Below are 72,089 nucleotides of genomic sequence, written 5' to 3' on the forward strand. Positions count from 1 at the left end.
TGTTATTTCATAATTTGCACAAGGATATTTTGGTATGCCAAAAATTAAAGACGAAATAGGGGAATCTTCTTATTAATATATATATATATATATATATATATAATGAATATCTCTTAAGATAAACACAACAACAACAAAAAACTACCGCACATCTTTGGTATGATGATTACTCTACAAATATAAGTGTTTGTGGAGTGCGGAGGATAAAAGCATGGATTCAAGTTTTCAGAAGAGAGTTTCATGCACATATACACTTAACTTAGACTAGAGTAGAATTTCTATTTTGTGAAAAAAAAAAAAAAAAAAAAACCACAAACACAATATTTGAGTTTAAAATATTTTTATATATTTTTAGTTTAAAATATTTTGTCATTTTGTCAGGGGGTTGCATTTTGTCATTTTAGTTTAAAATATTTTTATAAAAATAATGACAACAACTTAAAAATAAACAAATGTTATTCAAACTTAACAAAATAAAATAGTCACACTTAGTCACATTGACAATAGATAATAAAAACTAATAATGAACTATCATATAACGATTTTAAAATATAAAAACTCATAGAAGTTATAAAATTTCATATATTTATATTTTTTTATGACTCGATATATTCAAATTTTTTATATTAAATTTTATTTAATTTAAATTTCTTAATGACCCTTTAAAAAAATTCTTCCAGCCGCCGCAGCAAACAAACCTACAAAAACGAAGGTGAAAACTTCATGGAAATAAAGAGAAGCTGACAACAATCTTGAATTATTGGGTAAATTAGAGAATATAGAAAAGTACGGCTAGAGGAAGCTACCTATCAGGGTACGTAGTTTTGCTCGTGAAATAGGTAACACCTTTGGAGACACCATGAAAAACATGCTCGAACACGACCAAAAGCATTGTCGCATATATACTACCATACGTAAGGTTGGTTTTTACACGGTTTGGACAATGGGGAAAAGTCAAATGTTTGCTTATAAGTAATGAAACAATTCATCTTTGACAGAGAAATTATTAGCTCTTTAAGACAATTCGTAATAACCTTAAAAAAAAAAAACTGAGATAACGAATAAATTAATCTTTCCTATACATATATGCAAAAATAGCATTGTTTGGATCATAATTATTACCATAACAAATTGTGAAAAAAGTTACGTAATTTTAGCATTTCATACTACACAAGCAAAAATAGCAATGCTTTGATCATAATTATTGTCTTAACAAATTGTGAAAAAAGTTACGTGATTTTAGCATTATTTGGCATGAAATTCATGTTGGTGTATATAACATGATTTTCCTATGTTGAGTGACACTCAATTCTTCAAAATTTGAGAATTATTTTTAAAAAAATAATAATAATAAAACAAAGTGGTAGCTAACTGACTGAATCTGCCAATATTTACTTGCCAGATCATTATGACAGAGGAAAGAAAGCAAATTAATAGAAATAGGTTGCATGTGGAAAATATGTTATAATCACAAACCAAACATTTTGCCGCTTCACTTGTTCATACTCTTGAGTCCAACCCATTATAAATAGGTGCCTAGCTAGACAGTCTTCAATTAGAAAGAGAAGCAACTGAAACCTCCCATAATCCAACAAAAGAAAGAAAAAAAAAAAAAAAAACACATTTACACTGTTCTTTCTCTCATTTCAAAGTAAGACACCAGCAAATAGCAATTTTTCTGTCTCTGAAGAGACCATGTACTCTGAGCTAAAAGCTAGTGAATCATCTATACTTATAAGTCATGACCAAGAATGGGTCATACAGATAAGTCGAGCCCTAGAGGAAGGCCTTCAAGACAACGATGAAGGTGTTCCTGTTAGCATCTTTAGCGTACCCAAAACCCTACTCTCTTTCAAACCAGAAGCATACATTCCACAACTTGTAGCCCTTGGCCCATACCATCACCACCGGCTCGAACTCCTCGAGATGGAACGCTACAAGCTCACTTCAGTTATGAGACTGCAAAAGAAACTCAAAGAAATCAAATTCCGCGACTTGGTTAACCAAATTGCGGAAAGTGATAGCTGCATCCGTGCTTGTTATCATAGGTTCTTGGAATTCGACCAAGAAACACTCTCTTGGATGTTGTCCATTGATGCTTCCTTTTTGTTGGAGTACCTACAAACCTACTCCACAAAAATGGAAGACTCGCTTATGCGAATAACTTCTAAGATGGCGCATTTGATCGACCACACGCATCGGAAAACGGCACACCATGCAGTCCTTAGGGATATTATCATGCTAGAAAACCAAATCCCTTTATTTTTGCTCAGGGAAGTCCACAGCTTTTATCCCTGTGAAGATCATGACGAAGTATTAGTAACAATGCTAATTGGTTTTTGCAAACATCTGTCACCCATAGAGTGCATCAATGAGCAACATTTCAAAGAAGTATGTTTCACCAAATCCCATTTGCTAGAGCTTCTCTACTACATGGTTACACCGAAATTGCAACTTGTAGCTGATAATTCTGAGCAGGAAAAGCCAAAAGAAGACAGAGAGATTGGCTACTTCCAATCCATCTTGAAAGCACTATGTTATATTAACTTGGCCCCGCTCCGCCTTCTCATTAAGATTTTCAATTCAAAGGCAGTGAAGCTTTTAGTTACACTGCCATTTATAATCATCTCCTATCTATTGAAGCTGAAGAACAAGAGTGATATAACCAATCTCATCTCGTCAGCTGAGGCTGTGGCCGAAGATGCGCAAAGCGCATCTAATGAGATGAAAGATGAAAGTCCTTTAGTAGAAGAGATTGCAATTCCTAGCGTGACACAGCTTCATAAAAATGGTGTTAAATTTTGTCCATCAAAGGGTGGCTTGGGGACTATTAATTTTGACAAATGTTCAGGTACATTTTACCTTCCAGTAATTCATTTGGATGGCAACTCTGAGGTTGTTTTAAGGAACCTCGTCGCCTATGAGGCGTGTATTGCACCGGACGTGATGGTTTTTACACGCTACACGGAATTGATGAATGGAATTATTGATACTGAGGAGGACGTGAAGATTCTTCGAGAGGCCGGGATCATCTTGAACCGGCTCAAAAGCGATGAAGAAGTAGCGATGCTTTGGAATGGAATGACCAAGTCTGTGAGGGTAACAAAAGTTCCAATTCTAGACAAGGCCATTGAAGCTGCAAATGCTTGTTATTCGGGGTGTTGGAGGAACAGGATGACTGGTTTCATGAAAAAGAATATCTTTGGTTCATGGCCTAGTCTTACATTTTTAGCAGCTAATATTCTAATATTGCTGTCTACTCTGCAGGCTGCTTGTTCTATGTACAATTGTTCCAAATTGTTGGCCAACCTATGAATTTTTGCACTCTGTTGTTGCCTAGTGTATTTGACTGGCTGCATGTGAGCAACATGTGTTACCAATTCCTATTGTATTCACAAAAAATTAAATATATATTTAAAAAAAAAAATCATTCCTTTTGAAAATAAGATCTCTAGTATATATACCATATGAGAATTTTCTTATAGTTATTGTCACCAAAATGTTCACGGGCAAAGCCAGGGTGCGAGATGCCCCCCATTGACTCCTTAAAAGACTTTATAGTTGCTATAATTCAGGAACTTTCATAAATGTTTTTGGTAAAAAACCAAAAACCCTTCCCATATTTGTATATATAAACTTCCTTGACACCGAAAAATATGGAAAAAAGATTTCCTAACTCATGCCATTTTTTTGGTGAAATCTTGTCATCAGGGTTATCAACATATTGTACTTATATCTCAAAAAAATGTCACCCGTTTATAAAAGAGAGAAAATTCACAACACTTTTAGTGTTTATCATTTATTAATTTTTCACACCATTTTTTTTAAAAATTTATAGTCACTGCTTTTCAACTAATGTGGCTTATATTTTACACAAAATTATTATTATTATTAAAAAGCCTCCAACGTTTTTTTTTTCTTTCTTCTCCATATCTTGACATTTAAATTTCAAACTCTAAATTTTACTATAAATCCAAATTTTAAATAAATCACATTCATTAACACATCAATTTATAAGCTTTATATAGAAAATTTTGTAGTACTTTTAGCAATTTTCAATTTTAATTACTTTGAAGCCAATTTTTTAAAAACAATCATTGTAGTGCAATGTTTATACAACGTTGCATGTATGTTGTTATATATACTTTTAAAACCTTTATATGAATTTATTTTCTCAATTTATTTTTTGGAATTAAATTAGATGTCTAAACTTAATATATTTAAATCAATCTTTTACTTCAATCGTTAAAAACTATGAATTAATTTTTTTGTTTTTATTTTATTTTAATGATATGCAATATATACACTTGTAGTTAAGCGTAATAATGAGTCTAGATCAAAATCTATTTGAAACTATGTAGATTTTATATGAAAATTACACATTTGTTTACAATTGTTTATTTATTTATTTTTTTAGTATCGATTAATATATTTTAGGTTTTTATTTTTTTGTTAGTATATTGCCTTTTAATTTGCCCCTCAAAGTGAAATCTTGGTTTCACCGCTGACTTTAAGTAAAACTTTATTTTTTGTTTTAAAGAAAGTAAAATAAAATACTACTCCCTTTAAATCCTAATTATTAAAAGAAATTATAAGAATAATTCATTAATTATTTTATGATATATTATAACCCTTATAAAAAAAAAAGGTTTTACACGATGTGTATTAATGATGTAATTTAGAGTATTTTTTATTTATAGGATTTATTTTATTATTAAATGTTAATTATATTATTAAAATACTTTCTTTAAAATTATATATTACTCTTAATCGTCAAGTCATGCATTGCACATAAATAATTTTATATAAAGTGTGTGTTTGGTTTCACGTTTGCAAGTGTCTACGTTTTCACTTTTCAGCGTTTTTTTTTTTTTTTTTTTTTTTTTTTTTTTTTTTTTTCACGCCTTTTAGGGAGACAATTAGCACTGTTCACGCACTGTAGCAACATTGTTTACGCACTGTTCATAGGATTCATAGCCACTTTATTCAAAAAAAATATTAAAAATGGGTCCCACGGCACTATTCACACATTTAAAAATTATTTTGCTATAATGTTTTCAGTTTCAGCAAAAATAAGTTGTATCCAATGCATCACTTTCTTTCTCCAGAGTCTCGAGCATTTTTTTCTTCTTTGCAAGCAAACATAAATTGGGTGCTTATTTATACCAGACAAATGTGCGTAGGTATATGTAATTAATTCCATTCGGTCACCTTTTCAAAGTTTTTATCATATCTACTAGCTAGGTCATCGTTTTGAATTCTTTTGAATGCAAACAAAGCTGCTTGAGCACGTAGTTTCTTGTCAAATTCTTGGAGTAGAAGCAAAGAAGGAAAAACTCGTTTTTTTCCTGGGTTTTCTTTTCCTTATATTATATATAGTCAATATATACTCCTATGTCGTTCTCATTATATATATACACACTCTATGTCACAGGTCCTAAGTCCTAATCCATTATAATGGGTGCCTAAATTAAACCAATGTTCAGAAATCAGAATCATATCAACTCCGTCCAGGTCCAGCAAAACCAACAATTTGTATGTTTGATGTCTAATAACTAAGAACAAATAAAATATAATTCTTGAAGTAATTGGCTGGAAATTTTCATATGAAAGAAAAGCTAACACACGAATCTGAAGCTGGCTTCCTTATTTATTTTGTAGTAAAAAAAATTAAAAATTAAAAAATTAAAATCCGAACTGTGGATTATTCTTTTTCATTCTTCTTTCCAGTAGAAGGAGGACGCCATTCAAGAATAGTTGACTATCAGGCGGTGGATTTGAGGTACGTACGTACTTATCCTGAGCTTTTAAGTCCAAAATGGGTCCCTATAACCTAACTCTCCCTGCCTGTAGTCATGTCATGTAGTCTACAATGTCAACTGTCAAGTACTCTACGTAACATTGTTAGCACCATGATTAGTGAGAAAATCTAAGACCCAATTTTGTGCTACAATTGGATTTGTCATAATTTTAACGTGGTTGAATGTGAGTGTTAAAAAGAAAATGTAGAGTTTATGTGAAATGATAGACAACCGTAAATTAACAAGGTAAAACATTGAGATCTGTATTGCACAGTGTAATTTGCTCACAGATTTTTTTTACTTTTTTTTTTTTTTTTTACTCTTTTCAAATTTTTTTATTCAAGAATTTAGATTGAAATTTGTTTTTATAACTTTCAATCTAGACCCTTCAATAATATAATGCTGTGCAATACCCATTTACGTATAAAATGGAATAACATAATTAAAGAGATGTGTGCTGGACACTTTTGAGCTCTTATCCTTGTATTTGGTTTGTGTTTTATTTCTTTAATTTCCTTCGATGAAATCATTTATTCAAAAAAAGATCAACAGAAAGAGCGGAAATGAATTGCAAATCAGATTCTGATTTTGTTATGGATAACAAATCTTCCTGAGTTATTACACTCAGAACTAATTAAATACCAAGAATCCGATTTTGTCTCTTTTTTTTTTTTTTTTTTTTTTTTTGCTGAATAAGATAAATTTATTTATACGTCAGCTATTGTGATTCAGACGAACAAAATGAGTGACATTTTTTTTTTTTATGAGAAATACATAACTTTATTAATTATTGGACAAAACAAAGCATCCTGAAATACAAGAGTCAACAAAAGAGGGTGTTTCTTCTATCCACGATACAAAGTTGTTAATTCCTTTGGCGTTTTGAGTCATAGTATGAGTTGGTTTGTTGTCTTGTCTTTGTACATGCACTACATGGTATTGTCTGAAGGTCTGCAGCTTAAGATGGATGCCTGCTATGATATTCTCGAAGGTGATAGGCGCTTGTGTCGTGTCTGAGAGGGCCCTTGCAAGCACTGCGCAATTGGTTTCAAATATAGCTTCTTGTAAGCTGATGTCCGTAGCAAATGAGGCAGCTTCGTCCATCGCTTTGGCTTCTACTTCGAGCGGCCCCAATGGCAGTGGTAAGCGTTTGCTTAAGGCAACAAGCACAATACCCTCATGGTCACGAACAATGATACCGTTGTGGACATCACATTTTGTACCTCCTTATAACTCAGATTCCCGTTCCCTAATGATGCTCGAACTCTGAGGCCTAAGGCCAGTTTTGAGCCCAATCAGATATTAAATTGATTTGAAGAGTGCTAAAATGGAAAATATAACCTTTTAAATTAGCAAAAATCTATTTTTGAAAAATTAAATGACCAAAATAACCCTCGGCTTGCGTACGTGTGTCGCGGCCTACATACGCAAGCTAAAGCATGCGTATGTAGGCACATTCTTGCTTATGTAGCTAGGGTTTCAGAAGTATAAGAAATGCAAATTTTCTACAATAATGGCTGAGATTTGAAATGAATCTCACATCGTCTGAAAGCTATTTCAAACCTAATTTTTTTAACTATAAAAAGTCTTACATGGTACATTTTCAAAATACACAGAAATCCCACAAGAAAAACCTAAGATTCACTAGAAAATAGTGAATCAAAGGGAGTTTTTTACAAAACATCCTCTAGTCTTTTTTATTTGATTGAAACTTTTTCTGGTCCCAATCCTTTGAGTTTAAGATTACTAATCATTATTTTATTAAATTGTGATACATTTGACTAAGAGGAACGGTAACATTTTTTTGCAGGTTGTACAATATAAAAAATAAAAAATTTGAAAGAAAAAAAAATGTTATGTTACTTAAGCTAATATTTTAGGTTAATGCACCTAAGCTAATATTTAGGCTTATAAAATATTTGGATTGTAAAGTTTATGTTGATAAACATAAACATATAAATTGATAAATTCATGCTTACATAAATAAATATAAACACATGTAAATATATAGAAACATATAAATAACAATAATCTTAAAACGGTACATTGGTATAACCAATATCAAAATATTTTGTTCATCTTACGAAACTGAAACGGTTTTCGGTGGGAAATTGATTTATTTAGTTAAAATTCATACATGGCTTGAATACACTCACTATCACATAGGGCAAAGTTCAATCCTATGACAAATTTAAGCATTAAGATTATAAATGTTTTTCTCCCTATGAATCATGCAAAATTTTCATACCTGATGGTTTGGAAAACTTTCTTTATGAGACGCGTATAATAGATGGTTCTTAGCTATAATAACCAATGAACAATAAGGTCCTAGTCCAAACAACTAGTTAATGAGTAATGAGCAATAAGAAATGAGAAATTTGTAATAAGCAACTAGTCAATGAGAAATTTGTTCCAATAAGCAACAAAATCAATGTGCAATAACCAACTAGTCAATATTAAGTTTTTTCTACCCAAAAAAAAGAAGAAAAAAAGAAGAAGTAATGTTAAGTTTCATTTTCAGGCATGGCAAAAAACACACTTGCATACTGGTACTCCACAATCAATTCAATTGCAAACTTTACTAGAGTAGAGAAATTTATTTTTTGCAAATGAATCTCAAATTTTGTTTTTTAATACTTGATTAATGAGACGTGTATAGTAGGAGATTCGATTGCATCCACATACTATACCCATAATTTTATTTTTGTAAGATTAATTTGTTTATATAAAGCTAGGTTAAGAGATACTTTAAGTAAAACTCTATTTTATTTTCTAAAGAAATTAAAATAAAATACTAATCCCATTAAATCCTAATTATTAAAAATTTCAAGAAATTATAAGAATAATTCATTAATTATTTTATGATATATTATAACAACCCTTATATAAAAAAAGGTTTTACACGATGTGTATTAATGATGTAATTTAGAGTATTTTTTATAATACTTATTTTATTAATAAATCTTAATTATATTATTAAAATACTTTCTTTAAAATTATATATTACTCTTTGGGGGTATTTGGTAAGGGTGTTTAAACAATAGTTTTTAGTATTTAAACATCCTTATACGTATTTTCACAATACTTTTTAACCAACACATATTTCTACAACACTTAAACAACGATATTAGAACTTTCTAACTAAATAGACCCTTAATTATCAAAACATGCATCGTATGGAAATAGTTATATATATATATATATATATATAAATCCAATTGAAGAAAAATCAAATATAAAATACCCCACCTACCCTTCCAAAATAAATAAATAAATAACAAGGCTTCATGCATCACTTTCTTTCTCTCGAGTCTCAAGCATTTTTTCTTCTTTGCAAGCAAACATAAATTGGGTGCTTAATTATATCAGACAAATGATCATAGGTGTATGTAATTAATTCCATTCGGTCACCTTTTCAAAGTTTTTATCATTTCTACTAGCTAGGTCATCGTTTTGAATTCTTTTTGAATGCAAACAGAACTGCTTGAGAACGTAGTTTCTTGTCAGATTCTTGGAGTCGTAGAAGCAAATAAGAAAAAACGCGTTTTTTTTCCTGGGTTTTTTTTTTTTTTTGAGAATCTTTTCCCGGGTTTTCTTTTCCTTATATTATGTGTATGTTTGATTAGCTTATTTTTTGTCAACTTATTTTACTATTTAATTTATTTTTGTTATTATTTATGGGTTCTATTACATTTTTTGATACTATTTATGGATTCCTATGGCATTATTTTATCTAACATTTACTTTTATCTACAATATCTTCAAAAAAAAGTTTTTAATTTCGGCAAAATAAGCGAATTTAAATAGGCTCTATATATAGTAAATATATACTCTTATCTCGTTCTCATCACATATATACACACTCTATGTCACAGGTCCTAAGTCCTAACCAATTATAATGGGTGCCTAAACTAAACCAATGTTCAGGGATCAGAATCATATCAACTCCGTCCAGGTCCAGCAAAACCAACAATTTGTACGTTTGATGTCTAATAACTAAGAACAAATAAATTATAATTCTTGAAGTAATTGGCTGGAGCTTTTCATATGAAAGAAAAGCAAACATACGAATTTGAAGCGGTCTTCCTTATTTATTTTGTAGTTAAAAAAAAAAAAAAATTAAAATCCAAACTGTGGATTTTTCTTTTTCATTCTCCTTTCCACTAGTTAAAAGGAGGATGCCATTCAAGAATAGGCGACTATAATGCGGCGGATTTGAAGTACGTACGTACTTAGCCTGAGCTTTGAAGTCCAAAATGGGTCCCTATAACCTACCTAACGCTGTCTGCTCGGAGTCATGTCATGTAGTCTGCAATGTCAACTGTCAAGTACTCTACGTAACATTGTTAGCATCATGATTGAGTGAGAAAGACCCAATTTTGTGCCACAATTAGATTTGTCATAATTTTAACATGGTTGACTGTAAGTGTTAAAAAAAAAATTGTAGAGTTTATGTGAAATTATAGACAACCGTAAATTAACAAGGTAAAACATTGAGATCAGTATTGCACAGTGCAATTTGCTCACAGATTTATTTATTTACTCTTTTCAAAATTTTTTATTCAAAAATTTAGACTGAGAGTTGCTTTTATAACTTTCAATATAGACCCTTCAATAATATTATAACGGAATAACATAATTTAGAGATGCGTGCTAGACCCTTTTTATCTCTTATCCTTCTATTTGGTCTGTGTTTTATTTCTTTAATTTTCTTCGATGAAATCATTTATTCAAAAAAAGATCAACAGAAAGAGCGGAAATGAATTGTAAATCAGATTCTGATTTTGCTATGGATAACAAATACTCCTAAGTACACTCAGTACTAATTAAATACCATGAATCCGATTGTCTTTTTTTTTTTTGCTGAATAAGATAAATTTATTTATACGTCAGTTATTATTATTCAGACGAACAAAATGAGTGATATTTTTGTTGTATTATTTACCCAAAAAAAAAACATAAGAAATATTTGTTGCATTATATTTTTTCAGCATTTTTAAATTGTACCTTGGTGGTTGACTCTCGAATTTCTCCAACTTAAAAATGTGTACATCTGAAGAATCTCCAATAACTCAAAAGTGTGAGACTAGGAAATTTCACATACTTTGGAGAGGAGGAGGATCGGTGTTTATATAGTAGTGTAGGATCAATCGAGATCCCACGAACGTAGGATCTTTCCTTGCAGGGAAGATATGGAGTTAATGCTCTGAGATCATAGGGCTTAATTTACTTCCCATTCTAGGAGGGTATGAATATGTAGAAGAATCTTTGGACGTTGTGTGCAAGTTCTTTCTATATAAGGATGTATGAGTGGAGAACATATGAAAAGGGTGTGAACCAAGTACGTGGCCTTACCCGACGAGTACCTCCTTCCTATTGGTATTGGGGTAACCAGACGGTTACTTTTCTTACCCGTTAGTGAATATGAGTGGAAAGTCATGGTTGAAGTGTTGTCGTAATCAACCTGAAGGAGACCTAGTTCCAGATGGATAAGAGGAAATCAAAGGGCAATTCAAACCTGAAGGGCAAAAGGAGTTAGAAAAATTCTCAGCCAAAATATTCTCTATCAACTTATAGTCTGATTAATTAAGACCTCTACATAAGGATTTAAAAGCAGATTTTGAAATATAACCAAGTGGTGACTTCATTCTCCAATCTCCACCCTAACTTTTGATTTAGTTGCATATTCCTGGTTGGGTCCAAACCAAGAGTAACCAAGAGAGCCATTAAATGGGCAAACCTATAGTCATGTTTGGGGTGGTCACACCATTGCCCTTTCTTCCTAGCGAGCACTAACACTACTATTATTTTGTACCATCAAAAGTTATTGTTGAGATAGTGGAAGTGTTGATACTTAGCAAATAACTAAGGGCCACATATTCGGATATTTGTGGGTTGCTTAAGGCCTATCTAGTCAAAAACATGTTTTCATAATTTTTTTTTTTGAGAAATATAAAAAATTTAAAAACACCTTTGTTATAGTAAGATTTTTTTTTTCCTATTTGAAAATATTTTGTTAGAAAAATACAACCAAACAAGAGCTGAAGGTTGACTACTGTACACTGTTTATTCTAGTCAGTCCACTGAATGGTCGGTTTTAAATTCCATTCAAAGACTTTAACTGAGAGATTGACTAAAAATGGTTGGTTTTATGTTCTTTACCTCCTTCTTCTTCTTCTTCATTTTTTTTTTTTTTCTTTTGAGAAGCACCTAATTCGATTTATTGTTCGGTGTATTTTAATATTTATGTTTATGGTGGTTGCTACAAAATTTATAATCACATATATTGTAATCCATTAAGAAAAATAAGCGTTATAAAATATCTATGCCCCACTATCCAGTTATTTATTCTCCATTATTTTGTAATTAATTTTTCTTATAACTTACAAGTAGTATTTTAGTTTTTTTTTATAAAGGAGCTTTGTTATATATAGAACCGTGCTATAATGCTATTTTATTTATTTATTTTTGTTTAATGTTATTGTGGGTTCAAGGAATTTGGCAACTCCGGCCCACTTTATACTAAGCCCAAGACCCACGCCAAGGAGGAAGAAATGCCCGAGGACGAACGAAGAAAGCCCAAATTGCCAAGAAACATTGCCGAGGACAATCTTGTTCTCGGCCAACTGAGATCATAGAAGGGAAGAGTGCACGCCATCGAAGGCAGCCTCCAAGAACATTCCAAGAAAAAGGACAAGTACAGTGGGTTAGCCATGAGAGTATGGTGGAGGAGCAATTCAAGGAGAAACTGTCACCTCCGTATTAAATGCCCACAACTAACGTTCTGGCCACATTAATGAGGAAATGACCCCTGAACAGTGCTGCCTTGGTTGCTGCAACTCACAAAAGGTTTGGGAAGGTGGCTGATGGGACAAGTACTCGAGTAGTGACCTGCGTGATCAACAGATAGAAGGCCAAGATCAACTGGAAGGGGATATATAATGTGAGAAATCCTCCAAGAAAAGGGGATCGAGAATTAGAAATAGAGAAGATGGGAGCAATTTGTATGATCTTTGAAACCTTTGTAACCAAGCACTGAAGAAATAATAAGAACAACAAGCTCCGGATGGGGGCTGAGGACAAAATTTTACACTTTAGTCCACATCCTTGTTATTCAACCCACTCATAACCATGTCTAGTTGTTGTAACCGTCACTAATGCCTAACTCTTAAACCCATTATCTATAAATTTATTGTATTGGACTAGTTGGGCCTGAGTCCACTCATCTAACAGAACAAGTGCTCAAACCCAGTCCCTACAGTTATAATTCTCAAAAGTGATATATAATTAACTATGTGTATTTAATTTTTTTTAAAGAAAGAGGTAAGGTAACGTGGAATAATGTTTAAAAATGAGATAGAAAACTAGAAGATGTTAAAACCCAATGGTACATTTAAATTTTATTGATTGGGATAAGAATTGTGATAAGTAAATAAATTTGAGATTTGAGCAAAAGAAATATGCTATACGTTAGTGTGGATGGATGAAGATTTGTTATAACTGTATAGAATTTGGATAAATTTTTTTTGGAATGTTTTAAAGAATTAAAATAAAAAACATAAAAATTTCAGAATAAGAATGAGTAGTTTTTACATGAGGTAATGATTTTTTTTTTGGAAGAAATAATTATATTTTTTTGTATATATAATTGAAGTATTGGATTTCAAATAGATAACAAATACAGATAAGAATCAGATATTTGAATACAAATGGGTGATGAGAATAACGGTTTTTTTTTTTTATTACTTTTTTGTAGGAAAAAAAAAATTAAACTAAAGGTATGTTATTTCATAATTTGCATGTGGATATTTTGGTACGCCAAAAATTAAAAACGAAATAGGAGAATCTTCTCATTAATAGTATAGATATATAAAATGAATATCTCTTTAGATAAACACAACAAAAAAAACCACCGCATACCCTTGGTGCGATGGTCACTCCACAAGTATAAGTGCTTGTGGGGTGTGTGGGGCAAAAGTCGGGATTTAAGTCTTTAAGAGAGAGTTTCACACACACATACACTTGATGATGCCGAAAAATCACCAGTAAGCCACACGGTCCTCGCGCGCTCCAAATAGCATCTGCACAGCAAAAAGAAAGGACCTAGCAGAGAGCATCGGTGTGGTGCCGGCCAAATACCCTCTAAAGGTCAAGTTAGAACTATTCTCACAACTCTAGAGTGCTAGAGAGGGTAAATTATGCGTACCTTGGTTCGTGAGAGCGCTTGGGTTTTTATAGTAGTAGGGCTTGACCCCTTTTCCTTGGAGTAGAAGTCTTTTTCTTATAGGAGTCTCCTTGGGCGTATTTTGTGGGATCCTTTCCATATAGGAATCCTTCTTAGGTTTCATAAAACGTGGAGGGCAAGCCATTTACTTATATACGCAAATGTGGTTAGCAAGCATTCTTTGACTAGTACCGTCAGCTTATATTATGCCTTCGATCTTCATACCGTTAGCTTCAGGATGACCCTTCAGCTTTATTATCCCGTCGGCCTATGGTGCCTCTCCTTACAACTTTATCCTGCCGTCAGTCATTAAACAAAGGCTGACGGCCTAGTAGATACCGTCACCCATAAATCGTCGGCTTATCTTACTTGACCAATCTCTTTTATCCTTATTAGTTGCCCCCTACTCCATATCTCCGTCACTTTTTATACTGACGGGTTATGGAGTTGATGTTTTTGTTGATTGTGTTATTTTTAAAGAGGCGGGAAAATTATTTACATGGGTCTCCTCGAGCCGCCGTGCACTTAATGCTTTGGACAGGTGGCATGTTCTTATTGGCTTTGCTTCTGACGAGGGCGTCGCTTCGTCATTTTTCTCTATTTCATTCTTGCTGATTGAGAGAGAGACCGTCGCCCTTATTCTCGTCAACTAAACCTTTACTTTCGTCAGCTTATCCGTCGCTACCCTTGAAGCCGTTCTTCTCCAGAAGGTCATCTTACCAGTAAGTTCCATCTCCTCTTCTTTTTCATTTTTGCCTATTTCATTAGTGAGGACGTCAGCCTAGGTACTTAGATTGGATCCATCACTTGTAGGTAGGCAGATGTCAGGTGACGCGTCGTGTGAGGAGTCGTCAGTCCGCGAAGGAGCGGGCTACGACGAGGCCTTTGGTTCTGGTGATGAGTCAAAGGACTTCTTGCCTTCGTTAGAGAGAGAGACGTCAGCCCGATCTCCTAACGGTGATGAGAGTTACACTGAAGGAGATAAGGATGAAGTAGAAGAGGAAAGAGGAGAGGACGGAAATGACGGGGATGACATAAATGTTGACGGAGATGATAGTGACGGAGATGAGGGATCCAGTGGAGGGACCTCAGAGGGTCCCGGAGATAACCGTCCTTTCATTCTCCCTGAGGATCGGGCCGTCAACAAATTTTTACCTAGGATGAGTGATAAGGTTTTTAGGGAGTTGCGCACTCGATACCAAATCCCAGACCATATCCCGATCTGTCTCCCTAGAGAGAATGAGAGTTGTTACTCAGGGAGAACCACTGACGTTGGCATGTATGATGCCATGTTTGCTGCGGGCTTGAGATTACCGTTGACGGCCCTACACTGTCAGCTTGCTGACTTCCTGGGCCTGTCCGTCACTCAAATTGCCCCAAACGCCTGGAGGACCTTTATTGGAGCTGAAATCTTGTGGGGCCGTCTAAGTGGAGGACACCGTTAGCTTACCTTTGACAAATTTTTTTACTGCTACAGGCCCCATCATATTGCCTCGTCTAAAGGGACATACCATTTTAATACCCGGGAGAAAAGTTTGAGGCTGGTATTAGATATGCCAGATTCCAATAGGAACTGGAAAAGTAAATATTTTTTTGTTGAAGGGACGGATTGGGTTTGCCGTCAGGAGGAATGGGCGACGATGCCTCGTGGTTATTTTGACAACACTTGGGCTTTTGTCAGGGATTCAGGTTAATCCCGTCAACTATGTTCCTTTTGTTTTTGAAGTGATGCTACTAACACCTCTTTTTCCTTTTCAACCCATACCCGTCCCCACATAACCGACGAACAGGAGAAGTTCATCCGTCGGGTTCTGGAAATCCCTTTGGAGGAACGTAAGTGTAGGGATTTGATCACCTTGACACTATTCATTTATACTGTGGAGGTCCAGAGCCGTTAGCTGAAGCTCGAAGGTTGGACGAATTTTCACGTCGACGTGAGTAGATTTCTTATTGGCTTTGTCAGTTTACTCCTCCATCTCTTGTTCTAACTGTTTTTTTTTTTTTTTTTTTTTTTTTTTTTTTTTTTTTTGTATTGTAGAGATGGAATCTGCTAAACAGAGGATAAGGGCTGCTGCAACCCGTCAGAAGGAGGAGAAAAGGGCAAAGGAGGCAGGAGGGGAGACCTCGTCAACCCCTAAGGCCGTCATTAAGGCGGCGAAGAGGAAGCCCGACGGGAGTGACGGCAGTCCGTCTAAAAAGGCCACTGTCACTCCTGGGGACGGTGCTCTAAAGGAAAAATCCCCTCTGAAGCCAAGCCATGGTGCGGGCAAGGGGGTTATGACTTCTTCTGGTCCCGTCAACGAGGGTCCCTGCTGCCTCTTGACTCATAAGGACTACGTCGTCGGGGAGGTTGAGTCCCTAATAAAATCGACGGACATAGAGTCTTGTGATCTGTTGGGGACAAAGGATTTAGGGGCGTCAACCCTTTTTGATCTCACCAGGGTATGCTTACTACTTTTTGGTCGAACTGATTTTATTTTGTTTTGATAAACTTTGACTGACGGCTGTGTTCTTTTCTTAGGCCTTGGTGTGAGTCAAGGCCTTTCAAGACCGTTGCGTCGCGAAGGAGGGAGTCATCACCCGAGTACGGAAGCATAATGCAAATCTGATGAATGAACAGGGGCAGTACAAGAATGCCGTCCGTACGCTGAACCAGGAGTTGAAAGAAGTTAGAGAGAAGCTGGTGGAGGCCAACCGTCAGAATGACAAGCTAAAGGAGTAGGTGACGGATCTAGGCCAAAGGGTGCAGATGGCTGGGGCTGACACAGTTTGAGACTTTAAAGCGACGCAATCGTTTATTGACTCCTGTGCCGAGTATTATGGCACTGGGTTTGATGATTGCCTTAAGCAGGTTGCGTTAGCCTTCCCAAAGCTGGACTTGTCTGGAATTACCATGGATGATGGAGATGACGGCTCCTCTCAGCCTAATCCTACTCCGGAGTCTGACGGCGTCGTTGTCCTAGCCTAGCCTGCTGCAAACCCTCCTACTCCTACTTCCAACACTCCAGCTGTGTTTGTAGATGTTGATAATCAGAAAGCTGACGGGAATCCTACTGACGCTCCTGCTCAGTTTTATTTATTTGTACTTCAACCTTGTATTTCAATTATTTTGCAAATAATCGTTGTATTTTGATTATTTTGCAAACAATTATTTAAGTGCTCGTTTGGTTTTCTCGGGCTTTTGTTTGCATACAGTTGTATTTATGTTATTTCCGTCGCTTTCATATCTTTTAATCAGTGATTGATCCATACGAAGTCCTGGTAAACATTCCCGTTTGTTTTGGGAACCCGTCAGGTTTTTTGGCGACTAATGTGTATATCCTTCTTATCTCATCAGTTTCAAGGGTTTCCTTTTGGATTTTCGGCCTTGTTCATCATTTTTCAAGGTCCGTCAGCTTGGTTGCATTATCCAAGTACTGGTTTCGTCGCCTGGAGCCCGTCGGCTTTGCAGCTTCGCCCGTTAGTTGCACCGTTTTTATTACTTTACTTACTTTAATATGGCCGTCAATTTCCTAATTTCCAGCCATCTTATGGACTTAATGTAAGTCCGTTGGTCCTATAATGGCCCAATCTGTTTGGTGAGATCATCAGTTTTTCAGTTTTAGTTTGTTATGGGCTTGATGAACTTGTCACCTTTGTAGGCCCGTTGGTTTTTGAACCTTGTCCATATGATGATAGCCTCATCTATTAGGACCGTCAGCTTTTTAGCTTTTAGTTTGTTATGGACTTGACGAACTTGTCATCTTTGTAGGCCCGTTGGTTTTAGAACCTTGTCCATATGATGATAGTCTCATCTATTAGGACCGTCAGCTTTTTAGCTTTGGTCTGTCATAGGCTTGATGAGCTTGTCATCTTTTGTAGGCCCATTGGTTTTAGGATCTCGTCCATATGATGATAGCCTCATCTATGGGACCGTCAGTTTTTTAGCTTTAGCCTTGATGACCTTGTCATCTTTTGTAGGCTCGTTGGTTTTAGGACCTCGTCCATATGATGATGGCCTCATATATGGGACTGTCAGCTTTTTAGTCCGTGTATTATGGACTTAGTCGTTTTGGTTGTTCACTTTTGTGAACTTAGTTGTTCACTTCTGTGGACTTTAAACCGTAGATTTCTAAAATAGATACTTCAACAATTTTGAATAAACTCCTCTTATTGCCATGCATTTGTAAATAAAAGTAATTCTAAAACCAAATCCTGCCTTTTGGGCTTAAGAAAAAGAGGTATTGTTGCAAAAAACTAAAGTAAATGATAAAGCTGAGGAGTAAGACTAAAATCTGCTGAAATGTAAATAAAAAAGGTTGGTCTTCATGCTGCCGCTCCTACTGGTAATACTTTCGTAGGTGCTCGGTGTTCCATAGGTGTGGCAGTTTCTGTCCTTCCAATGTCTCTAGGTGGTAAGTGCCTTTCCTCTGCCACGACGTAACTCGGTAAGGTCCTTCCCAATTGGGGCCGAGTTTCCCTTGGGTAGGGTCCCTAGTGGCGCTCATGACCTTTCTAAGAACAAGGTCTCTAACTTGGAAGTCTCTGTGTTAGACCCGAGAGTTGTAGTGTTTGGCCATGCAGTCCTGGTACCTAGCGAGCCTTTATTCTGCCGCCGCCCTGATCGTTGTAGTCGCATTGCCTCGTCGTTTTTGTTCTCATCATGGTTGTGCACCCTGTAACTCGTGAACCCAACTTCGGCTGGGATGACTGCTTCACTTCTGTACGTCAGTCGGAATGATGTCTCTCCTGTGGGTGTCCTTGCCGTCGTCCTGTATGCCCATAGTATGCTTGGCAATTCTTCAGGCCATATACCCTTTGCCCCCTCGAGCCGAGTCTTGATAATCTTGAGCAAGGATCGGTTCGTGACTTCGACTTGGCCATTAGCCTGAGGGTGGGCGGGGGAGGAGTAGTGGTTCTTTATTCCTAACTGTGAGCAAAAATCCCGGAAGGAGTCGTTGTCGAATTGTCTCCTGTTGTCCAAGACAAAGATTCTAGGAATGCCAAACCTGCATATGATGCATCTCCAAACAAAGCTTCGCACATTCTTCTCCGTAATGGTGGCTAAAGCTTCATCTTCCACCTATTTTGTAAAGTAGTCAATGCCCACTACCAGGAACTTCAGTTGTCGTACTGCTGTAGGGAATGATCCCATAATATCTAACCCCCATTGTGCGAATGGCCATGGGGCTGTCATCGGGGTCAGCTCCTCGGTTGGTTGTTTAATAATATTGCCGAACCTTTGGCATTTGTCACAGGTCTTGACATAAGCTTCGGCGTCCTTCTGCATGGTGGGCCAATAGTACCCTGCTCGCACAAGCTTGTGTACCAATGATCTAGACCCTGAATGGTTTCCGCAGATTCCTTCGTGTACCTCTCTCATGACGTAGTCTGCCTCTTCCATACCCAAGCATCTCAGATATGGTTGGGAGAAGCCTCTTTTGTACAGGATGTCTTTTATTAGGACGAACCTTGTTGCCTACACCTTCAGTTTTCTTGCAGCCTCCTTTCCGTCTGGTAAGATCCCGTCTTTTAAGTATGACACCAACGGCGTGGTCCAGCTACTGTTGGAGCTTATTTCCTGCACGTTGCTGGGATCTATTAGTGGAGAAAGTTGAACGAATGAAAGTACATTACCAGGGATGACCATATGTTCTGCTGAAGTGGCCTTTGCGAGGCGATCGGCTAGCTCGTTTTCTCCTCTGGGAATTTGGACGATTTTGGCTTCTAGTTCATCCACTCTCGCCTTTACTTGATCAAGGTACCTTTTCATCCTTTTGCCCTTGCACTCGTAGTCTCCATTTATTTGGTTTGTAATGACCTGAGAGTCGCAATAGATGACTACCCTCGCGGCTCCTGCTGCTTTGGCGAGGTCGAGTCCTGCTATTAATGTTTCATACTCTGATTCATTGTTGGTAGCGGGGAAGTCGACACGGACTATACATTCAATTGTATCCCCTTTGGGCGATAGTAATACGATGTCGGCCCCTTTGGTTTACCTGTTGGATGACCCGTCCATATATATGCTCCAATGAGGGGACTCTTCTGCCCCCTTGTCTTCATCATGAGTGAATTCTGCTATGAAATCTGCGACGATCTGTCCCTTGATGGCGGTTTGTGGGCGGTACTGGATATCAAATTCGCTCAACTCTATAGCCCATAACGCCAATCGACCCGCAGCCTCAGGATTGCTCATCGCCTGTCGTAAGGGTTTGTCAGTCAGGACATTCACCGTATAGGCTTGAAAGTACGATTTGAGCTTGCGGGCTGCCGTAACTAATGCAAATGCAAGTTTTTCCATGGGCGGGTATCTTTCTTTAGCACTGCGTAGCGCCCAACTCGCGTAGTATACGGGCTTTTGTACTCTTTCTTCTTCTCTGACTAAGGCAGCACTAATGGCTGCGGGGGAGACGACTAGATAGAGAAAAAGCTCTTCTCCTGGCTGTGACGGGCTTGCAGTGGTGGGGAGGAGAGATAAGCCTTCAATTCCTCAAACGCTTGCTGGCATTCGGCAGTCCACTCGAATGATCTCTTCAGCGTGCGGAAGAAGGGCAAACATTTTTCCATCGCCCTTGACATGAACCTATTCAGTGCCGCTATTTTTCCGTTGAGGCTTTGTACCTCCTTCACATTTCTTGGTGGCGCCATCTCCATAATGGCCCGGATCTTGTCCGGGTTTGCCTCGATTCCCCTTTGGGACACCATAAATCCTAGGAATTTTCCCGCTGTCACCCCAAAGGCATATTTTCCTGAATTGAGCTTCATGTTGTAAGAGCGAAGGGTGTTGAATGTTTCTTTGAGATTTTCCAGATGATCTTCCTCCCTTTCGGCTTTTCACTAGCATGTCGTCAACGTAGACCTAGACATTCCTCCCAATCTGTTGCGTGAACATCTTGTTCATAAGTCTTTGGTATGTTACGCCTGCGTTCTTTAGGCTGAAGGGCATCACTTTGTAACAGAAGAGGCCTTGGCTGGTCACGAACGAAGTTTTTTCCTGATCAGCTTCGTGCATTCGGATTTGGTTGTACCCCGAGAAAGTGTCCATGAAGCTCAGCAACTAGTATCGAGCCGTTGAGTCTACTAGGATGTTGACCCTTGGGAGGGGATAGCTATCTTTGGGGCAGGCTTTGTTAAGGTCGGTGAAGTCCACACACATCCGCCATTTCCCGCTAGCTTTTTTTACCATTACTATGATCGCTAGCCAATCAGGATAGTATACTTCCCTAATGAAGCTTGCTTCTTGTAGTTTTTGGACTTCTTCTGCTATGGCCCGATCTCGTTCGGGGGCGAACACTCTCTTCTTCTGTCGGACAGGTGGAAAGGCGGGCGATACATTCAACCTGTGCACCATAACTGAAGGGTCTATTCCTGGCATATCTTCATGACTCCAAGCGAATACGTCTCAATTACCTCTAAGGAAGGTTATGAGCTTTTGACGGATTGCGGGGTTAGCGAATGTTCCAATTTTAGTCGTTCGGCCAGGATCGGAACTGTCAAGGGGTATCTCTTCTAGCTTCTCTACTGGCTCCGTTATCGTCCGGTGCTCTTCTATACTCAAAGCCTGAACCTGATCTTTCATTTCCATCATGGCTACGTAGCATTCGCGCGTGGCCATCTGACTTCCGCGCAGCTCCCCTACCCCGTAGTCAGTAGGGAACTTAATCATTAGGTGGTAAGTTGAAATTATCGCCTTCCATGAATTGAGCGTTGGTCGCCCGAGGATAGCGTTGTAGGCAAACGAGCAATCGATCACCAAGAATGTTATGTACTTGGTTATTTGCTGAGGGTAATCGCCTACCATTACGGACAATGTGACCGCGCCTAGGGGGAATACTTGGCTCCCTCCGAAGCCTACGAGCGGGGCATTTGTCGGAATCAATCGCTCCTTGTCGATCCTCATCTGCTGGAACGCCGGGTAGTATAAAATATCTGCTGCACTGCCGTTGTTGACCAACACCCTGTGCATGTTGTAATCTTCTACCCGTAAGCTGATGATGAGCGTATCGTCATGTGGATGGTGAAGGCATCGTGCATCCTTTTCTGAGAACCCGATTATGGGGCCTTCTCTCTGTGCTATCTTCGGCACAACTCTCATCAGCTGAACATTTTGCACCGTTCGAAGGTAGGTTTTGCGGGCCTTTTTGGATGGCTTGACGACAACCATTCCTCCTACGATCATCCTTATGTCCCCTATCGGGAGCCTCGATCGCTCATTATCCCAGCGGGGATGTTGGTCTTATGGGGGTGGATCCGTTTTCTCCTTGCTAACGAACTTCTGTAGTTTTCCTTGTCTGATAAGGGCCTCAATTTGCTGCTTTAAGTCATAGCAATCAGCTGTATCGTGACCATGGTCGCGGTGGAAACGTCAATACTTATCCCTAGAACGTTTGTTAAAATCGCTCTTCAGCTTTCCCGGGAACGTCAGAGCTTCCTCATCCTTGATTTGCTTAAGGACTTGATCTATCGGGGTTGTCAACGGAGTGAAGCTCGTGAATCTTCCCCCTAGGGGCTTAGGGCGCCTCTCATCCCTTCAGTCTCCCGTCCTAGCTTTCTTTCGGCCTTGGTCCTGCCAAGTGTCTTCCGTCCTCTCTCTTTTCTTTGGCCTCTCATCTCGCGCCAACAACGTGTCTTCGGCGTTCATATACTTTGTGGCCCGGTAAAGTACTTCCGACATGGTCTTTGGGTCGTTTTTATACAGGGAGAACAAAAACTTACCCTTCTTCAGCCCATTCGTGAATGCTGCGACAAGTATCTTATCGTCGGCTTCGTCGATCGAGAGTGCCTCCTTATTGAAGCGGGATATGTAGGCTTTTAAAGTTTCATCCTCTCGCTGTTTGATACTCATCAAACAAGCCGTAGACTTCTTGTACCGATGGCCTCTGATGAAGTGCGCGATAAATTGAGCGCTAAGTTCTTTGAAGGTGCTGATGGAGTTTGGTGTCAATCAGCTGAACCAAATTCTCGCCGCGCCCTTCAGCGTTGTAGGGAAGACCCTACACATGATCACATCCGCTACTCCTTGAAGGTGCATCAGGGTCTTGAATGTCTCTAGGTGGTCCAGAGGGTCCCTGACCCTGTCATAACTGTCTATCTATGGCATGCGGAACTTACTCGGCAGGGGGAAGGAGTTGACGGGGGCGGTGAACGGCGAGTCAGTTCGGTTGACAAGGTCGTCAAGATCACTGGATACTCGCCCTTTGAGGGCGTTCATCATAACCTCCATTTGTTCCTTCATCGCCTGCATCTCTGCGATAATAGGTGGCGGAGCCATATCTGTGAGGGAAGGGAGGCTCACGTTCTGTCGCTTCAGTTTGCTCGGGGCGTTACTGGCCTGGGATCCCTCTTGGTTTCTTCTGTCAGCGCTGGTTCCTTCTTGATCAGCTCCTTGGTTGTCCAGTGCTGCGTTTTTCTGGCGCAGCTGCTCTTCCAGGTCGCGATTTTGTTTGGTGAGGCGTTCCACGGCCGCAGCGAGAGTCTTAACTTGCTACTTGAGGGCGGTCGTGGTGGTTCCTCTTCTTGAATGTCGTTAGTGGTTGCCATTGAGCGGGTGAGCACTGTGCAACTTTTGTCCGGGAAGCGGTAATATGACTTTACACTACATGAGTTCCCATAGACGGCGCCAACTGATGATGTCGAAAAATCACCAGTAAGCCACACGGTCCTTGCGCGCTCCAAATAGCACCTGCACAGCAAAAACAAAGGACCTAGCAGAGAGCACCGGTGTGGTGCCGGCCAAATACTCTCCGAAGGTCAAGTCAGAACTATTCTCACAATTCTAGAGTGCTAGAGAGGGTAAATTATGCGTACCTTGGTTCGTGAGAGTGCTTGAGTTTTTATAATAGTAGGGCTTGACCCATTTTTCCTTGGAGTAGAAGTCTTTTCCTTATAGGAGTCTTCTTGGGCGTATTTTGCGGGATCCTTTCCATATAGGAATCCCTTTTAGGTTTCACAAAACGTGGAGGGCAAGCCATTTACTTATATATGCAAACGTGGTTAGCAAGCATTCTTTGACTAGTACCGTCAGCTTATATTATGCCTTCAGTCTTCATACCGTCAGCTTCAGAATGACCCTTCAGCTTTATTATCCCGTTGGCCTATTATGCCTCTCCTTACAACTTTATCTCGCCGTCAGTTATTAAACCAAGGCTGACGGCCCAGTAGATACTGTCACCCATAAATCGTCGGCTTATTTTACTTGACCAATCTCTTTTATCCTTGTCAACACTTAAATTAGGTTAGAGTAGAATTTCTATCTTATAAAAAAAAAAAAAAATTGAAAATAATAGATGAGAAATAGTGAGATACATATATAAATTTAAGTGGGAATTTTGTAAGAGCATTTGCATAAGTAAGTGCAAAATAGTGCAAAATAGAAAAAATGTTAAGATATGCACATTTTGACAAAAAAAAACACCCATATCAGTAGGTGTAATATTGTGCATAAATGCACAAGTGCTACAGTAACCATGCATATATGCATGGATACTGTAGCTTGTGCATATAATATTTTAGTATTTTTTTGGTAGTGTTGGGTATGTGAGAGAGAGGTAGTGAGTGAGGAAATAATAAAAAATTGTAAAAGAATAAATATTTTATTGAATAAATGTGTAAAGTAGATAAACTGATGTAGGAGTTTTGTAAAAATTAATGTGTAAAGTAGAAAAAGTAAGTTTTAGATGTAAAATAGAAGAAAAACTTATACACTTACCGATGCAATTGCTCAAACTGTCATTCTATGGTTAAGCAAGGACAGGGGCGGTGTTAGGCATGGTTCTGTTTGATTGTATGTTGTATTGTAGTAGGCTGTGGTTGTGTTTTGTATAGTACAAGTATTAGTAGTATAAGTGTCTTAAGTGCATATATCAGTATAAGTGCCTAAGTGCATATATCAGACTTGTAGGTTATAGTGTTAATTGAGGGATTGTGGTGTCATTGGCTATACGGGTTAGCTAGTGACAGTACAGGACAGTTAGAGTTAGTTAGAGGATTGTTGGTTATCATTGACAGCTGGTTGATGATGTAGAGATGTATAAGGGAAGAGACTGTTGTAGACTGATCAATCAAGCAAGTATAATCTCAGTTCAATTCTTTTTTCCTTTCTCTTTCTCTGTTTTCCATTTCCTCAATTCCTGGAGGCCCAGCTGACCTCGAATCCAGCTATACACAAGAACCATTGAATTCAACCTTAACAGGCGGAGAAAGCCTACTAATTAATTAAAAACGTGATTTGTTAAGCCTGATGAGAACTTGTAACTGAAGAACAGGGGCGGAGACAGCCAACTAATTAATTAAAAACGTGATTTGTTAAGCCTGATGAGAACGTTTAACTGAAAGAGAATATATACCACAAATCCATTCAAAGTTTAGGACGCTATCACCGGATTCTTTGTACCATGTACGTCAAATAATTTATATATAAATTTTTTTTATTAGTTTATTTTATGCTTAAAAATATTTTTGCATATATTGACTAAAATCTTGCACACCCTGATCATAGATCAATACAACCTAAAACTAAACAACAATTAGACATTTAGTGTATTATTTATGTTAGTACGAAATTGAAGAAAAAAAAATAGTAAAGTTAGCAATTGTTTAAATATTTGATTGGTTAAGTAGATATTTAGTGTAATATTTATGTATGTATGAATATGAATGTGGGAGTTAATAAATAATATAGTGTCATTATAAAAATAATGACAACTGTTTAAAAATAAATAAATAAATATTATTCAAACTTAACAAAATAAAATAGTTGAATTTAGCCACATTAACAGTAAATAATAAAAATTAATAATGAGCTATTATATAACGATTTTAAAATATAAAAACTTGTAAAAGTTGTAAAATTTCATATATTTGCATTTTTTTTATAACACGATATATTCAAGTTTTTTTATTTTTATTTTTATTTTTTATATTAAATTTTATTTAATTTAGATTTTGTAATGGCCCCTTGAAAAAAATTCATCGAGCCGCCGCGGCAAACGAACCTGCAAAAACGAAGGTGAAAACTTCATGGAAATAAACAGAAGCTGACAACAATCTTGAATTATTGGGTAAATTAAAGAATATAGAAAAGTACGGCAAGAGGAAGCAACCTAATAGGGTACGTAGTTATGCTCGAGATATAGCTAACACCTTTGGAGACATACCATGAAAAACATGCTCGAACACGATCAAAAGCATTTGTCGCATATATACTACCATACGAAAGGTTGGTTTTTACACGGTTTGGGCAATGGGGAAAAGTCAAATGTTTGCTTATAAATAATGAAACAATTCATCTTTGACAGAGAAATTATTAGCTCTTTAAGGCAATTCGTAATAACCAAGAAAAAAAACTGAGATAACGAATAAATTAATCTTTCCTATACATATATGTAAAAATAGCATTGCTTGGATCACAATTATTACCTTAACAAATTGTGAAAAAAGTAATATGATTTTAGCATTATTTGGCATGAAATTCATGTTGGTGTATATAACATGATTTTCCTATGTTGCGTGACACTCCATTCTTCAAAATTTGAGAATTATCTTTAAACAAAAAATTTAATAAAACAAAGTGGTAGCTATTTGACTGAATTTGCCAATATTTACTTGCCGAATCATTATGACAGAGGAAAGAAAGCAAATTAATAGAAATAGGTTGCATGTGGAAAATATGTTATAATCACAAACCAAACATTTTGCTTCTTCACTTGTGCATACTCTTGAGTCCAACCCATTATAAATAGGTGCCTAGCTAGACAGTCTTCAATTAGAAAGAGAAGCAACTGGCACCTCCCATAATCCAACAAAAGAAAGAAGAAAAAAAAAAAACACATTTACACTGTTCTTTCTCTCATTCAAAGTAAAACACCAGCAAATAGCAATTTTCCTGTCTCTGAAGAGACCATGTACTCTGAGCTAAAAGCTAGTGAGTCATCTATACTTATAAGTCATGACCAAGAATGGGTCATACAGATAAGTCGAGCCCTAGAGGAAGGCCTTCAAGACAATGATGAAGGTGTTCCTGTTAGCATCTTTAGCGTACCCAAAACCCTACTCTCTTTCAAACCAGAAGCATACATTCCACAACTTGTAGCCCTTGGCCCATACCATCACCACCGGCTCGAACTCCTTGAGATGGAACGCTACAAGCTCACTTCAGCTATGAGACTGCAAAAGAAACTCAAAGAAATCAAATTCCGTGACTTGGTTAACCAAATTGCGGAAAGTGATAGCTGCATCCGTGCTTGTTATCATAGGTTCTTGGAATTCGACCAAGAAACACTCTCTTGGATGTTGTCCATTGATGCTTCCTTTTTGTTGGAGTACCTCCAAACCTACTCCACAAAAATGGAAGACTCGCTTATGCGAATAACTTCTAAGATGGCGCATTTGATTGACCACACGCATCGGAAAACGGCACACCATGCAGTCCTTAGGGATATTGTCATGCTAGAAAACCAAATCCCTTTATTTTTGCTCAGGGAAGTCCACAGCTTTTATCCCTGTGAAAATCATGACGAAGTATTAGCAACAATGCTAATTGGTTTTTGCAAACATCTGTCACCCATAGAGTGCATCAATGAGCAACATTTCAAAGAAGTATGTTTCACCAAATCCCATTTGCTAGAGCTTCTCTACTACATGGTTGCACCGAAATTGCAACTTGTAGCTGATAATTCTGAGCAGGAAAAGCCAAAAGAAGACAGAGAGATTGGCTACTTCCAATCCATCTTGAAAGCACTATGTTATATTAACTTGGCCCCGCTCCGCCTTCTCATAAAGATTTTCAATTCAAAGGCAGTGAAGCTTTTAGTTACACTGCCATTTATAATCATCTCCTATCTATTGAAGCTGAAGAACAAGAGTGATATAACCAATCTCATCTCGTCAGCTGAGGCTGTGGCCGAAGATGCGCAAAGCGCATCTAATGAGATGAAAGATGATAGTCCTTTAGTAGAAGAGATTGCAATTCCTAGCGTGACACAGCTTCATAAAAATGGTGTTAAATTTCGTCCATCAAAGGGTGGCTTGGGGACTATTAATTTTGACAAATGTTCAGGTACATTTTACCTTCCAGTAATTCATTTGGATGGCAACTCTGAGGTTGTTTTAAGGAACCTCGTCGCCTATGAGGCATGTATTGCACCGGACGTGATGGTTTTTACACGCTACACGGAATTGATGAATGGAATTATTGATACTGAGGAGGACGTGAAGATTCTTAGAGAGGCCGGGATCATCTTGAACCGGCTCAAAAGCGATGAAGAAGTAGCGATGCTTTGGAATGGAATGACCAAGTCTGTGAGGGTAACAAAAGTTCCAATTCTAGACAAGGCCATTGAAGTTGCAAATGCTTGTTATTCAGGGTGTTGGAGGAACAGGATGACTTGTTTCATGAAGAAGTATATCTTTGGTTCATGGCCTTGTCTTACATTTTTAGCAGCTAACATTCTAATATTGCTGTCTACTCTGCAGGCTGCCTGTTCTATGTACAATTGTTCCAAATTGTTGGCCACCCTATGAATTTTTGCACTCTGTTGTTGCCTAGTGTATTTGACTGGCTGTATGTGAGCAACATGTGTTACCAATTCCTATTGTATTCACTAAAAATTAAATATATATATAAAAAAAAATCATTCCTTTTGAAAATAAGACCTCTAGTATATATACCATATGAGAATTTTCTTTTAGTTATTGTCACCAAAATGTTCACGGGCAAAGCCAGGGTGCGAGATGCCCCCCATTGACTCCTCTTAAAAGACTTTATAGTTGCTAATATTCAGGAACTTTCATAAATGTTTTTGGTAAAAAAACCAAAAACCCTTCCCATATTTGTATATATAAACTTCCTTGACACCGAAAAATATGGAAAAAAGATTTCCTAACTCATGCCATTTTTTTAGTGAAATCATGCCATCAGGGTTAATTATCAACATATTGTACTTATATCTCAAAAAAATGTCACCCGTTTATAAAAGAGAGAAAATTCACAACACTTTTAGTGTTTATCATTTATTAATTTTTCACACCATTTTTTAAAAAAATTTATAGTCACTGCTTTTCAACTAATGTGGCTTATATTTTACACAAAATTATTATTATTATTATTATTAAAAAGCCTCCAACGTCTTTTTTTTTCTTCTCCATATCTTGACATTTCAATTTCAAACTCTAAATTTTGTTATAAATCCAAATTTTAAATAAATCACATTCATTAACACATCAATTTATAAGCTTTATATAGCAAATTTTGTAGTACTTTTAGCAATTTTCAATTTTAATTACTTTGAAGCCAAGTTTTTAAAAACAATCAATGTAGTGCAATGTGTATACAACGTTGCATGTATGTTGTTATATATACTTTTAAAACCTTTATATGAATTTATTTTCTCAGTTTATTTTTTGGAATTAAATTAGATGTCTAAACTTAATATATTTAAATCAATCTTTTTCTTCAATCGTTAAAAACTATGAATTAATTTTTTTGTTTTTATTTTATTTTAATGATATGCAATATATACACTTGTAGTTAAGCATAATAATGAGTCTAGATCAAAATCTATTTAAAACTATGTAGATTTTGTATGAAAATTACACATTTGTTTACAATTATTTATTTATTTTTTTTTAGTATCGATTAGTATATTTTAGGTTTTTATTTTTTTAATTTTTTTTATTATTATATTGCCTTTTAATTTGCCCTTCAAAGTGAAATCTTGGTTCCACCACTGACTTTAAGTAAAACTTTATTTTTTGTTTTAAAGAAAGTAAAATAAAATACTACTCCCTTTAAATCGTAATTATTAAAAGAAATTATAAGAATAATTCATTAATTATTTTTTGATATATTATAAACCTTATAAAAAAAAAGGTTTTACACGATGTGTATTAATGATGTAATTTAGAGTATTTTTTATTTATAAGATTTATTTTATTATTAAATGTTAATTATATTATTAATATACTTTCTTTAAAATTATATATTACTCTTAATCGTCAAGTCATGCATTGCACAGAAATAATTTTATATAAAGTGTGTATTTGGATTCACGTTTACGGACGTCTACGTTTTCACTTTTCAACATTTTTTTTTTTCACGCCTTTTAGGGAGACATTAGCATTGTTCATGCGCTGTAGCAGTACTGTTTACGCACTGTTCATAGGACCCATAACCACTTTATTCAAAAAAAATATTAAAAATGGGTCCTACAGCATTATTCATATATTTAAAAATTATTTTGTTACAGTGTTTTCAGTTTTCAGTTTTAGCAAAAATAAGTTGTATCCAAACGGACCCAAAAAAATCCAATTGAAAAAAAATCAAATATAAAATACCCCACCTTCCCTTTCAAAATAAATAAATAAATAAATAACAAGGCTTCATGCATCACTTTCTTTCTCCAGAGTCTCGAGCATTTTTTTCTTCTTTGCAAGCAAACATATATTGGGTGCTTATTTATACCAGACAAATGTGCATAGGTATATGTAATTAATTCCATTCGGTCACTTTTTCAAAGTTTTTATCATTTCTACTAGCTAGGTCATCGTTTTGAATTCTTTTGAATGCAAATAAAACTGCTTGAGCACGTAGTTTCTTGTCAGATTCTTGGAGTAGAAGCAAAGAAGAAAAAACTCGTTTTTTTCCTGGGTTTTCTTTTCCTTATGTTATATATAGTCAATATATACTCCTATGTCGTTCTCATCATATATATACACACTCTATGTCACAGGTCCTAAGTCCTAATCCATTATAATGGGTGCCTAAATTAAACCAATGTTCAGAAATCAGAATCATATCAACTCCGTCCAGGTCCAGCAAAACCAACAATTTATATGTTTGATGTCTAATAACTAAGAACAAATAAAATATAATTCTTGAAGTAATTGGCTGGAACTTTTCATATGAAAGAAAAGCTAACATACGAATCTGAAGCTGGCTTCCTTATTTATTTTGTAGTAAAAAAAAAAAAAAAAATTAAAATCCAAACTGTGGGTTTTCTTTTTCATTCTTCTTTCCAGTAAAAGAAAGATGCCATTCAAGAATAGGTGACTATCAGGCGGTGGATTTGAGGTACGTACGTACTTATCCTGAGCTTTTAAGTCCAAAATGGGTCCCTATAACCTAACTCTCTCTGCTTGTAGTCATGTCATGTAGTCTATAATGTCAACTGTCAAGTACTCTACGTAACATTGTTAGCATCATGATTAGTGAGAAAATCTAAGACCCAATTTTGTGCTACAATTGGATTTGTCATAATTTTAACGTGGTTGAGTGTGAGTGTTAAAAAGAAAATGTGAGTTTATGTGAAATGATAGACAACCGTAAATTAACAAGGTAAAACATTGAGATCAGTATTGCACAGTGTAATTTGCTCACAGATTTTTTTACTTTTTTTTTTTTTTACTCTTTTCAAATTTTTTTTATTCAAAAATTTAGATTGAAAGTTGCTTTTATAACTTTCAATCTAGACCCTTCAATAATATAATGCTGTGCAATACCCATGTACATATAAAATGGAATAACATAATTAAAGAGATGTGTGCTGGACACTTTTGAGCTCTTATCCTTGTATTTGGTTTGTGTTTTATTTCTTTAATTTCCTTCAGTTAAATATTAGCAATGTAATGTGTTATTCCAAGTTGTGTATGTTAGAGTGGATGCGGAAGAGGAAGTATAGAATAAGAACACTGAGAACACGAGGGTTACGTGATTCAGCCTTGACGGCCTACATCCACGGAGGAATCCCTTAAAGGCTACATCTTTATTGTATAAGAGTGTAGTACAATAACCTATGTTACAGTGAACCCTAACATGAGTATATATAGGCGACTAAACCCTAAACTACTAGTACAAGCAGGAATAGGCTTAGGCCTATTACATTGGACTAATATGTCTAATATATATCTCTAACACTCTCCCTCAAACTCAAGGCGGAAGCTCGATGAAGGCTTGAGGTTGGATAAGCATGAGAAGATCACTTGGAGATGTCTTGAAGAATGCCATTGAAGAAACCACAATGAAGAATGTGCCAATTGTCCAATTTCGGAGTTTCAAATGAAGAAACAGAGGCCAAAATAGGAATCTACGCGAAAAATTGAGCAAGATAAGCCCTTTTGGAAATTTTGACTTTTGGTCAAAGGTCAACACAAAAAGTCAAAGTCAACTGATCCGGGTCAAGTCAACAGTCAAGGCTCACGGGTCAGATCCGGGTGGTCCGGGTCGGGTCGGCCGGGTCAACAGTCAATTAGGTGACGAGGTGCTGACGAGGCGACACTGCTGACGTGGCTAGATGACGTGTCTGATGAGACATATTAGCCCAATATAATAAGCCCAAGCCCAATTCTGCTTGTACTAGTAGTTTAGGATTTAGTCGCCTATATATACTAATGTTAGGGTTCATTGTAACTTAGGAGGTTATTGTACTATACTCTTATACAATAAAGATGTAGTCCTTAAGGGATTCTTTCGTGGATGTAGGCCGTCAAGGCTAAACCACGTAACCCTCGTATTCTCAGTGTTCGTATTCTATGCTTTCTCTTCCGCATCCACTCTAGCATACACAACTTGGTATAACACATTACATTGCTAATATTTAACATGGTATCAGAGCCAAACTTCGTTCTTGGCATCAAACAAATATCTTTACACAGAAAAGAAGATTCACATGTGCATACCACCATCTGAAGTTACTCATGTTAGGGTTCATTGTAACTTAGGAGGTTATTGTACTACACTCTTATAAAATAAAGATGTAGCCCTTAAGGGATTCCTCCGTGGATGTAGGCCATCAAGGCTGAACCACGTAACCCTCGTGTTCTCAATGTTCCTATTCTATGCTTCCTCTTCCGTATCCACTCTAGCATACACAACTTGGTATAACACATTACATTGCTAATATTTAATATGGTATCAGAGCCAAATTTCGTTTTTTACATCAAACAAACATCTCTACACAGCAAAGAAGATTCACACGTGCATACCACCATCTGAAGTCACACATATTTCTCTGCTGGATCTAGACTTCACGGCATCTCGCAGCTACCATGGCTCTGTGCTGTGTCAAAATCCAACAAACTCAAGCAAACCCATGACATCAATATAAGATCTGTGCACATCAAGCCTTCGCCTGATGAAACCAACAAGACATAAGTGCTCCACGGCATATCGTGAACAAAACGCAGGAATTCCACCTCCAACAGCAGCCGCACGCGCCATCACGCGCGACCAATGGCTCCTAGATCTCTCATAGGCGTTGCCGAAGATTCTCGACTCCCAGTTGGGATCTCAGTCACACGCGTCGCCAAGACGGCCTTGTCGTCCACTGATCCACTTGGCCTTAGAATCTGGTAATCATACGAGGTCACACGTGCCAACACGCACCGCCTGTGTCTTCAGATCTTTCCCACGCACCGCCACGATTTCCGATTGTGTAGCTCATCCGTTGGCCACACGCGCCGTCTTATCAACCATGTCGACCACCGATTTGCATACGGAAGAAATTTGGCTTTCAACCAATTTTGCACGCGCCTCCACGCGCTACCTGGGTTTCTGGCTTCTCCTCTACGCGCTGGTGTAACATCCACGCGCTGAAGACTTCTGCTGATGTCATCTGATGTCACCTCTCCACGTCAGCATGCCACACACACCGTAGTCCACGTTATCAGACATGTCATCTATCCACGTCAGCAGTGTCGCCTCGTCAGCACCACGTCACCTAGTTGACCGTTGACTCGGCCGACCTGACCCGGACCACTTGGATCTGACCCGTGAGCCCTGATTGTTGATTTGACGAGGATCCGTTGACTTTGACTTTTTGTGTTAACCTTTGACCAAAAGTCAAAATTTCCGAAAGGGCCTATCTTGCTCAGTTTTTTACGTAGATTCCAATTTTGGGCTTCGTTTCTGCATTTGAGACTTCGAAATCAGTCAATTGGCACATTCTTCATTGTGGTTTTTTCAAAGGCATTCTTCACGGCATCTCCAAGTGATCTTCTCATGGTTATCCAACTTCAAGTCTTCATTGAGCTTCTACCTTGAGTTTGAGGGAGGGTGTTAGAGATATATATTAAACATATATTAGCCCAATGTAATAGGCCCAAGCCCAATTCTGCTTGTACTAGTAGTCTAGAATTTAGTCGCCTATATATACTCATGTTAGGGTTCATTGTAACTTAGGAGGTTATTGTACTACACTCTTATACAATAAAGATGTAGCCCTTAAGGAATTCCTCCGTAGATGTAGGCCATTAAGGCTGAACCATGTAACCCTCGTGTTCTCAGTGTTCCTATTCTATGCTTCCTCTTTCGAATCTACTCTAGCATACACAACTTGGTATAACACATTACATTGCTAATATTTAACATGTTAGAAATATTTGTTTGATGCCAAGAACGAAGTTTGGCTCTGATACCATGTTAAATATTAGCAATGTAATGTGTTATACCAAGTTGTGTATGCTAGAGTGGATGCGGAAGAGGAAGCATAGAATAGGAACACTGAGAACACGAGGGTTACATGGTTCAGACTTGACGGCTTACATCCATGGAGGAATCTCTTAAGGGCTACATCTTTATTGTATAAGAGTACAGTACAATAACCTCCTAATATATGTTTAATATATATCTCTAACACCTTCGATGAAATCATTTATTCAAAAAATGATCAACAGAAAGATTGGAAATGAATTGCAAATTAATCAGATTCTGATTTTGTTATGGATAACAAATCTTCCTAAGTTAGTACACTCAGCACTAATTAAATACCAAGAATCCGATTGTCTTTTTTTTTTTTTTTTTGCTGAATAAGATAAATTTATTTATATGTCAGCTATTGTTATTCAGACGAACAAAATGAGTGACATTTTTTTTTTTTATGAGAAATACATAACTTTATTAATTATTGGACAAACAAAGCATCCTGAAATATAAGAGAGTCAACAAAAGAGGGTGTTTCTTCTATCCACGATACAAAGTTGTTAATTCCTTTGGTGTTTTGAGCCATAGTATGAGCTGGTTTGTTGTCTTGTCTTTGTACATGCACTACCTAGTATTGTCTGAAGGTCTGCAGCTTAAGATGGATGCCAGATATGATATTCTCGAAGGTGATAGGCGCCTATGTCGTGTCTGAGAGGGCCCTTGCAAGCACTGCGAAATCGTTTTCAAATATAGCTTCTTGTAAGCCGATGTCTGTAGCAAATGAGGCAGCTTCGTCCATCGCTTTGGCTTCTACTTCGAGTGGCCCCAATGGTAGTGGTAAGTGTTTGCTTGAGGCAACAAGCACAATACCCTCATGGTCACATACAATGATACCATTGTAGACATCGCATTTTGTATCCCTTACAACTCAGGCCACTGTTTCCTAATGATGCTCGAATTCTAAGGCCTAAGGTCAATTTAGAGCTCAATCAGATATTAAATTGACTTGAGAAGTGCTAAAATGGAAAATATAACTTTTTAATTTAGCAAAAATCTATTTTTGGAAAATTAAATGACCAAAGTGGCCCTTGGCCTGCGTACGTGTGTCGTGGGCTATGTACGCAAGCTAAAGCATGTGTATGTAGGCACATTCTTGCTTATGTAGCTAGGGTTTTAGAAGTATAAAAAATGCAAATTTTCTACAATAATGGTTGACGTTTGAAATGAATCTCACATCGTCTGAGAGCCGTTCCAAACCCCATTTTCAACTATAAAAAATCTTACATGGTACATTTTCAAAACATACAGAAATCTCACGGGAAAAACCTAAGATTCACTAGAAAATAGTGAATTAAATGGGAGTTTTTCACAAAACACCCTCAAGTCTTTTTTATTTGATTGAAACTTTTTATGGTCCCAATCCTTTGAGTTTAAGATTACTAATCATTATTTTATTAAATTGTGATAGATTTGATTGAGGGGAATGGTAACATTTTTTTGCAGGCTGTACAATATAAAAAATTAAAAATTTGAAAGAAAAAAAAATGTTATGTTACTTAAGCTAATATATTAGGTTAATGTGCCTAAGCTAATATTTAGGCTTATAAAATATTTGGATTGTAAAGTTTATGTTGATAAACATAAACATATAAATTGATAAATTCATGCTTACATAAATAAATATAAACACATGTAAATATATAGAAACATATAAACAGCGATAATCTCAAAGCGGTACACTGGTATAACCAATATCAAAATATTTGTTTATCTTACCAAACTGAAATGGTTTTCGGTGCGAAATTGATTTATTTAGTTAAAATTCATACATGGCATGAATACACTCACTATCACACTGGGCAAGCTCAATCCTACGACAAATTTAAGCATTATGATTATAAATGTTTTTCTCCTTAGGAATCATGCAAAATTTTTCATACCTGATGGTTTGTAAACTTCCTTTATGAGACGCGTATAATAGATGGTTCTTAGCTATAATAACCAATGAACAATAAGGTCCAAGTCCAAACAACTAGTTAATGAGTAATAAGCAATGAGAAATGAGAAATTTGTAATAAGCAACTAGTCAATGAGAAATTTGTAATAAGCAACTAGTCAATGAGAAATTTGTTTCAATAAGCAACAAAATCAATGTGCAATAACCAACTAGTCAATATTAAGTTTTTTCTACCAAAAAAAAAAAAAAGAAGTAATGTTAAGTTTCATTTTCACGCATGGCAAAAAACACACTAGCATACTGGTACTCCACAATCAATTCAATTGCAAACTTTACTAGAGTAGAGAAATTTATTTTTTAAAAATGAATCTTAAATTTTGTTTTTTAATACTTAATTAATGAGACGTGTATAGTAGGAGATTCGATTGCATCCACATACTATACCCATAATTTTATTTTTGTAAGATTAATTTGTTTATATAAAGCTAGGGTAAAAGATTTTTGTTTGGGATGACCTAAGATTTACAACCTGATAAGATCCCACTTAGACAAAAGAATGGATACTCTAATTATAAATTTCAAGGTGGAGATTCAATTGTCAATATTGTTTTCCAATAATTTATGGACTCATATGGAATCGTTACTTAATTAAGTACAAGAAAAATGAAGAAACTCTTATAAATTAATAAATACTTAAAATTACATAAAATGTCAAAAGAAAATAAATTATAAGGTTTTAATCCTAGATAAAGTTCAATAAAAAAAAATTTAAAAACTGTATGTTCTAATTACAATCTATATTTCATAGGCTAACTTTAGAGATTAAGTTACTGGTGGGATGTTATGCAGCTACCACAACCAATCTAATATTGGTCTAGGCTACTATGAGTCGATGACCAGTACAATGAAAGTAATGTAGATAAAACTAAAAGTTAGTTGAAATAGTACTATGAAACTCATAAATAGTAGTAAAAAGTACAATAACATCTATCCAAACGCAACCAAAATAATAAAACCATAACAAAAGAAAAACAAAATGAAAAATAACTCACTCATGTCTTGCATGATTGAAAATAACAACTAAAAACCAAGATATAAACAAGTTAGTCATTAACATGTTAAACAGATAAACATGCTGTCACTGGATTATTTGTACCGTGTACGTCAATCAAACCTACAAAACGACGATGAAAACTTCATGGAAATAAAGAGAAACTGACAACAATCTTGAATTATTGGGTAAATTAGAGAATTATGTAGAAAAACATGAAAAACATGCTCGAGCACGACCCAAAGCATTTGTCGCATATATACTACCATACGAAAGGTTGGTTTTCACTCGGTTTGGGCAATGGGGAAAAGTCAAATATTTTTGCTTATAAATAATGAAACAATTCATCTTTGACACAGAAATTATTGGTAACGTTTGGATCAAACGCACTGCGTTAGTGCGTTTCAGCCCTTTTTTTTTTTTATTATTATTTTTTTAAAGCCGACTTTGTTGACAATCAACATATAAACAGTGCACTGGTTTTCACTCGGTTTGGGCAATGGGAAAAGTCAAATATTTTTGTTTATAAATAATGAAACAATTCATCTTTGACACAGAAATTATTGGTAACATTTGGATTGGATGCAGTGCGTTTCAGCCCTTTTCTTCTTATTATTATTTTTTTAAAGTGAATTTTGTTGACTTTCAACATATAAACCGTACACTTGTGCACTGGACCCATAAATATCACTTTTGAATAATTTTTTCATTAAAAATGAGACGGTAATATTTATATATTTAAAAATTATTTTGTTACAGTACTTTTAGTTTTCAATTGTATTCAAATAGACCCATTATCTCTTTTAGGCAATTCGTAATAACCTAGAAAAAAAAAATTGAGATAACAAATAAATTAAACTTTCTTATACATATATATGCAAAAATAGCATTGATTGGATCACAATTTACTACCTTAACAAATTGTGAAAAAAAGTAATGTGAATTTAGCATTACTTGGCATGAAATTTGCTTTGGTATATAACATGATTTCCCTTCATCCAATATATATAAAACATGACTTCCCTATGTTGCGTGACACTCTCATTCTTCAAAATTTGAGAGTTATCTTAAAAAAAAAAAAAATTAAATAAAACAAAGTGGGACCTATTTGACTGAATCTGCCAATATTTACTTGCCAGATCATTATGACAGAGGAAAGCAAATTAATAGAAATAGGTTGCATGTGGAAAATATGTTATAATCACAAACCAAACATTTTGCTTTTTCACTTGTTCATGCTCGAGTCCAACCTATTATAAATAGGTGCTTAGCTAGACAGTCTTCAATACCTCACATAGTCCAACAAAAGAAAGAAGAAAACAACACATTCACACTGTTCTTTCTCTCATTTCAAGGTAAAACACCAGCAAATAGCAAATTTCCCCACCTCTAAAGAGACCATGTACTCTGAGCTAAAACCCAGTGAATCATCTATACATATAAGTCATGACCAAGAATGGGTCATACAGATAAGTCGAGCCCTAGAAGAAGTCCTTCAAGACAATGATGAAGGTGTTCCTGTTAGCATCTTTAGTGTACCCAAAACCCTACTCTCTTTCAAACCAGAAGCATACATTCCACAACTTGTAGCCCTTGGCCCATACCATCACCGCCGGCTTGAACTTCTTGAGATGGAACACTACAAGCTCACTTCAGCTATGAGATTGCAAAAGAACCTCAAAGAAATCAAATTCCGCGACTTGGTTAACCAAATCGCGGAAAGTGATAGGTGCATCCGTGCTTGTTATCATAGGTTCTTGGAATTCGACCAAGAAACACTCTCTTGGATGTTGTCCATTGATGCTTCCTTATTGTTGGAGTACCTCCAAACCTACTCCACAAAAATGGAAGACTCGCTTATGCGAATAACTTCTAAGATGGCGCACTTGATCGATCACACGCATCGGAAAACGGCACACCATGCAGTCCTTAGGGATATTATCATGCTAGAAAACCAAATCCCTTTATTTTTGCTCAGAGAAGTCCACAGCTTTTATCCCTGCGAAGATCATGACGAAGTATTAGCAACAATGCTAATTGGTTTTTGCAAACATATGTCGCCCATAGAGTGCATCAATGATCAACATTTCAAAGAAGTATGTTTCACAAAATCCCATTTGCTAGAGCTTCTCTACTACATGGTTGCACCGAATTTGCAACTTGTAGCTGATAATTCTGAGCAGGAAAAGCCAAAAGAAGACAAAAAGATTGGCTGCTTCCAATCCATCTTGAAAGCAATAAGTTATATTAACTTGGCCCCGCTCCGCCTTCTCATTAAGATTTTCAATTCAAAGGCAGTGAAGCTTTTAGTTACACTGCCATTTATAATCATCTCCTATCTATGCAAACTTAAGAACAAAAGTGATATAACCAATCTCATCTCGTCAGCTGAGGCTGTGGCCGAAGACGCGCAAAGCGTATCTAATGAGAAGAAAGCTGAAAGCCCAAAAGTAGAAGAGATTGCAATTCCTAGCGTCACACAGCTTCATAAAAATGGTATTAAATTTCGTCCATCAAAGGGTGGCTTGGGGACTATAAATTTTGACAAAAGTTCAGGTACATTTTACCTTCCAGTTATTCATTTGGATGGCAACTCTGAGGTTGTTTTAAGGAATCTCGTCGCCTATGAGGCATGTATTGCACCGGACGTGATGGTTTTTACACGCTACACGGAATTGATGAATGGAATTATTGATACTGAGGAGGATGTGAAGATTCTTCGAGAGGCCGGGATCATCTTGAACCGGCTCAAAAGCGATGAAGAAGTAGCGATGCTTTGGAATGGAATGACTAAGTCTGTGAGGGTAACAAAAGTTCCAATTCTAGACAAGGCCATTGAAGCTGCAAATGCTAGTTATTCAGGGTGTTGGAGGAACAAGATGACTGGTTTCAAGAAGTATATCTTTGGTTCATGGCCATGTCTTACATTTTTAGCAGCTAACATTCTAATATTGCTGTCTACTCTGCAGACTGCTTGTTCTATGTACAATTGTTCCAAATTTTTGGCCACTCTATGAATTTTTACACTTTGTTGTTGCCTAGTGTATTTGACTGGCTGCATGTGAGCAACATGTGTTACCAGTTCTTACTGTATTCACTAAAACACAATTGAATACGACCAAAAAAAAAAAAAAAAATCATTCCTTTTGAAATTAATACCTCTATATATACCATATGAGAATTTTCATGTAGTTATTGTTACCAATGACCCTTTATTTTATCCACAATTGCCTTGCTTTCTCCTCCTTGGCTATCTTCCGGCAATACTTTACTTTCTCCTTCCTCTTGCGTTCCTCCCAGTGAAAATTCATTTTTTCTCTCTTGGTTTCATGCTTTATTTTCCCTTTTCTCATAAGGACCCTTGGACCAAAGCCATCAAATTCGTTGTAGCACTATTTATTTATAGAAAGATGCTACATCTACAATATTTCTACAATATTTTTACAACAAATCACATGTGGTTAGTGGTTAGTGGTTATTGGTTCAAATTTCAAACTAATGCTAAGATTACTTTTTTGCCCCAACAATAACAACTAGTAACAACTTGTCACTTAGGATTTATTATAAAAATGTTGTAGAAATATTGTAGACATATCATTTCTCTTATTTATAAGACTTTTTTCGTATTTCCTTTTGGATTATAAATACATTACCTCTTTAATAGGGAATAGTCAAACTTTCCTTTCACACCAAGGAATAATATTTTCTTCCACATAAACCCAAATTAATTTTTCCTTCTTCAACTAGGAAACTTAATTAACTTTCTAAATCACAATTAGAATATGAGACAATTTCCCAACTTGTGATACTGAAAGAGAATATATACCACAAATTCATTTAAAGTTCAAACATGCTATCACGGGAATCTTTGTACCATGAACATCAAACAAACCTACAAAATGACGATGAAAACTACAAGGAATAATATTTTCTTCCAGTGAAACCCAAATTAATTTTTCCTTTTTCAACTAGGAAACTTAATTAACTTTCTAAATCACAATTAGAATATGAGACAATTTCCCAACTTGTGATACTGAAAGAGAATATATACCACAAATTCATTCAAAGTTCAAACACGCTATCACGGGAATCTTTGTACCATGAACATCAAATAAACCTACAAAACGATGATGAAAACTACAAGGAATAATATTTTCTTCCACAGAAACCCAAATTAATTTTTCCTTCTTCAACTAGGAAACTTAATTAACTTTCTAAATCACAATTAGAATATGAGACAATTTCCCAACTTGTGGTAGTGAAAGAGAATATATCCCACAAATTCATTCAAAGTTCAAACACGCTATCATGGGAATCTTTGTACCATGAACATCAAACAAACCTACAAAACGACGATGAAAACTACAAGGAATAATATTTTCTTCCACAGAAAACTAAATTAATTTTTCCTTCTTCAACTAGGAAACTTAATTAACTTTCTAAATCACAATTAGAATAGGAGACAATTTCCCAACTTGTGATACTGAAAGAGAATATATACCACAAATTCATTCAAAGTTCAAACACACTATCACGGGAATCTTTGTACCATGAACATCAAACAAACCTACAAAACGACGATGAAAACTACAAGGAAATAAAGAGAAGCTGACAGCAATGTTGAATTCTTGTATAAATTAGAGAATATAGAAAAGTATGGGAAGAGGAAGCTACCAATGAGGGTAGTTTTGTTCGTGATATAGCTGACACTTTTGGAGACGTACCATGATGAAAACATGCTCAAACATCACGACAAAAAACATTTGTCGCATATATACTGCAATATGAGGTAGGTTTTTACACGGTTTGGGCAATGGGAAAAGTCAAATGTTTGCTTATAAATACTGAAACAATTCATCTTTGACGGAGAAATTATTATCTCTTTTAGGCAATTCGTAATAACCTAGAAAAAAATTGAGATAATAAATAAATTAACCTTTCCTATACATATATGCAAAAATAGCATTGTTTAGATCACAATTTATTATCTTAACAAATTGTGAAAAAAATTATTATTATTTTTTTTTTGGCTGAATGTGATTTTAGCATTACTTGGCACGAAATTTATGTTGGTGTATATAACATGATTTCCCTTCATCCAATATATATAAAACATGATTTCCCTATGTTGTGTGACACTCGCATTCTTCAAAATTTGAGAGTTATCTTTAAAACAAATTTAAATAAAACAAAGTGGGAGCCATTTGACTGAATCTGACAATATTTACTTGCTAGATCATTGTGACAAAGGAAAGCAAATAGAAATAGCATGCATGTGGAAAATCTGTCATAATTGTACATTTTTAGACCCCTTAAAACACAAATTGTTTAACCTAGTTATTTAGCCAAGTGATTACTTAGATAAATTATTCAGATCTAGGTTAACACATTCAGATCATATCATATAAGTAACGCAAAAATATAAAGAACACACGATATGATAACTTAGGAAAACCAAACTGATAAAAAACTTGGGGAGGATTTAATCTAGCTATCCTCAAGGTAAAACAGATCCACTATGAAAGAATTGAACTTTTTACAATAGAACTTAGACCACTAACATTCTATTGCTACCTCGTGTAGAAACTTACTACCACAGCCACGTGACAGCTCCGGGTCCACGGACTACTTCTTTCCTTGATCCACTACAATCACAAGTACTCCTACTTGTGACTTTGAGACTCCACTCAAAGGTTTCAGATCTTCTTTAAATTCTTTATGTAGCAATTGAAGCGATTTTCAAGTTCTTAACATGAATCTTGATAACCCTAAGTGTGTATGAAGGTAAACACCTCTAGATCTCTACAGAGATTCAACACACATCACATCAACTACCTCCAAAACGTAGCTAGAGTTTTTCCTTTTATACTTAGAGTAAAACATAAAACCCTACACGTCAAACTGAGCTTGGGTTGAGTTGGAAAAATCTGCAAAAAATAAATCTGCATGAGGTTCGATCGATTGAGCCTAATTTTTGATCGATTGAGCCTTGTAGATTTAGCTAAAAAATCCTGCAATTCACTCGATTCCAACTTTACAAGTAAACACACTTTGAGTAGCCTAAATCTAGACTCTAAGTTTTTATTATGGTTTGCCAACACATTACAAATTGAAATTCTAATACATTTAGTTCTTAAAGTCTTAGAACCTAACAAACTCCCCCTTTTGCAATCCATGACAAAACACATCACAAAACTGAAATGCTCAAAGTTACAAACAGCCCTTTAAAAATTAACATGCCCAAAAACAATTCAACCTAACTACTATCTATCAATTACCAATGTAGACAGCAGCATGACTGAATAAACCTGTATATTCCTGAAATAGTCAACAAACACATAAACACGTGTGGAAAATACAAGTAAAATAAAAGAAAATTCTTGATTTCACAAAACAGAAAATAAAAGACATATGCCATGAATAACCTCATAATATAAATCAATAATCAATGTATCTCATGTGAAACAAGAAACAAGAATAGAAACATAAAACATAGTGTCTCCCCCTAACATATACAACCTATAAAAATAAATACGTCATGAGCCAAAATAAAAGAAATACATTAAGAATCTCCTAAATACAATCTATGTCCTAAAAAAAAAAAAAAAAAACTCCCCCTGTACAATATGTACTCCCCCTTTTTGTGATGAATTGCCAAAGGGCAATCAAGGCTCATCATCAAAAGGAGGTGGTGGAGGAGATTGTCGAGCACTTGCCAAATCAGCACGTAGAGCCTGAAGCTCCGCAAGTACATCCACCAAAATTTGTCCATGTGTTGCCTGAACGGTCATGACAGTGTCTAAAAAAAACTCCCCCTGTACAATATGTACTCCCCCTTTTTGTGATGAATTGCCAAAGGGCAATCAAGGCTCATCATCAAAAGGAGGAGGTGGAGGAGACTGTCGAGCACTTGCCAAATCAGCACGTAGAGCCTGAAGCTCCGCAAGTACATCCACCAAAATTTGTCCATGCGCTGCCTGAACGGTCATGACAGTGTCTAGCATACTTCGTAGAGAAGCATCGTTTGAAGAAGACGGTGGAGGATCAACAACGGTGGTGGGATTGACAAACTCCTCAGCAGTCGAATCACCAGATGGAGGAGGCTGAGATGCATCACTTGTGGAAGACTCAACTCTTGGGCGTTTAGAGCCAGCTTTCATCTGAGCTACTCTTTGCCTAAGAAAAGTGGCACCTATGGGAGCAATAATATGGACAGGCTCGGATGTAGGAAAATCCTTTAATCCTAAATATAACAAAACCCTATGAATAAAGACCGGAAAGAAAAGACCATGTGATTTAGAACTACTCCTATGAACCTCAACTAGAGATCGAATGAAAGGAATAGGAAAACTCATAAGAGCATCAGTCACAAGGGCATACAAAAATGCACATCTCTCAATAGGAAGATGTGCAAGTGAAAGATAGGCCAAATAGAATGACAAGCAATCCAAAAAAATAGATAATTGAGCTCAGTAAGCTCATGAGTAATGATATAAGGATCAGAACCCCATCTAATGGTAGTGCCAGTAATGTGAGACATGATCTCATCAAAAGGAGGGACCTTGGAGTAAGGATAGACTGGCTGCCACACCAAAGGTACACCAAGAGCAGAGGCCACTACCTGAGGTGTAATGACATACTCTTTACCTCTTATCCAACTCATCATATATTGAGTGTTGAAATCATTGGAGTGGACAGAGAGGTTCGAGTAGAACTCTTTAATCAAGGCAGCAGGAAGAGGCTGCTCAATGTCCATAAGAGGTAACCAACCCCGACTCTCAAAATTCCTACGTATCTCAGGGTTTAACTCATCTAGGATAACTCTACACTCAGCCCACACAGATCAATAGATATAAAGTTTCTCATAGTTCTTTTGGTTTTTCTCAAACCAAAACCTATCACTCTTAAAAACAGGGTTAGAGGAAGAGGATGTTTTCTTATTTGCTCTAGTTTTCCTAACCATGATGCTAAGAGATTAGAATGAAAGGAAAACAGAAACAAAGAAAGAAACACAAGGGTAGATTGCATTAGAAAGGGTTAGAGCACAAAAATCTCAATAAATAACAATCTATATGATGCATATAATAAATGCACATATGATGCATGCTCCAATGCATTGAAATTTGTTCAAATTTACTTCATAAACCATCAATTGATTTGAACATAGAGTTTTAGAGCAAAAACCCCAATTTTTGAAAAACCCAATTTCAAAAAATAAACCAAATTGAGTAATTAATCATCATACTAGTTGGGAAACATCATATAATGAAGTAATCAATCAATTACATGAGTCAATTTTACCAATTCAAGCTCAATTGAACAAAATCCCCAATTTCACAAAGTTTCAAGCCCTAGAATTTCAAATTCACGAAATTGATCAAATTAATGCATGAGAATCATGTTTAGACCATCTAAAGACGACAACCCAATGATCAAATGTGAATAAAAACAACCCAAAATTCAAAAACCCCAAAAATCATTAATTCAAAATTTTTAAGGAAAGTGCATGAAAACTGTGAATAAATTGAAAAAAAAAGGGTAAAAGAGACTTACAAGCACTTGAAGACAAAAACCCTTGAAGATTTGAGGTAGAAAACGACAAAAAGTTTTAGATTGGATCGGTTGAGGAGAGAATAGTGAGAAATGTTTTGAAAAAGTTTGAAGTAAGTGAAAAGCACTTAAAGAGATCAGTTAAAAATTAGATTCGATTGATCGAAAAGCAGTTTCTATTGATCCAGCATCAATCAAGCATTGATTGAGCCAGGCAGATTCAAACCTAAACTTTTATCACATTTTCAATCGGTCAAGAAACAGCTTCGATTGGTTGAAAATCTGGAAAACTCAAAATTTTGAAAAATTGAGCAATTTAATGCAGAAACTCCTCAAAGTACAATGTTTTATGAATGAAATGCATGAATATGAGATTAATAGTTTTTCAAAAACACTTGGATTCAACCCAGATCTTCCAAAAACAAGTTTTTCTGTTAAAATGTCCTCAAAAAAACACAAACATTAAACACATTTTGCATTAAAATCAAGAAATATATAATCTTGGATGACCACAACAAGATTGCACACAATATCATATACTAAGTTTAGCAAAGAATAACTTATGTAGATAATGATTAATCACGATTTCTACAAAATTCATCACATAAGTTTGAAAGAGACTATCACCTAACGAGTTACATTATATAACTCTTACATCTCCTAGAAAACAAGCTTGCAATCATAGAAGTTTCTTGTTTTTACCTCATAATGTACACACCAATTTTATTTCAATGTGAAAATATTTGATTAGCCATATAATGTACACACCAATTTTATTTCATTGTGAATTTATTATAGCCCAATAATGTACACACCAATTTTAGCATTAATTCAAAGCTAGACCTTATGTTCTTTTTGTACATGTGCTACACTTTCTCAAGCACAAAATCTTATGATATGCACTAAGGTGTTCATGATTGGCTAGTAAATAGAGGTGAGATGGTAATTTATGCCTTTCTCATTAAGTTCAATTCCAAACAATCAAAAGCATGTGATTTCAAAATCAAGATCATGTGATCAATAACTATAAGCAATTCCCACACAACATGCACTACATAGCCAAAACTAGCACAGTGCAGTAAAATAAGCTCTTCCAAGCTAAACAAGGTACACAAGCATGTTATGTAAATATAATATGACCAGTCTTGATTACAAGTCCAAGAGAAATAATGTAAAACACATTTTTCCTTCCTTTCCCTTTTTATTATTATTATATATTTATAAAAGGAATAACAAAAACAACCTATTATGAAATGCATGAATGTTATGCAATGCAAATCCTAAAAACAAAAAACAAAAGTAGCAAAAGGAGAATGGTCACAAAGAATATTGAGATGAAGCACAAGGACTATGTCAAAAAGACTTAATCAGATTGAGCCGTTTACATCCAAAACCTTTTAGATGCAACTCTTGCATTGGAGTTATTATTCATATTAGAATGATGAGCAACTCCAGGATTGGTATAAAAGTTTAATGCCTTTACCAACTCACCAATAGGTACCATAGGATCTTGTGTTTGAAGCATATGTACTTTTGGCTTATTTGCTTGCTTTGCAGCTTGCAACTTGAAATAGTTTGGGCAAATATGTCCAGTCTTTTCACAAAAATGACAAACACATAAAGGTTTATCATGCAACTTATCCTTAGAAAGAATAGGATTCTTAGGCTTAAACTCTTTAAGATCAACCTTAATCTTCCTAGGAGGTGGTGTAACTTCTACTGGTTTGACAATCTCACTCTTGGAGGGATCAGAAGAAGAAACAAAATTTATGGAATGAGTTTCAAACACAGAGATGCTATTTGCAAAATCTAGACTAGTTTTGTCTAAGGGAGACTTCTGAATACTCAACATGTGATCAAGTTTAGAACTAGTAGACCTATTTGTTTGTTATCTAGCCAAGTTCTTAAATTTATCAAGTAACAACATGTTTTCAGTCTTCACCTTAATAATCAATTTATTAGCATCAAACAATTTCAACAACAAATTTTTCTTATCAAGTTCAAAGGAAGCAATTTTCTTTAAACCTAAGTCAACATTCATAACATCCTTTGCAGCAACCTTGCAAAGCTTATTATAGGCTTCTTGCAAATCAGCATTCTCAGAGAGTTTCCCATTAGAAGGGTTCTCATCAACTACAATACTTTCATCAACTATAGCAGTAGCTGTGAAAGTAATGAAGTTTCCATCCTTATCACTGCCAGACTCGTGATCAGAAACTTCATCATCACTAAGGGTTACAGCCATAACTTTACCCTTTGATCTCAAGAATGTAGGACATTCTGATTTCACATGACCATACCCTTGACAACCAAAACATTGTTGACCTAGAGAGTTACTAGAGGTTTGACCAACTTTTTCTTTTGATTTTTCAGAATTATTAGCTTTAGTCGATTCATTCCTCTTAAAGTTTCTAGGTTCAACATTGTTTTTACCTCTTGCCCTTCTGTTATTGTTCCTAGGAAAGTTTCTAAAGTTCTTGGCAAGATATGCAATCTCTGTAGAAGAAAATTCATCATCAAATCCATTACCATCAACATCATTAACTGACTTAAGAGCCATTGATTTGAATTTGTTTGTCTTAGGTAGGTCTAGCTTATAGGACTGGAGAGATTCTACAAGCTCATCAACAGGGATGGAGTTCACATCTTTTCTTTTAGTAATGACAGTCACTTTGGGTCTGAAGTCCTCAGTCAAGGATTTAAGAATTTTCCTAACAATCTTAGGTTGATCATAAATTTCACCCAAATTATAAGCAGAGTTAACAATATCATTTAATTTAGCATAGAATTCATCAAAACATTAATCATCAGACATTTTAATACTTTCAAATTTGATAGTTAACCGCTTCAGTTTGTTAATCTTAACTGCCTTTATGCCTTCATGTATAGTTTGGAGAATATTCCATGCAATATGAGCAACCTCAACATTTGAGATCCTCTTGAATTCCTTTATAGAAACAGCATTAAAAATAGCATTCATGACTTTACTATTAAAAGCGGTTTCTTCTTTTTGAGAAGTTAAGCACTCACTTACTGGAGTAGTCGATTTCTCCCATCTGTATTCAACAGAATTCTAAACTCTCTCATCAATAGGTTTCAAGAATGCTTTCATTCTTACTTTCTAGTAGGCATAGTTGTTCCCATCAAAGTGAGGTGGGATCACAAGAGAGTGATCGTGTTCCATGACAACAGGGGTCAATAATCAACTCTTAGATCAAAGGATCTAAATATAAGAACTAACCCGCTCTAATACCACTTGTACGTTTTTAGACCTCTTAAAACACAAGTTGTTTAACCTAGTTATTTAGCAAGTGGTTACTTAGATAAATTATTCATATCTAGGTTAAAACATTTAGATCATATTATATAAGTAATGCGGAAATTTAAAGAACATACGATATGATAACCTAGGAAAACCAAACCAGTGAAAAACCTGGGGAGGATTTGACCTAGCTATCCTCAAGGTAAAACATATTCACTATGAAAGAATTGAAGTTTTTACAAAAAACCTTAGACCACTAACATCTTATTGCTACCTTGTGTAGAAAACTTATTATCATGACCACGTGATAACTCTGAGTCCACAGACTACTTCTTTCCTTGATCCACTACAACCACAAGTACTTCCACTTGTGACTTTGAGACTCCAATCAAAGCTTTTAGATATTCTTTAAATTCTTTATGCAACAACTAAAGCTATCTCCAAGTTTTTGACATGAATCTTGATAACCCTAAATGTGTATGAAGGTAAACACCTGTAGATCTCAACAGAGATTCAACGCATAGCACATCAACTATCTCTAAAACGTAGATAGGGTTTTTCCTTTTATACTTGGAGTAAAACATAAAACCCTACACGTTAAACTGGGCTTGGGTTGAGTTGCAAAAATGTGCAAAAAATTAATCTGCATGAGGTTCGATTGATCTAGACTAATTTTCGATCAATCGAGCCTTGCAGATTTAGCTAATAAATCCTGCAATTCACTCGATTCCAACTTTACAAATAAACACACTTTAAGCAGCCTAAATCTAGTCTCTAAGTTTTAATCATGGTTTGCCAACACATTACAAATTGAAGTTCTAATACATTCAATTCCTAAAATTTTAGAACCTAACAATAATCATAAACCAAACAATATTTTGCTTCTTCACTTGTTCACACTCTTGAGTCCAACCTATTATAAATAGGTGCCTAGCCTACTCTTGAGTCCAACCCATTATAAATAGGTGCCTGGCTAGACAGTCTTTAATTAGAAAGAGAAGCAACTGAAACCTCACATACTCCAACAAAAGAAAGAAGAAAAAAAAACATTTACACTGCACTCTCTCATTTAAAAGTAAAACATTGCAATTTCACTAGCAAATAGCAATTTTCCCCTACTTTGGAGACCATGTACTCTAAGCTAAAAGCCAGTGAATCATCTATACTTATAAGTCATAACCAAGAATGGGTCATACAGATAAGTTGAGCCCTAGAGGAAGGCCTTCAAGACAATGATGAAGGTGTTCTTGTTAGCATCTTTAGTGTACCCAAAACCCTACTCTCTTTCAAACCAGAAGCATACATTCCACAACTTGTAGCTCTTGGCCCATACCATCACCACCGGCTCAAACTTATTGAGATAGAATGCTACAAGCTCACTTTAGCTATGAGATTGCAAAATAATCTCAAAGAAATCAAATTCTGCGACTTGGTTAACCAAATTGCGGAAAGTGATAGTTGCATCCATGCTTATTATTATAGGTTCTTGGAATTTGACCAAGAAACACTCTCTTGGATGTTGTCCATTGATGCTTCCTTCTTGTTGGAGTACCTCCAAACCAAATCCACAAAAATGGAAGACTCGCTTATGCGAATAACTTCTAAGATGGTGCATTTGATCGACCACATGCATAGGAAAACGGCACACCATGTAGTGCTAAGGGATATTATCATGCTAGAAAACTAAATCCCTTTAGCTTTGCTCAGAGAAGTCCATAGTTTTTATCCCTGTGAAGATCATGACGAAGTATTAGCAACAATGCTAATTGGTTTTTGCAAACATCTATCACCCATAAAGTGCATCAATGAGCAAAGTTTCAAAGAAGAATGTTTCACCAAATCCCATTTGCTAGAGCTTCTATACTACATGGTTGCACCAAAATTACAACTTGTAGCTGATAATTATGAGCAAGAAAAGCCAAAAGAAGACAAAGAGATTGGCTGCTTCCAATCCATCTTAAAAGCACTATGTTATATTAACTTGGCCCCGCTTTGCCTTATCATTAAGATTTTCAATTCAAAGGCGGTGAAGTTTTTAGTTACACTGCCATTTATAATCATTTTGTTAGGTTCTAAGGACTTAGGAACTAATGTATTAGAACTTCGATGTGTAATATTGGCAAACCATGATCAAAACATTTAGTCTAGATTTAGGCTACTCAAAGTGTGTTTTTGTGTAAAGTTGGAATCAAGTGCATTGTAGGATTTATTGTGTAAATCTACAAGGCTTGATCGATGACTCGATCGATTGAAGCTCGTGTAGATTATTTTTCTGCAGAATTTTTCAACTCAAGCCCAAGCCTGTATGATGTGTAGGGTTTAATGTTTTGCATTAAGTATAAAAGGAAAAACCTTAGCCACATTTTATTGTTGTTCTTTATGCTATGTGTGTGAATCTCTTGTGAGATCTAGAGGTATTTGCCTTCATACATACTTAAGGTTATCAAGATTGAGATTGATGTCGAGAGCTTGGTGATCATTTCAGTTGCTGCATAAAGAGTTTAGAGAGAAATACAAGTGGGAGTACTTATGGTTGCTGTGAATCCAAGAAAGAAGTAGTCCGTGAACTCGGAGCTGTCACGTGGTCGTGGTAGTAAGTTTTCTACTCGAGGTAACAATAGGATGTTAGTGGTCTAAGCCGCAATTGTAAAACTTCAATTCTTTTCATATTGGATCTATTTTACCTTGAGGATAGCTAGGTTAAATTATCCCTAGGTTTTTTACAGGTTTTGGTTTTCCTAGGTTATCATATCGTTGTAATCTTTATTTTCCACACTATTTCAATGATATGATTTATCTATGTTGACCTAGATCTGCATAATTTACCTAAGTTAATCACTTGGCTAAATAACTAGGTTAATCTTGTTTATGTTTAAAGGGTCTAAAAACGTACAAGTGGTATCAAAGTGGGTTAGCTCTAGCATTTAAATCCTTTGATCTAAGAGTTGATCCTTGACCCCTGTTGTCATGGAACACAATCATTCTCTTGTGATCTCGCCTCACTTTGATTGGAATAACTATGCCTATTGGAAAGCAAGGATGAAAGTTTTCCTGAAATCTATTAATGAGAGAGTCTATAATTTCGTTGAATACGGATGGGAGAAGCCCACTATTCTAGTTAATGAGTGGCAAACTTCTCAAAAAGAAGCAGCCACTTTTAATAGCAAAGCCATGAATGCTATTTTTAATGCTGTTTCTATGGAGGAATTCAAGAGAATTTCTAATGTTTAGGTTGCTCATACTACATGGAATATTCTTCAAACTGTGTATGAAGGCACAAAGGCAGTTAGGATTAACAAACTGCAACAGTCAACTACTAGATTTGAAAGTATTAGGATGTCTGATGATGAATATTTTGATGAGTTCTATGCTAAATTGAATGATATTGTTAACTTTGCTTATAATTTGGGTGAAATCTATGATCAACCTAAAATTGTTAGGAAGATATTTAGATCCTTGACTGAGGACTTTAGACCCAAAGTGACTGTTATAACTGAAAGCAAGGATGTTGACTTCATCCCTGTTGATAAACTTGTAGGATCTCTTTAGTTCTATGAGTTGGACCTACCTATGACAAACAAATCCAAATCAATGGCTCTTAAGTCTATTGATGATGTTGATGGGAATGAATTTGATGATGAGCTCTCTGCTACAGAGATTGCATATCTTGCCAAGAATTTTAGAAACTTTCTTAGGAACAATAACAGAAGGGCAAGAGGTAAAAACAATGCTAAACCTAGAAATTTTAGGAGGAATGAACCCACTAAGGTTAAAAATAATGACAAACCTAAAGAGAAAGTAGGTCAAGCCTCTAATAATTCTATGGGTTAACAATGTTTTGGTTGTCAAGGGTATGATCATGTGAAATCAGAATGTCCTACATTCTTGAGATCAAAGGGTAAAGCTATGGCTGTAACCCTTAGTGATGATTAAATTTCTGATCATGAGTATAGTAGTAATGAGGATGGAAACTTCATTACTTTTACAGCTACTGCTGTAGTTGATGAAAATGTTATGGTTGATGAGAACCCTTCTGGTAGGGAACTCTTTGAGAGTGCTGATTTGCAAGAAGCCTATAATAAACTTTGCAAGGTTGCTACAAAAGATGCTATGAATATTGGTTTAGGCTTACAGAAAATTGCTTTTCTTGAACTTGATAAGAAAAATTTGCTCTTGAAATTTTTTGATGCTAATGAATTGCTTGATAAGGTGAAGACTAAGAACATGTTATTGCTTGATAAAGTAAAAAATTTGGAACTTGAATTATCTATTGCTAGAGAACAAACAAATAGGATTGCTATTTCCAAACTTGAACACATGCTGAGTATTCAGAAGTCTCCCTTAAACAAATTAGTCTAGGTTTTGAAGATAGCATCATTGTTTTTAAGAATCATTCTACAAACTTTGTTTCTTCTTCTGAGCCTCCTGTGAGTGAGATTGTTAAACCAGCAAAAGTTACACCTCCTAGGAAGATTATGGTTGATCTCAAAGAGTCTAAACCTAAGACTTCTAACCCTCCTAAGGACAAGTTGCATGATAGACCTGCATGAGTTTATCATTTTTGTGGAAAGTTTGGGCATATTCGTCTAAACGATTTCAAGTTACAAGCTGCTAAGCGAGCAAATAAGCTAAAAGTACATGTGCCTCAAGCACAAGATCCTATGGTACTTATTAGTGAATTGGTAAAGGCTTTAAACCTTTATTCCAATCTTGGAGTTGCTCAACATTCTAATATGAATAATAACTCCAATGCAAGAGTTGCATCTAAAAAGTTTTGGATGCAAAAGGCTCGATCTAATTGAGTCTTTATGACATAGTCCTTGTGCTTCATCTCTCTATTCTTCGTAACCATTCCTCTTAATTGTTTTTCTTTCATGGTTTTCTTCTAGGATTTGCATTGCATAACATTCATGCATTTCATGCTACGTTGTTTTTGTTATTATTTTTCAAAAATAAAATAAAATAAAAGGGAAAAGGAAGGAAAAATGTGTTTTGCATTATTTTTCTTGGATTTGAAATCAAGGTTGGCCATATTATCTATACATAACATGTTTATGTACCTTATTTAGCTTGGATGAGCTTATTTTATTACACTTTACTAGTTTGAGCTTTGTAGTGCATGTTGTGTAGGAGTTGTTTATAGTTTTTTTATCACATGATCTTGATCTTGAAGTCATATGCTTTTGATTGTAAGGACTAAAAAAATCCTAAGAGAAATGCATAAATAACCATCTCACCACTGTTTACTAACCATATCATAAGATTTTGTACTCGAAAAAGTGTAGCACATGCACAAAAAGAACATAAGGTGTAGCTTTGGCTTATAATAAAATTCAAATTCAAATAAAATTGGTGTATACATTATCTTGGTTGTTTAATTAGTTTTAAATCAAATAAAATTGGTGTGTATATTATGAGGCAAATCAAGAAACTTACATGATTGCAAGCTTTTATTTTAGGAGATGAGAGAGTTATATGATATAACTCTTTAGGTGATAGTCACTTTCAAACTTATATGATGAATTTTCTAGAAATTGTGATTGATCCTATTTAGTTCAAATCAAATAAAATTGGTGTGTATATTATGAGGCAAATCAAGAAACTTACATGATTGCAAACTTTTATTCTAGGAGATGTGAGAGTTATATGATGTAACTCTTTAGGTGATAGTCACTTTCAAACTTATGTGATGAATTTTGTAGAAATTGTGATTGATAGTCACATGTATCTCAAGTTTTTGCAAGTTGCATACACTACACAAGTTATTCTTTGCTAAACTTGGTACATTATATTGTGTGTGATCTTGTTGTGGCCATCCAAGATTAAAAGTCCCTTGATTTTTATCCAAAATATGTTTAATGTTTGAGAATTGGGGACAAATTGATTGAAAATCTTGTTTTTGGAAGATTTGGGTTAAATTCAAGGGTTTTTGAAAAACTTTTCATCTCATACTCATGCATTTTATTCATAAAACATTTTGTTTTGAGGAGTTTCTGCATTAAAATGCTCTGTTTTTTAAAAATTCGATTTTTCCAGATTTTTGATTGATCGAACCTGTTGCTTGACCGATCGAAATTGCGATTAAAAATTTGGTTTAAATCTGCCTGGCTCGATCGATGCTCGATTGCTATTGGATTGATCGAATGTAATTTTCGATCGATCGAATCTATTTTTTGATTAATCGAAAATCATTCAGATAATTTTTTTAAAACATGAGATTTTCACATGTTCTTCACTATTTCAAAAGTTTCGAAAAGCTATTCTCTCTCTGTTCGATTGATCCAGATTCAAAGACAAATTTTTTGTCATTTTCCCTCAATCTTTCTCAAAGGTTTTGTCGTCTAGCACCGGTAAGACTATTTTGCCCTTTCTTTTTTGGTTTAATCTTATTTTTTTATGCATTTAAGGGAAAATTTTGAACCTATAGAAATTTGGGGGTTTTGGTGTTTTCTTTGATTTCTTTCAAAATTGATGAATGGATTTTTGTTGTTGAATGATATTAACATGTTCTTCATGGTTTAATTTGATCGATTTGATGAATTGGGAAAAATTGAACTTTCTAGGGCTTGAAATTACCCGAATTTGGGATTTTGTTCAATTAAGCATAAATTTATGAAATTGGCTTGTGTTATTGATTCATTTTGTCATTATATACTATTATCTAACTTGTGTTATTGATGTATTTATTTTGATGTCTTTATTTTTTATGAGTTGTATATGATAGGGGGAGACATTATGTTCTTATTTCTGTTTCTTGTTTCACATTGTGCTACATTGATTATTGATTTATATTTATGAGGTTATTCATGATATATGAAAGCTCAAAAATGTGTTAAAAACACAAGAGCTGTTTAGACCCCCAAATTAAAGTTACGGCTCGATAGATTTTACACTAACTTAAATTTAAGTGCGGAATAGTGTAAATGTAAGCGGATAAACAAACAAGCTACTCTAACACATATTCATATAATCACAACAGTAAAATGAAATGTAAAATATTGGGGAAGAAGAATGCAAACACAGATAACACGCCGATGTGTTATCGAAGAGGAAAATGAAGAACTCGGCAAAAAACCTCTCCGCCGCCCTCCAAGAGGTAATCGATCCACTAAACAATCAGTCGGGATACATGGGTTAGCAAGAGACCCTCCAAGCCTAATCTACCCGTTGTACCTAAGCCCTCCAAGCTCCTACTCCAACAAGGCTTCTCGGAACCGTGTCTTGTCTAGCTCTCTGGATCCCGCAACAAGCTCCAAGTTGCATCTACCATCCTTGGCTTCTTCCAATGCTTCCCAGCAGCACCAAATGATCACTTGACACTCTGAAAGAGTGCGATAAGTGTTTGGGCTATCAACCTCTCAATGGTATGGAAATGGAGAGGTAGGAGTTGAGGAAAATCCACAAGCTATTGTGTAGAGGATTATGGGTATAACAATCTCTAACTCTCAACTTGTTTGGCTAGGGTTTTCTCTCTGAAGCACTCCTTTACATTTGTGAGTAATATGGGTATATATAGTATAGGTACAGAAAGTATGTATCAGATAGCACAGTCTGGCAAAACAGAATGTCTCGCGGGTGTCTCACGGGAAGGCCTTACCTACGAGATACTCGCAAGACATAACTGTCTCCATCTGTACTGACTCATCGCATTCCAGTCATGTACAGGGCACATGCATTACTTCACGGGATGCTAAGTCTTGAGATACCCTCGAAAATCTCTCCAATCTTCAATAGCTTAAGTCTTCACACACTCTCTCTCTATCACACAACCCTTACAATCAAATCACACAATAAATACAAGATGCAAAAGATTGATTAAAATTACAATTAAATTTGGAACGGAATTAAAGCCAACAAAACACATAGTTGTAAATCACAACTTTACAATATATATCTTTTATTTTATGTTATGTGAAATCAAGAATTTATTTTGTTTTACTTGTATTTTCCACACATGCATTTATATGTTTGTTAAGTGTTACAAGAATATACAGGTTGGTTCAGTTGTGCTGCTGTCTACACTTACAACTGATAGATAGTAGTTTGGTTGAATTGTTTTTGGTTGGACTGTTTTTGTAACTCTAAGCATTTTGTTTTGGTATGTGTTTTGTCACATATTGCCAAAGGGGGAGTTTGTTAGGTTTTAAGGAATTAGGAACTAATGTATTAGAACTTCAATGTGTAATGTTGGCGAACTATAATCAAAACATTTAGACTAGATCTAGGCGGCACAAACTGAGTTTTTGTGTCAGGTTGGAATCAAGTATACTACAGGATTTATTGTGTAAATCTGCAAGGTTCGATCGATTGAAAATTAGACTCGATCGATTGAAGTTCGTGCAGATTATTTTTCTGCAGAATTTTCCAACTCAAGCCTAAGCCCTTATGACGTGTAGGGTTTAATGTTTTGCCTTAAGTATAAAAGGAAAAACTCTAGCTACATTTTACTGTTGTTATTTATATTGTGTGTGTGAAGCTCTTGTGAGATCTAGAGGTGTTTGCCTTCATACATACTTAGGGTTATCAAGATTGAGATTGATGTCAAGAGCTTCTGATCGTTTCAGTTGCTGCATAAAGAGCTTAAAGAGAAACAAAAATAGGAGTACTTGTGGTTGCTGTGAATCCAAGAAAGAAGTAGTCCGTGGACTCTGAGCTGTCATGTGGTCATGGTAGTAAGTTTTCTACTCGAGGTAGAAATAGGATGTTAGTGGTCTAAATCGCTATTGTAAAACTTTAATTCTTTCATAATATGGATTTGTTTTACCTTGAGGATAGCTAGGTTAAATCCTTCCTAGGTTTTTCACCAGTTTTGGTTTTCTTGGGTTATCATATCGTTGTGTTCTTTATTTTTCGCACTATTCCAACGATATGATTTATCTGTGTTGACCTAGATCTGCATAATTCACCTAAGTTAATCACTTGGCCAAATAACTAGGTTAATCTTGTTTGTGTTTAAGGGGTCTAAAAATGTACACATTTCCTATATATGTAATCTTAAGAACAAGAGTGATATAATCAATCTCATCTCGTCAGTCGAGGCTGTGGCCGAAGATGCACAAAGCGTATCTAATGAGATGAAAGATGAAAGCCCAAAAGTAGAAGAGATTGAAATTCCTAGCGTGACACAGCTTCTTAAAATTGGTGTTAAATTTCGTCCATCAAAGGGTGGCTTGGGGACTATAAATTTTGACAATTCTTCAGGTACATTTTGCCTTCTAGCTATTCATTTGGATGGCAACTCTGAGGTTGTTTTAAGGAACCTCGTCACCTATGAGGCATGTATTGCACCGGACGTGATGGTTTTTACACGCTACACAGAATTAATGAATGGAATAATTGATACTGAGGAGGATGTGAAGATTCTTCGAGAGGCTGGGATCATCTTGAACCGGCTCAAAAGCAATGAAGAAGTAGCAATGCTTTGGAATGGAATGACTAATTCTGTGAGGGTAACGAAAGTTCCAATTCTAGACAAGGCCATCGAAGCTGCAAATGCTTATTATTCGGGGTGTTGGAGGAACAAGATGACTGGTTTCATTAAGAAGTTTATCTTTGGTTCATGGCCATGTCTTACATTTTTAGCAACTAACGTTCTAATATTGCTGTCTACTTTGCAGGCTGCTTGTTCTATGTACAATTGTTCCAAATTGCTGGCCACCCTATGAATTTTTGCACTCTATGTTGTTGCCTATTGTATTTGACTGGTTGCATGTGAGCAACATGCGTTACCAATTCTTATTGTATTCACTAAAACACAATTAAATGCAACGACAACAAAAAATCATTGCTTTTGAAAATAAGACCTCTAGTATACATACCATATGAGAATTTTCATTTGGTTATTGCAAAGCCAGGGTGCGAGATAGGGCAATTGCCCCCATTTGACTCCTCTTAAAATACCTTATAGTTGTTATTTCATTATTAACAGAATCTTGCTATTTGTTTAGTGAAATCATGTCACCAGGGTTATCAATATATTGTAATTATTCCTAAAAAAAATGTCACTTGTTTAAAAAGGAAAAAAAAAAAAAAAAAAAGTCACGACACTTTTAGTGTTTATCATTTTTTAAATTTTCACGCCATTTTTTTTTTTTAAATTTATAGTCATTGCATTTCAACTAATGTGTCTTATATTTTACACAAAATTATATTATTATTATTGTAGGGTCTTGATTTACAATCCAAGCCCAAAATGTATGGGATGTTGGTCCAATGAGCCCAGTACAATAAATTTGTAGAGGGTGGGTTGAAGAACTAGGCCCTAATGAATTGAACAATGGATAGGTTTAATTTGAACGACTGTCAAACACAAATAAGGGATTTGATTTTAATATATTTTCAGTCCGAGGAGGTCACTCTTATATAAATTAATCACAAATGGATACAAAAATAATTTAGATTGCTATAGTATTTTCTCTCTATTTTTTCCAATCCCCCATCAATGAAGAGGCTTTCATATTATATATCCTCCTTTGGACCATCTTCATCCTACACTTGTTGATCATCCAAGCCCTTACTTGAGTACCTATCTCATCAGACACCCTCTCTGGTTTTCTATGAGTTGTGGTAGCCAAGGTAGCACTGTTCAGAGGTCTTCTTCATATAAATGTGGCTAGAAAAGTAGCTGCAGTGCATTTAATGCGGTGGTGGCAGCTTTCTCGTAGATATTTTTAGGTTTCCTTCTTTCTCGTATGTTCATGAGGCATATCCCTATCATTGGAGTTTCTTGGAGGATCACTCTAATTGCTGGAGTACATACTGTGAACTATATTAATCATATCTGAGGAGGAGTTTCTCCTCGGACAACCTTTCATTTGTTCCTTACTTATGAAACTTTAACTGGGAACATCTAACAACTATTTGTTCCTCCTCAGACCTATCAAGGCACTCATGTATATTCTATTACTTGAGAAATACAATACACTTATTCAGTATTTCTAACATCCTTATATAATATATAGTAAATATATACTCCTATGTCGTTCTCATTACATATAAATACATTCTATGTCACAGGTCCTATGTCCTAAACAATTATAATGGGTGCCTAAACTAAACCGGTGTTCAGGAATCAGAATCATATCAACTCCGTCCAGGTCCAGCAAAACCAACAATTTGTATGTTTGATGTCTAATAATAACTAAGAACAAATAAAATATAATTCTTGAAGTAATTGGCTGGAGTTTTTCATATGAAAGAAAAGCTATTTGAAGCTGGCTTCCTTACTAATTTTGATAGGAAGGAAAAGACTAAGGTGTGTAGTAAAAAAAAAAAAAAAAAATTAAAATCTAAATTGAAATTGTGGGTTATTCTTTTTCATTCTTCTTTCCATTAAAAGGACAAGGAGGATGCCATTCAAGAATAGGTGACTATCACGCGGTGGATTTGAAGTACGTAACGTACTTAATTATCCTGAGCTTTTAAGTCCAAAATGGGTCCCTATAACCTAACTTTCTTTGCTCGTAGTCATGCCATGTAGTCTGCAATGTCAACTGTCAAGTACTCTACGTAACATTGTTAGCATCATGATTGAGTGAGCAAATCTAAGACCCAATTTTGTGCCACAGTTGAATAATGTCAACTGTCAAGTATTCTACGTAACATTGTTAGCATCAAGTACTCTACGTAACATTGTGAGTGTCAAAAAGAAAATGTTGAGTTTATGTGAAATTATAGACAACATTAAATTAACAAGGTAAAACATTGAGATCAGAAGGGGCAGGGGGTTCATTACTCTACACTTTGTGAACCCCCTGACTTCAATTTTTATATATGTATAATATTTTTTTTTGTTAGTTTAATACTTTAATTTATTCTTAAAAATATTATTTTTGCACACCTTGACTTAAATTTTTTACACCCTTATTACAATTATTTCCAACCCTAAAAGTAGGAGTAAGTGTTTGTGAATTATAAATGCTACACTTTATTATAAATTTATAGTATATGTGTGTGAGTTTGTCTAATATTGATTGTGTGCATTACTTTTTGTTATAATGTTATTTGTGTAAATAATGATGTGTGTGGAAGTCTGTGTGTACAATATAAATATAAGGGAAATGTTTTGACATAACTTTCATAGGAAATATAACAATTTCCCTAAGAGCATCCATTAACATAACCCTAAATATAAAATAACTTTATATAATTTAGTAATTAGGAAATAGAGAGGGTTTGTTGCATGCATATTGTTATCATGTTATAACAACTTTTTGTTATAAAGTCAGAAAAATTCAAGAAAAAAATAGTAAAGTTAGTGATTGTTCAAGTATTTGACTGAGTAAGTAGACACGTAGTGTATTATTAGGACCAAAATGGGCAAATGCCCTTTTCTTGGAAATTAAACATCCTTTTGCCCTCTTTCTCAAACTAAATAGGGAAATGTCCCTCTTTTGTAACTCGATAACTTGAGAATCGAGTTATGTGAAATACTCGATATTCCTATGATCGAGTTAGCTTCAGCTTTTTCCCACGCTAGCTTTCAGCATGGCATTTTCTTTTTGAATCCCTAAATAACTCGATTTTAAATTAATCGAGTTATGTAACTGACTATTTAGATATCGAGTTATGCTCTTATTAAACCTGATTTCATACTGTCTTTGTGTCAGGTGTAGTCTTTCAATATAACTCGATTCCTTTAATATCGAGTTATAAAGTATACTCGAACTCCGTAAAATCAAGTTATTCTCGTATAATTTCTCCACACCTTCTCCCACTTAGAGTGTCTTGCTTTCCGCTAAATTGAGTTCACTTTGGTCCACAAATCAACAGCTGCTTTCAAACTCAATTGAAATTTGTATCACCTCAGGTAAAAAACTCACACACAATTTTAGGGCAATGGTATTTTCATTTGATATTGTACTAAATTTTTATTTTTTTGGTTAAATGAGTGTGAAGTAAGCACATTGGTGTGATTTTGGTTGTTTGTTGTAGTAAACGTTGGTCACAAGAGAATGAAATCTTTACTATAGCAACATTTTGTATTGCACATAATCATTATTGGTTAGACATTTACAACAACATTTAGTATTGAACACAATGTGTAGACATTACCAACAATGTCTAATGTTTATGGTCAAATGTTAGTGTTAGTGTTAGTATTTCATTTTTAGCATGCAATAGAACACAATTTTATGAATGTCTTTGCTATGTACCATCTTATGCAACATTACATTATTTAGCAACAGTTGATGCACACTATTAAATTGATCATTTGGTGTTATTGTATTCAGCGTCAATGTCTGGTTCTGGCAACCCACAACTCTATAGGCCTCATGATGTGTTCACTGCTATGGGTCATTGTTGGGTATTGGAAGATGAGTTCAACTATCCAATCAATCCGAATCTGCAAAATAGTGCTTATGTTCACAATACCATGAGACAGAAGTGGGCTTGGTTATTTCATGAATAGCAAATGTTTTATGATGAATTGGTTGGTTTTAAGTTGCCAGTGCCTTGGCGACTCGCATCGCAGATGCCCAGAGACACCATTGATGAACTTCGTAAAGCATTGAACCGCATAAGAGAAGAAAATAATCGAATGAAGATACGTCTTAATCAATATCGAACCCAAGTCGAGATTCGAGAGTCAGTGGAGGAAGGGTGGTACGAGCATGCACAGTTCATGCAATCACTTCTTACTGATCCCATTTATCAGTCAGACATGGAGATGTCAGATGAAAAGTAATCATGTCGTGTCGTGGTGTAATTAGATTTTGTTAGAGAACTATTTTGCTTAACTATGTTTTATATGTATGGTTGCATTTGTACTATGTAAACCTTATTATTGATTGTGAGAAGCATGCACATTATTCGTAATGTAGATTATTCTCACATAACGCATAAAAGTTAAATATTCTCACACATGATGTTTTTCAATAAGCACCTATGACATAACATAGAAAACATAAAATAACTTACACTAACATTATTAACTTAACCCTAGATATAACACACACACACCATATAGGCATTCATTCTGATAGGTAGTCTTCGTAGTTGAGGACATTGTTACGTTCTGCCGGAGTGAGTTGCCTGTTCGTTGTGGCAGCCAGCTCCTCCGCCAATTATAGCATATGATACCTGGACCTACGAAGTATCATAAGATTGTTCTCTTTTTTTATTTTAGTCACTGCACGCTCATATTGGTACATGTTTTTCCGTGGCAGTGTGAGCAAGCTATGATCGACAAGAGGCGCTCCGAGTCACAGGAGATCATCGTGCAAAGCGTTGGACTCGTTCACGCGAAAGTCCCACTCCCACCGCAATTCGGCGTAGTATTCCTTCTCGTCAGAATCTCTTTCCCTTCTATAGTTATTTGGAAAACGAGGTAGCATCCAATTGCGCATTGACATTGGAAAATGTGACTTTAGATCGGTATGTGTAGAAGTTTTGCAAAGGTAGATGTAAATGGGACTTCGGTATGTGTAGATGTTTTGCAAGGGTAGATGTAAATGGGACTTTATATAGGGGTTTTGCAAGGGCAACTATTCACGTGGATGTGACTATAAGTATTCACGTGAATAAAGATGATATGACTTGACAATGTATTGTTCAGTGGCAAGGTGTTAAGGAGAACATGCAAAGCTGTGAACATGACTTGGTTATACAGTGGCGTCTGTTGGTGCATGTGATTCGTTGAGGTAGCTGTTTGATATAGCTATAGCTTGTGCTATAGTAGTGGGTTGGTGATGTGTACTGCAAAAGAGATTGTGTATTTATTCACGTGAAGACTATTCAGCATTGCTGTGCTTCATTTGACATGACTTGACGAGACAATGCTGAGCTGTGTTAAATGTATCATAAACTTTTCAGGGTTGCTTTGCATCCTTGAAAACAGTGCACTGCAAAAGGATGCATAGTTGTGTATTGATGTGCGTATAGGTGATATGACTAGACAGGGTTCAACAGTGCGAAGCTGTTGAGCAGCACTACGAACATCAATGTAGCAAGGGTGGACAGCTCACCCCCAAAATTGATGCATAAAATTTTCTGGGATACTCTGTGTATTCACGTTAGTGTTGATGGGTACTTCTAGTCAGGATTCAACAATGCTGAGCTATCCACTGTAGCTACACTCATTGCTCCCTATGGTGGTATTTGACAAATGAGATTGAAGAAAGCTGATAACAACATTTGGTTTTGTAATGGTTGGTAGGATTTCGTTGAATACCATTCTATCTGTTATGGTTATTTTTTAGTCTTCAGATATTAAGGAAATTCAAGCTTCCATGTTCTTATATTTGATAAGACTGCCATTGAGATTCAATATCCACCCAGGAAGAATTGTAAATTGGAAGATCATCAGGTAAAAATAATAGACTTAGATGAAGATGATACAAACATTTTTTCCCTAATGTACAGACCCATAAAACATGAAGTCAAAGAAAATTTTGTTTTAAAAAAATTACCGATTATGTCCAGAGGAAGAGAGAGAGAGCAATCCAAGCAGCCAAAAAGTTCAAGCCTAAAAATCCTTCTTTCATGGGTATCTCATTGCCGCATAATATGGTGAGCCTTTATACATAATGTGATCATGATGTTCTCTTAAATATGGCCTTGAAACATATATGAGAAGCAAGTATATTATTGGGAAGCAATTTGTCACACTGCAATGTCTTGTGCTATTACCCTCCATCAAAACATATTAAGCAATGAGATTCGGGAAGGGATGGGTTGCATTTTCGAAAGACAATAATTTAGAAGAAGGAGATGTTTGTGTCTTCAAGGTGATTGAAAGGAAGCCTGTTGTGCTTAGTGTCTCAATATTTCACTTGGTTGACCATCAGAGTTTGGACTAGGATAACCTGTTTAAAATTTAAACTAGTGATGTTTATGCTTATATTTAATTAGGGACTTTGATCACTAGTATGGTTTATATCTGATGGATGTGATTTTAAGACTTTTCTCTGACCAGTTTGGTATGTCTTGTTGAAGACAATTTAGCATTCCTGTGCTTTATCTGACATGACTTGACGAGACAGTGCTAAGCTGTGTTAAATGTATCATAAACTTTTCATCCATGCTCTGCATCCTTAAAAATGATGCATTGCAAAAGAAGGCATATCTGTGTATTGACTGGACAGGGTTGAACAATGCGAAGCTATTGAGCAGCACATGTAGCACTATGAACATCAGTGTAGCAACGATGGATAGCTCACCCCCAAAATTGATGCATAACCAATTTAGGGATGCTATGTCTCTTCGAAAACGGTGCATTGCAAAGGGTTGCACATCTATGTATTCACATGAGTGGGGATGGGTACGTGTGGTTAGGGTTCAACAGTGTCGAAATGTTGAGCATCACATGCAGAACTGCATCAGTCAAGTGTAGCAATGATGGACAGCTCACCCCCAAAATTTTTCTTACACTTTTGAGGGTCCTCTGCATCCTGGAAAATAGTGCATTGCAAAATGTTGCATATCTATTTATTCACGTGAGCATGGATGATATGACTGAATAGGGTTCAACAGTGCCGAGTTGTTGAGCAACACATGTAGAACTGCGAACATGACTTCACTGAACAGTGCCGAGCTGTGTGTTAGCCTTCTCCAACCTCACTTGCCAAATGCTAGTATTACGAGCAGCGAGTGTAGCAACACTAGAGAGTTTTATCCCCATATTCCCTTACAAACATTTCAAGGAGTCTTTGCAGGTACAAAATGTAGTTACATTTTCTCAATATCAATGTAAAATTACATGAAGAAAACTATGCTTCCAAGTTTTACATCAATGGCTTCCAATCATCACAATTGCAATATTAGGGAGTTTTTGAGCAATGCTACAACAAACCAATAACTTGAATGAAACATTTTAAAGGCTGATTAGGCTTTTAGGCCTTTACCCTATTTCTAAGCAAGCCAAATATCGTTGTGACAGTGTGTTGTGTGAGCCATATGGATTTTCAATGAGTGAGTGGTTAGTCTAGTTTGGGCGAGTCTTTTTGTAATGTAGCTATATAAAGTAGGACATTATTACAACTAAGATACACAGATACGTGCATATGATACCGCAACTCAAACAACTCATATAAATGAATTATTCGTATTATTGAATCATATGCATGGTTGGTTTATGTGGTTTGAATGAGTTTGTATGTATTGAATCTATTAAATTTTCTTACAAGTAATGTGCAATAAATATAATTTGGAGGCATTTCACTTCCTAAGGTTTTCCTTACATTACAAAGCAAAGGACATTGTCCAACCAAAGAACATTACTTGAATGTAGCAACAAAGAACACGTATGAAAAAAATGAGAAACTGATTTCACATAAACTTAGCCAAAACTAATAAACAGTTAATCTTTAGAGTTACAAAAGTTGAACGTACATAATCATCATTTGTCACACATTAACAACAACATTATGTATTGCACATAATGTGTAGACATTAACAACAACGTCTAATGTTCGTAGGTAGAAATTTTTGGAAATCATCATTGCTTGAATCTGAGAAGTCTAAAATATTTGTTTTATCATCTAACGCAATAATTTCATTAATAGACTTGATGGCTCGCTCTTACGCCTTCCCCTTTAGATACTTCCTAGCTTTTTGGATTGCGTGAAAACGGTCTAGTCGCCTTTGCATTTGATTGTTCTCTTGTTCAAGACGAGCAAGTATGTTGGCAGGTTCATCTCTAGATAACTCGGCTGAGCATGCCTTAGGAACTCGTAACTTGTGCCATGGACAATACACCTTTAACTCGCACCTCTTCTCATATAAGGTTAACCATGGTGGTTTTGCTGGTTCTTCTATAGTGAACTCTATTACGGTGGTATCTATACTTAGTTTTGTAGGTTTGCTGACCATGATATGTCCGATGCTTCCAAGACTCTCGTACGTGTATATTGGCATATTAACGAAATCTCTCTTCTTTCCAACACATTTCCCTCCATAGTGGTCTGTGTATGTATGTAATTGTTGATCTGTTGGAACTTGTGATGATGCATTTGTTGAAGTAGGTCTAAACTTGTTTCACATTGTACGATTTGATGTTGAGACATTGCGACTCATAGCTTAATCAATCTACAATTTCAGGGTAGAAAGTTAACATTATATCACTGGTGCATTTATAACCTCACTTCATGGTCCAAGCATTACAATTTCAGTTATCAAGGCTTGTCATGTCAAACCCTTCAGGAAAAACACTATATGAACAGGATTTTAAATGTTCCTAATGTCACATCAAAGGTGGGAAGTAGTTGCAACATTAGATGTAAATGAGACATCTGTGCATCCAATTTCACAATTGTGTATTCATGTGAGTGTGGTTGTGAAATAGTGTCCAGCTGTTGAGTAGCACGTGCAGAGCACCGAACATGACTTGGCTAAACAGCAGTTTCTATTGGCACATGTGCTGTGATTGGAGGAGTTTGATATGACTACATTGGTGCTACAGCAGCAGGCTGGTGACATGCGTTCAGAGTTCGAACTTGGTCATCTTGAAACTTCACTATATTAACTGTGTTTTGTCTTTCACGCAGCAATTTCGCTATATTAATTTATTAATTATATTTGGTCTTTCACAAAACAAATTCTGAAGATCACAGTGTTTATTATTTTTGGTCACTTTGAAAGTGTTTAAACATCATGATGTGTAAACATCATGGTGTTCATTATCTTTGGTCATTAAACATTTAGAGGTTAAAAGCATCACTTTGGTCTCAGAACCATCACAAATTACACAACCCCACAGGCTGAAACACTGAAATTTCTCTTGTAATCATAGCCAATTAATGTGACACTTTATTTTTGGAATACCTACTTACTCGACTATTCGATCAAACATTATGGTCAAAGACTTGCCGATTTGAAGCGAGGCCCAATTGGAACTGAATACCACATATGTTATACCTTAGATGTTGGTGGCTTGAGCTCACTGTTATATCTGTTAACTGTGCTTGGTCCTTTACAAAACATTAAACATCAGGGTGTTTATTATTGTTGGTCATTTTCAAGGATGCCAGTCAAAACGCTCTTCCCATAGTTCGTGACTGTTGGTTAGAAGAGATTGCACATGGTAAAAGCATGTTCAACCCTGAAACTAAGCTCTTAAGCAAACGCGTCCCACAAAAATTTACAGGTTGAAAGCACCATTTTGCTCTTAGAACTTTGATGTTGGTAGTTTGAGTTCACTGTTATATCTGTTTAATTGTGTTTGGTCATTCGCAAAAACATTAAACATCAGGGTGTTCATTATCGTTGGTCATTTTCGAGGATGCCAGTCAAAACGCTCTTCCCATAATTCATGACTGTTGGTTAGAAGAGATTGCACATGGTAAAACCATCTTGAACCCTGAAACTGAGCTCTCAAACAATCGCGTCCCATAAACATTTACAGGTTGAAAGCACCACTTTCTCTCAGAACTTTGATGTTGGTGGCTTGAGCTCACTATTATATCTGTTTAATTGTGTTTGGTCCTTCACAAAAACATTAAACTTCACGGTGTTTATTATCTTCAGTTCACTGTTATCTAATATATTATGTAAGGGGCTTCCCTTGTTTGGATTCCTCATATTTGATTAAAAAAACCGTTAGACCTAATGCGGGAGTGAATGAGCTTGTGCCAAGTGTCGCTTTTATCTTTTTCGATGAGTTTGCACTGCAAGGTTTCATCAATAAATTTTGTAATGAAAATATGATGCATGAGGTACAGTCCAGGCGAGGACCAAATTTAGAATAATATAATTGCTAATTTAAGAGTGACAAAAATATCCAATTAGTGGAAAATACATGTAAGCTCAGCAAAACCTCCAATAAAAATAGTTGCCTGAAGTCAAGATATAGCTTGAGCCATTGTTCTAAGGAAAATCTCCTAGGTGGTTCATCATTAATATCAAAACCTGTAAAGCAATTGTGCTTTCACAAACCTTTCATTTGTATTAATAATTACTATAATCTAATCACATGTGAGCGTCGTACAGAATTATGAAATAAATCTTATTTACACTCAGGCTTGGATCTACTTGATATTATATAGAATCACATAATAACACAAAAAATTCTTACATTATTAGATCCATTTCAATAATACTAATGATAGTAACAATGGGCATGAAACTAACCATCATATTAATATATCAAATTACTTTCAATGGATACCATGTTCTTCAAACTGCCACTAAAATAACAAAATATAGAACTGTCATACAATTCTCCAAATATGCTACAGCAACTACGAACTGTAAATCGTCCCCCCCTTGGGTACAATGCCTAATGGCAATCATCAAGAGTCAAATGGTGGAGAAGGTGGAATAGGACGTCTATAGTAAGCTAAGTCTGCTCGCATAGCTGCAACCTCGGTAAGAAGACCATGTAGAAGCTGCCCATGGGCTGCTTGAGTCGTCATAATGGTCTCCATCATAGCATGAAGAGAGGGAGGAAGAGGGCATGTATGCGCTGCATCAGTAGTGTCAACATCTACCTCATCATCACCATCCTCAGCAACAACAGATATGGGATCCCCATGCATGTCCTCATCTGGAACATCTCCAGTAGTAGACCGTACTCGTGGTCTCTTGGATGGACCAACACTGAGGTCGACAACCTTCTTTTGGGCAGTTCGCTATTTCAGAAATTTGGCTCCTATGGGGGCTTGGATGTGAACCAACTCTTGGGGAGGAAAGTTCTTTAATCCTAAATATTTAAGGATCCTATGGATGAGAACTGGAAAGAACAAAGCATGCCTCTTATACTTGCTCCTACGCACCTCCACAGTGGTTTCGATGAAAAGGGAAGGAAAACAAATGGAACTATTGGTGACGAGGGTGTAAAGAAAGAAACACCTATCTACAGGGATTGTATGGATATGAGAGATAGGGAAAATGTTGTGACAAGCTATCCTAAAGGAGATATAATTAAGCTCAGTCAACTCACTTGAGCTAATACTTCGGTTAGAACCCCGAGTGATTGATCGTCCACAAAGGACATCCATAACATCAATAATACGAGGAGACATAGAGTTTGGATAAGTAGGTGTACAAATTATAAGTACATCAAGAGCTTTAGATACGCACTCCCTAGTTATTGTAAACGGTACACCACGTATGGACGACGCCACCTTGTGACCACCCAAATCCTCATGCACCAATAAATTTGAATAGAATTCTCTAATCAAGTCAGCTAGAGGGGGTTGTATGTTTGTACACAGGGACAACCAATGCCTAGACTATAGATTCTCACGAACAAAAGGATGCATTTCATGTAGATTGATTTGCCTTTCTCCCCAAATACGCCTATGCTTAATCAAGGTTTCAAAGGTTTGCACATTTTCGGCCGTGAGGAACCTTAATTGATCAAACACCACTTTAGGTTCGGATGCAGCTTTGCATTTTCCTCTCTTTCAGAACCATAACTAATCGATGGTTAGTAATGGAAACACGATCAGCTCATGCAAAAACAAAACCAAAATAAAGTTTGAAGCAGAGAACAAAAATTGGAGACTAACCAACTACCATGTGTAGAAAATCATCCATACAATATACTATCTAGAGCAGTTTACAACAACACAATGAAAAAACAATATTCTTATTCACGGGTTGTTTAACTGGTGAAATAATTGTAATGCATTTTGGTCCGAGTCAATAATTTGAAGTTAGAGACCTAGACTATATAAAATTTAGTTGAACTCAAAGAGCCAAAATGCAATTTGTTAACATATTGTGGTACTCAGTCAAAATGATCAATAATGTCACGCACCGATAGCAAGTATTCTAATAGTAATAATATTATACAGGAAACATACAAGTGGATTTGGGACCTGACACATTTTCGAAATTCCTAGCTAGATGTAGTAAGTTTCACTAGCTTGTACAAAAAACGTAAAATAAATTGCACAATGTACAGTTCAGACATACAAATAGCATAAGGACTACCACACACATATGGAGCCACTGGCAAGTTCATTTTGTGGAAGGAAGACAACCTATGAGATAGGCAACCTTATTAACAACAATGCATTTGACTAGCCAAACACCCAATTTCATCACAATCTACATAGACAATGAAGTTTGAAGCATCAAAAATTTTTTTTGAGAAAAACGCACCACCAATGTGTAATTTTAAAGACAACAACAGTTAAAAGAGTCTTACCATGTAAAATCTTCGAAGAATTTGCGTGGGAGATTGTCGATTCTAGCCGGATGCTGACAAATGCTCATTACTGAACCTTACATTTAACAAATTTTGCTTTATATTTCACATCTATATACTAAGCATTGATAAGTTTCTTTTGTTTGTTAGTTTGGCATATTTTTAATTATATCAAAGAGACAAATAAAATGTAATATACTATTACACATAAATAATTATTCCTAAGTGACACTTAGCTTGAATAACAAGAACTCAATGAACGTACCTAATGGCAAGGGGCCCGAAGTGCACTGGCAATAAAGGTGGCCTCACAACAGGGCATAGTCGTGGGAACCTTGAATAGGCCCATAGCTACACCAACAAGAGTGCTCCTCCAATTTGCATCACATCCTTCTTCGATGCACCACAAAGTTGCCTATAGAGCCAGGCCAATGCTGCACTACCCCAGCTATACCGTCTCGCATTGCTGATTGGGTTGAGCAACTGCAGAGGCACTAGTGAGACCCGGTCCGCAGACTTGTCCATGAACAAAAGGGCCCCCATCCGTACAAGTAGGTGGTAGCGGGCATGTTGCTACACGACTTCGTCACCAGCGTCTGTAGCTAGGGGAGCGGCAAACTGTGCATCAAGCCACTTGTATTTTATCCTCACCCTAACAATGGTAGACGTGTTTGAGTTCGGTATCATGGGCGGAGGTTCATGGCCCAATAACTCTTGGCACAGCAAGCTCCAGTCATAGTTTGTCCTCCTAGTGATAGG

The 72,089-nt window shown here is 35.9% G+C and overlaps 3 protein-coding genes across 3 annotated transcripts; all 3 read left to right on the forward strand.

Annotated features, from left to right (window-relative positions):
* The first annotated feature begins 1,695 nt into the window (after positions 1 to 1,695).
* Positions 1,696 to 3,315, forward strand: LOC126696180 (putative UPF0481 protein At3g02645). Its single transcript, XM_050392959.1, has one exon. It carries the CDS (start codon positions 1,696 to 1,698, stop codon positions 3,313 to 3,315), a length of 1,620 nt encoding a protein of 539 aa, XP_050248916.1.
* Positions 3,316 to 26,904: 23,589 nt separating this feature from the next.
* LOC126696186 (putative UPF0481 protein At3g02645) lies at positions 26,905 to 28,524 on the forward strand. The gene has a single exon (XM_050392966.1). The coding sequence runs from the start codon at positions 26,905 to 26,907 to the stop codon at positions 28,522 to 28,524; it is 1,620 nt and encodes a 539-aa protein (XP_050248923.1).
* A 10,118-nt stretch (positions 28,525 to 38,642) lies between these two features.
* On the forward strand, positions 38,643 to 40,466 carry LOC126712880 (putative UPF0481 protein At3g02645). The gene has a single exon (XM_050412394.1). It carries the CDS (start codon positions 38,826 to 38,828, stop codon positions 40,440 to 40,442), a length of 1,617 nt encoding a protein of 538 aa, XP_050268351.1. The 5' UTR covers positions 38,643 to 38,825; the 3' UTR covers positions 40,443 to 40,466.
* Positions 40,467 to 72,089: the final 31,623 nt, after the last annotated feature.

This window comes from Quercus robur, chromosome 2 (genome assembly GCF_932294415.1).
Source record: "Quercus robur chromosome 2, dhQueRobu3.1, whole genome shotgun sequence".
Taxonomy (NCBI): domain Eukaryota; kingdom Viridiplantae; phylum Streptophyta; class Magnoliopsida; order Fagales; family Fagaceae; genus Quercus; species Quercus robur.

Coding starts and splice junctions, on each gene's coding strand:
- LOC126696186 (XM_050392966.1), top strand. CDS start 26,905: ATGTACTCTGAGCTAAAAGCTAGTGAGTCATCTATACTTATAAGTCAT.
- LOC126696180 (XM_050392959.1), top strand. CDS start 1,696: ATGTACTCTGAGCTAAAAGCTAGTGAATCATCTATACTTATAAGTCAT.
- LOC126712880 (XM_050412394.1), top strand. CDS start 38,826: ATGTACTCTGAGCTAAAACCCAGTGAATCATCTATACATATAAGTCAT.